This window comes from Callorhinchus milii, unplaced genomic scaffold (assembly GCF_018977255.1).
Source record: "Callorhinchus milii isolate IMCB2004 unplaced genomic scaffold, IMCB_Cmil_1.0 Scaffold2, whole genome shotgun sequence".
In the NCBI taxonomy this organism is placed as follows: domain Eukaryota; kingdom Metazoa; phylum Chordata; class Chondrichthyes; order Chimaeriformes; family Callorhinchidae; genus Callorhinchus; species Callorhinchus milii.
The window spans coordinates 75,542,905-75,608,406 of record NW_024704743.1 but is presented as its reverse complement, the minus strand read 5'-3'; the positions used below and the strand labels follow the sequence as shown (position 1 = coordinate 75,608,406).

The following is a 65,502-nucleotide window of genomic DNA, read 5'->3' as shown; positions in this document are numbered from 1 at the left end:
TCCTGATGTAAATCAAATGTAAGGATTATTATTACTAAATGCATAAAAAAAGTTAAGCTTTTATCAGAGACATACTCAGTGATGTGACTGCAGTTGCCAAGTTGCTGGTAATGCTATTCATGCTGGGTGTATATTGACAGCTGGGAAAAAGTTTTGCAAATATTTTTGATTGGTGACACGCTCCTTTACAACCAGGTTTGCTTTCCTTGTATGTTAATTTGTCTAGTCACAAAAACACCCAATAGGATTCCATGAACTACGTCAGGTTTGGAAGGAGCAGGAATATGTTTTTTTCAATGAGTTCCTTTCAAGTTGCAAATCAGCAGAGTACAGCCGGGCTCAATGAAGATGCAACAAGACCTTATAAAACTCTATAGCTGTGTCACTTCTCCTTAAAGAGCTGCACCTCCTGTTCTACTGCACTAGGTAAGCACATAGATTCTTACAGTTGCAGAGATGAATTGTATTTTTTTTAAAAACAATGTATGAACAATTAGTTATTGTTTGTGTGCTAAGATAGAGGAGATGCATTTAATTTTACAAAAGCCTGTTTGTTTTTTATTGAATCCTATAAAAACCACAACAGCTTACATTTATATAGCGCCCTTCAGTGTCTTGGAGTGCTAAATAGAGCTGGAGCTTGACGCCAAGCCAAGAGGAGGGAGAAATGACCGTAAGCACGATCAAAGAGGAAGGTCTTAACGCATGATCTAAAAAAGGTGAAAGAGGAGGCAAGGGGGAGGGATTGAGGGAGAGACTTCTAAAGTGTTGGGGCGCGGTGGCTAAAAGCACAGCCACCAATGGTGGAGCAGAGAGAACGAATGACAAGCAGGAGGGTGGAACCAGCCGAGCAGAGGCAGCAGGTGGTGGAGTGGGGAGAAAAAAGGTTGGGAGGTGCCAGGGCAAGAAAGGATTTGTAGACGAATGTGAGGATCTTGAAGTCGATACGTTCTGTCATAAGGAGCTAGTGGATCCTGTCGAGGTGAGAATCCGGGCGGCGAAGTTCTGAATTTGTTGGATTTTGTGGTTGGAGGATATTGGAATTGTCAAGACGGGAGGGCGTAAAAGGTTGAACAAGCGTTTCAGCCGCATTGGGAATGAGGTACAGTCTAAGGCAAGCAATGAGGTGAAGGAAAGCGATCTTGGTCAGGGACCAGATGTGGGGTAGGAAGGACTACTGGAGATTGAAACTAATGCCTAGGCTACGTAAAGGTTTACTATGTTTTATGGAAAGGCTGAGAGTTTGAGGAGGTCAGAGCTGCAGGAGAGAAGACATTGATGGGAGCCCAGGAGTATGGCTTCCGTCTTGTCGATATTCAGCTGCAGGAAGTTTGCGCTCATCCAGTCCTTGATGTCCAACAAAAAAACTGACAGAACATCAGAGGACCTGGAGTTGCAGCTGGATGAGGAGAAGTAGATTTGTGCGTCATCCACATACATGTGTAAATTTACTCCGTGTCTGTGGATGACATCGCCGAGAAGGAGTATGTAGATGAGGAAAAGGAGAGGCTCGAGGATGGAGTTTTGGGATATGCCAGAGGTGACTGTGCAAGGACGAGAGGCAAAAGCCTTTGCAGAGCGAAATGATGGTTGTTAGGTAAGTAGGACTTGAACCAGGTGAGTAGAGTCCCACTGAGATGGATGAGGGAGGAGAAGTGGTGGAGGAGAATGGCATGATCGACTGTGGAATGCAGTGGAGATGTCCAGGGGGACAAGGAGGCAGACGGAGCCCTGGTCACAGAGAGAGACGTCATTTGTGACTTTGACGAGCGCTGTCTCTGTGCTGTGGCAGAAACTGGACTGCGGGGGCTCGAGTAGGGAGTGGAGGGAGAGGTATGAGTGAAGTTGAGTTGCAACAATGCGTTCCCGAAGTTTAGCAAGCAAAGGCAAGCTGGAAATGGGCGGTTAGTTTGCAAGGTTCGAGGGATCGAGGGTGTTTGTTTTGTGGAGGGGAGTGATGAGAGCGGTTTGGAGAAGGAGTGAGACAAAGCCTGAGGAGAGTGACGAGTTGACTGTGTCAACCAGCAGGAGGCAGAGGAGGGGTATTTGGGTGACCTGCAGCTGGGTGTGTGGGGGGTCAAGACAGCAGTTGATGGCCTTCATATTGGTGATGATGGTTGAGAGGGAGGAAGGAGAGATGGGGCCAATGGAGTGTTGGGTGGGGGCTGTAGTAGGAGCTGTGGCGGAAGGAGTGGGTGATGGAGAAGGTATTGAGGTGGGGGGGGTGGTCGGTGATCACGCAGGATAATGTCTAGGAGAGCGAGTCCAAAAGAATAATAATAATAGTTTGGTCACTCAATCCACAAATGTGTGTGGGACACTGCTGTGCACAATTGGCTGCCGCGTTTCGCCCACAAAATATGTAGTCAATTTATTTTACAGTATATTCTGTGAAGCGCTTTGAGACGGCACGAAGACGTGATAAGGCGCCATATCAAAATGCAAGGATTACTATTATTTTATTGTAGGAAGTGAGGTGACATCAAATGCAAGTACTCTCATTATGAAGAGTTACTTGCATGTTTAGCGTCAGTTTCTTTATGTGTAGTAAGTCACAATAAAGTGACAGTCAGCCACTTTCACAATTAGTCCAATGCTGGTCTTGCTATAAATTTGGGTTAAACAGTACAAATCGTGCTAGAGACCTGGTACTGAAACCACTTTGAGGAGGTGGTTTTGACATTGCTGTGGATTTTGAACTCACATAGCTGCAGCATAAACATCCCGACTGCTGATTGTTTTCACCTCTGTCCCCAAATCATCCTGTAAAAGTTCTTTAGTGGTCAAAATAAATTGATGTGAATAACTCCACTAACATCCGATTTGGGATTCCGTGAATGTTGGTATAGAAAGGCCATTTTTTTTAACAGTTCCAGCTGAAGGCGAGAAGTGAGATATATAATTCTGACTTCCCCTTCACTTCACTACTGGAAGTGGTATTGCTTTACATCCTGCAAGCCTCGCATTAAATGAGGAACCCTTTTGCTAGCAAACAACTTTTGGCTTTAATTTAGTTTGCTAATCACGAGTCATCCTTTGGTACGTTGAAAACATTTTGGGTCCTGTTTGCTTGAAGAGTTTCACAGAATTGGGAACTCTATCAGGAAGTAAATAATGGGAAATATGACTCCTAGTAACACTGCAATAAACTTTGTAAGGAGTCTTAGAATCTGGAAGGACAAAAAGAGACCATTCAGACTATTGTTCCAAGGCTGAATCTCTGTAAGGAGTATTTTGTGGCCTTTTCCCTATACATACCCATTTGTATTCTTCCTTACCAAAATACTCAATTTTTTCACTCAGCATTTGTGGGGTGTTGCCTCCACACATTAGCTGTCCCATTGGCCTACCTGCGAACATTCTATATTGTGTACAATTTAAATTATTTATAATTGATGATAATAATAATTCGTACATTTGATACATTGCCTTTCTCTTTGAGAGCACATCCCAAAGCACTTTAGAAGATTTAATGTAAGTGTAGTGACTGTTTTGTAGGCAAACCATCTCCACCCCATTATTTGATTATGTTTTTAATTTTAGGTTATTTTTACCTTGTGATTCAGGTAGATGTATTTCAATGATACGTGGAATCTTTCTCCCAGATATCCTGCCTAATACTCATCCCCTGATGCCTCCATGCCACCATTGGTGACCAAACCTCCAGCCACTGTGTTCCTAATCTCAAAAACTCAATTCCTCCGCCTCGCCCCTTCTTGATCCACCTTTGGCCCAACCAAAAACCTACTTTTTTGACCGTATCTATGGTCACCTATTCCTTCTCCCTTGCTCAAGATTCAACTCTGCCTCTGTGAAGCGAGACATTATCCTTTAACAGAGGCAACTTATAAATCCCAGGGAGCAGTTTGACTACTGTAATAATAAGGGTGCTTTATAAATGCAGATTGTTGTTGTATATAAATGCAAGTTCTTATCTACCTACAAGATGGTCACCTACAAAAACAAAGTCCTCTACATTTTATCGAAAAATCATGTGAAGCACTTAGAGAGACACAATGTGTGCTATGTATTTGTTCATACGCCATATGAAAAGGCGCTATATCAAATTCCAGGATTATTATTGTTATTGCAATTGCAGACTAAGATGAGCAAATACGCCACGACCAGTTCCTGTTCCCTGTTCTTCAGAAACCCTCTTCCGAAGTTAACCTGTATTTTGAGAAATGATTAGTATCTATGTACAGAATAAATGGAAATATTTTATGTATAACAGGTGTCCCCAGTAAGCTAGGGTTTTGTTTGCCCGTGGCGGTACTGATAAAGCTCTCATTTAAATATTTCCATGTAGGAGCCACAATTCTAAATATATATTTCACTGACCTCATAACCCGATCAATCACTATGGAGAATTATTATTACAGTAGTCAAACTACTCCCTGGCATTTATAAGTTGCCTCTATTAAAGGAGAAGCAGAACAGTTTGAAGTACTCTGTATTTGACAACAACAACAACTTGGATTTATGTAGCGCACTCCACACCGGACGGCGTCTCAGAGTGCTTCACAGTAACGGATCCCGAGACCGAGCCAGAGGGACGGGGAGGAAGGTGACCAAAGGCGCGGTCGAAAAGAAAGGTCTTCAGCAGAGACCTGAAAATGAGAAGGGAGGGAATGAGATGAAGGGAGTGAGGAAGGCAGTTCCAGAGCCTCAGGGCATAGTGGCTGAAGGCACGGCCACCGAGGGTGGAGTGCAGGACTCGGGGGACGAAGAGGACGCCAGACCCAGAGGAACGAAAGCAACGGGTACTGTTTTGAGGAGAAAGGAGGTCAGAAAGGTAGGGGGGTGCAGAAGAGTGCAGGGACTTGAATACAAGGGTGAGGATCTTGAAATTGATCCTCTCTGGGACAGGCAGCCAGTGCAGTCTGACAAGGACTGCGGTGATCGGGGAGTGGAGTTTGGTGCGGGTGAGAATGCGGGCGGCAGAGTTTTGAATGATTTGGATTTTATGGATGGTAGTGGATGGGAGGCCGGTGAGGAGGGTTTTGGAGTAGTCCAGCCGAGGTGACAAAAGCATGGACCAGGGTTTCAGTGGCTTTTGGGGAGAGGTATTGGCGGAGACGGGCGATGCGTCGGAGGTGGTAGAATGCGGTGTTGGTGAGGGACCGGATGTGGGGGAGGAAGGATAATTGGGGGTTGAACCTGAAGCCTAGGTTGCGTATAGGTTCGAAGAGTTTTAGGGGGAGGTCGGGTAGGTGGAGGAGGTGAGAGCCGTGAGATTTTAGACGTTGACAAGAGCCAAAGAGTATGGCTTCCGTCTTGTCAACGTTCAGCTGAAGGAAGTTTGCGTTCATCCAGCCCCTGAGATCTGACAGGCAGCCTGACAGAACATCAGGGGATTGGGGGTCGCAAAGAGAGGTGGAAGAATAGAGCTGGGTGTCATCTGCATACATGTAGAAATGTACCCCATGTCTGCGGATGACATCCCCAAGAGGGAGCATGTAGATCAGAAAGAGGAAGGGGCCAAGGATGGATCCTTGGGGTACCCCGCAGGTGACCGGGTGAGAGCGGGAGGAGAAGCCGTTTGTGTAGATGTACTACTGGTGGTTTGTGAGGTAGGACTCGAACCAGGCGAGTGCAGTCCCACTGAGGTGGATGACGGAGGAAAGGCGGTGGAGGAGGATGGCATGATCGACTGTGTCGAACGCGGCGGAGAGGTCCAGGAGGACAAGGAGGCAGAGGGAACCCTGGTCACAGATAGAGAGCATGTCGTTTGTGACTTTCACAAGCGCAGTCTCTGTACTGTGGGCAGAGCAGAAACCGGACTGGAGGGGTTGGAAGAGGGAGTGGGAGGAGAGGTGTGCGCAAAGTTGGTTGGCAACGACGTGTTCTAGAACTTTTGAGAGGAAGGGCAGGTTAGAAATAGGGCGGTAATGGCTGGGGTTTGAGGGATCTAGGGAGGGTTTCTTCAGGAGGGGGGTGATGACAGCAGTTTTGAGGGAGGCAGGGACTGATCCGGAGGAGAGGGACTGGTTGATGATGTCAGCCAGTAATGGGCAGAGGAGGGGCAGTTGGGTGACCAGTAAGTTGATGGGGAGGGGGTGGAGGTAGCAGGTGGTGGGTTTCATGGAACTGATGGTGGGTGAGAGGGAGGAGGGAGAGATGGGGAGGAAGGAATGTAGAATGGGGGTGATGATAGGAGCAGATGATGAGGAAGGTGAGGGGGACAGAGAGGGCGAGGTGGTGGGTGACAAGGTGCAGGTGGATGAAGCTGCCTGGCGGATGGTAAGTATTTTAGAAGAAAAAAAGTCCATGACCTCCTCGCACTTGGCATTGGATACAAAGATTGAGGAGGCCTGAGGGGGGGACACAGAGGAGGTAGTGGGTGGTGGAAAAAAGGATTTTTGAGTTGTGTTTAGCCTCCAAGATGATATTGGAGTAGAAGGCCGTTTTTGCACGAGTCAAAGAACTCGAGCCACAGTTGGCGGTGGACTGTCAGGCCAGTTTTCCGCCATCTGCGCTCGAGCAGACGGGTTTGGGCTTTTTGGCGGCGGAGATTGTTGTTGTACCAGGGGGATCAGGTGGGTTTGGAGATGGTCCTGGATTTCAGGGGCACGAGGGAGTTGAAGGTGGAGGAGAGGTGATCATGGAGCAGCTGGACGGCTGCTTCAGGATCTCAGTGGATAGAAGGCCAGAGGGAAAGGATATTTGATGATGAGAGGGCCTTTGTGAGGGTCTCGGGGGTACCGTTTCCAAAGGCGGTAGAGGATAGTTGAGGGCTTGGTGGAGGAGAGAGGGATGTGAGAGGAGAAGGAGATGAAAAAGTGGTCCGAGATGCCTTGTCCACTGTGCTGAGGTCGGAAATGTCAAGGCCATGGATGATGACGAGGTCAAGTGCATGACCACGGTTGTGGGTGGGTGAACTTATATGGAGGGTAAGATTTAGGGAGGAGAGGAGGACAGTGAAATCGGCAGAAGTGGTGCAAGGGGAATTTAGGTGGAGGTTGAAATTGCCCATTATGAGTAGGCGCTCGGAGCAGAGGGACAGGGAAGAGAGGAGGGCAGAAGTGTCTATATGGAAGGACACACAGGAGGATTTTCAAAGGGAGAGAGGAATGGAAGAGGGTGAGGTCCGTGGAAGCCAAAAAATCTGAGGAAGAGAGAGTGAGGAAATGAGAACAAGACTGACTGGGGGGCCCTACTGGGCAAAGAGGTGTGTGTGGGCACAAGGATGAAGAGGGCAAGAATAACAGAGATAACTATTGACAAAGGGTATATTGTTAACGCCAGCAGAATATTCAACTGTAGGTTAAGTATGGTGGGGGACATCACATGTGGTGGGAGCCTAATCCGTCCCTACATGACATCCTGTGATGCACTTTAAGGTATCCTCCCGACATGAAAGGCGCTGTATCAAATGCAAAGATTATTATTATTATTATCCATCTAAATGCACCTCCAGCAAGAATCACAAGATAGGGATCAGGAGTAGGAACCATTCCTGATAACCTCCTCACTCTAAACAGAGAGCTGAGATCAATTACAATGTCCCCTAAGCGTTACCCTAGCTGAGATAAAGTATCGCAAGCCTCCAAGTGTTTCTTAAATTAATTTAACATCTTGGCTTGAACCACCCTTCCTGGTTAACCATTCCAGCTGTTAATTACCCGCTGGTGTCCTGAAATTGTCTTTTTCAATGCTAACCCTGGGCTCTATTAATGTTTTCTGCTTGGTATTCCCATTTTTTGCTAGGCTTACTAATAATGTGCACACATGACATAAACTGGATGGGTTGTTGCAAATGTGCTGTTGTTCCTGATTTGTCAGTTTAATATTCTGCCCCAGGGAGGAATTGGATCCATTAGGGTTGGATATACTGCTTAATATAACCAGGCAATGGTTGATCTTCTGCAGTTTCTTTTTGGAAAATGTCATCTCATGAAAAGTCTAATTACAAATACATAGTTTAATCCCCTTTCAAATGTTTCTATTATAGCAATATGTCAAAATATTGTAAAAAAAAGGTGTTGCATAATAAATGAAACATTATGAGATTCTATAATTAATATTTATGCAAAAACTAATTACACTTGCAAATGTCAGGTAGAGATATTCTCGTCAATGTGATGCATTCTGTAATTTTAAATGGAACATTTTAGCACGAAGAAAAATAAACAAATAAAGGAAAATATCAGCTTGCATCATAGATGCTATCCTTTTATTGTCAGCAGTAATTTAATAATACTAATTCGTAATAATCTTTGCATTTGATATAGCACCTTTTAACTGGAGAGGATATCTTGAAGCAGTGCTAGTTTTACTTGAAGCATAGTGATTAATGTATTATGTAGGGAAATGCGGCAGCCAAGTTGTGCACAGCAATGCCCTGCATACATATCAAGTGAATGACTAATTTCATCTGGGAAAGTGTTGGCCGGGACACTGGGAGAAACTTACGGCAGTGAGGCTTATTCTTGTCCCTCTATGGCTATTGCTGGAAATAGACCCATTTATGGGCACTGACTACCAAGTTAGGGTCATTTAACAGGTGAATCACTGCCATGAAACTTCTTAATTTCAAATGAGACACCTACAGTAGGTAAATCAAGAGAAGAAACTTTCATGCTTTTGGCATGGGCTGGATTTGAAACAATGTCCTAATGGTGGTGGCACAGTGTTCATTGAGCCACAAGGAGTCCTGCTTTCCACCCCTCCCCCTCCCGCCCCCCCTTCCCCAGATGAGGCTATTTATGGGACACTTCTGTGCACAGTTGGCTGCCGCATTTTGCCCACAAAATGCAGTCACTCCACTTTACAGTATATTCTGTATACAGTACACAGGAGTCCTATAGCTTAGTGGTTGGAGCACTCCCTTGCAAGCGAGAGGATCTAGGTTTGCTCCCTGGCAGGGCAAAACGTTGGGCATGTTTCATTACTCCACATCCCTGTTTACCTAGCAGTAATTAGGAACCTGTTTTTTAGTTGATTGGCAGATCGTTTCTCTGGGGGCAATAATCCCTTAAAAAAAAAGAAAAAATTTGAACACTTAATCTATGACTGTTTGTGGGACACTGCTGTGTGCAATTGGCTGCCGCATTTCGTCCAGAAAACATACAGTCAATTCACTCTACTGTATATACTGTGAAGCACTTTGAGATGTCTAGAAGACATGATCAGGTGCTATATCAAATGCAAGGATTATTATTATTATTATTATTTCTCAGATGCACTGTTTAACACTGGATCCAGTCTGATAATAGGTAGATGTGAGTATTTACCAGGAAGTGAGTCAAAGTTTACAACCTCCACGGAAAATAATGAGTAATTACAAGGCAGTAATCTAAACAAGGAAATTAGTTCAGGTCAAGAACTGTGAAAAAAGCCTGAGCCTTCAGAACTGTTGCTTGAACCCTGAGAGTGTATTGCAGCACTTCACATTTGCTGAGATATTCCAGTATTTATTGTTTTGAGGCAAGAGGTTTTTATTCTGATTCTATTCAGGCTTTGTGACACTCATCTCTTTAAATGCAACTGTGACTTCTCTCCTTGTATTTGGTGAGTGATAGTGTTCATCCATTGCTGCAGTGTGGAGCAATAATAATAATATTAATCATAAATAATAATAATTCTTGTATAGTGCCTTATCACGATTTCAAGATGTCTCAAACGCTTCGCAGAATGTATTGTAAAGTGAATTGACTGTGTATTTTGTAGTGAAACGCAGCAGCCAATTGCTGACAGCAGTGTCCCACAAACAGTCGTGGATTGAGGGACCACATTTAAAAAAATGTTTTGAACGGATTATTATCCCCAGAAAAGTGATCCACCAATCAACTAACAACCAGGTTCCTATTTATGCTAGATAAACAGAGGCATGTGGAGTAAGGAGACTTGCTCAACATTTTGTCCTGCCTGGGAATTATACCCAGGTCCTCTCGCGTGCTCTAACCACTGAGCTACAGGACTCGATATACAGCTACAATCTCCTGCCATTGATTCTCTGTGTTCTTTTGTTTACCATGTGAAGCAGCTTCTACACAATGAGTTAGAAGACATTATCCACTGTAAAACTGTACTCTGTGATGCTAGTTATATTGTCAGTCCATTGCCTCAACTCTCGGACCTTTATATCTCAACTGCGCTCAATCCTGTCTTCGCCCGACATTCGCAAAGCTAGGCTTTCCAGCAGATATCAGTGAACAGCGATCAAGAACAGGAACTCTGATTGATGTTCCCCTTTTCTACCACAACGATAACTTAGATTTTATAGCACCCTTCACAGAGGGTAATGTCTTGGAGAGCTTTACAGGGACTCGCTTGGACACCCAGCAGGGAAGTGACCATAGACACTTCCAATGAGGTAGGATTTGAGGTCATACCTAAAGAGTGGGGGTGAGATGGAGTGGTTGAGCGAGGGATTCCAGACATAGGGGAATAGAAACTGAAGGCTCAGCCACTGATGGTGGTGTGAAAGGACAAGGGATGTGCAGCAAGTCTGATAACTCAGGGACACTGAGAGGCCATGTAGTACGACTCTGGCTGAAGACAGTTAATGCAGCACAGATAGAGGGAAAGGAAGTGAAAGATGTGAGGTGCCCATCTGCCCAGAATCGAAAACTTCAAGTCTGGAGTACTGGTGGTCAGAGGTTTCTAATGGCGGAACCTTTGAGGCTTGGTCACAGTACAGTAATGTTAGAAATCATCCTGTTTTTGTTTTTATGTCATAAAGCTGCCTATGAGGTCTTCATGGCTATTGTGTAATATTACTCGTGCTAGTGTGAAATTGACAGCATTTCATATTGCATTGCTTGTGAAAGTTATTTCATCCCCTTTTCAAATATCATGTATTTTGTCTTCAAGCACCGAAAGATCCCATAAACAGCCATGAGGTGAATGACCAAATAATCAACCTTACTACATTATCATAGTAATAATAATAATAGTCCTGTATTTGATATAGTGCCTTATCATGTTGTCAAATTGTTGCAAAGAACTTCACAGGATTTACTGTAAGTAGTAGTGAATGTAAGCAAACACGGCAATAGTAGCTAAGCAGAGAGTAAATATTGTATCCATGATTTTTCTCAGCTGCTATAATCAGTGAAGACTTTAAACGATTGGGAAAATGACTTCAGCTCCAAGATTGAATAACCTTGACAAGACAAAGAGAGTGAACCTTGCATCAACCAGAGCGGCCTGGGCTGCAGTGGATGGAAACTTAGCAGACAGAGTGGAGGGTCCCCCCAGACTGTTCCATACATGGAGTGGTAAGAGATGTGCTTCTGTTGGTCAGTTAAGTGATCACATAAGGTGAAACTGGAAGGAGGTTATATGTAAGATTACAACTGTGGATAATACATGATAAACAATAATTAATATAACATTGTTAGGCCTACAATGCAAAGTAGTCCTGAATAGTACATAGTAAATTTGCAAAGATGTTGAGTGGGCAATGTTTCTCTCGCTGCTAAGTACAAAATCCCATCGGACAAAATAATAGTGCGTTTGGTATAGCGCCTTTCAGATCAGGAGGATGTCCCAAAGTGCTTCAGAGGATATATTGTGAAGTGGAGTGACTCTATATTTGTGGACGAACATAGCAGTTTCCTAAACGCATTCTCGGGTACATATTCTACCTGGGTCCAGATTTATTCTATTTTCTTAGCATTTTAGAGAGTCCAGAATTTGGTAAATTCTTAGCCTTAGTTTTTTTGAGCAACGACAGAAAACTGGTTTCAAAATCAAGGTTTTTTGCCATGTTCTAGACACTCTGAAATGCTAAGAAAATAGAGTAAATCAAAACCCTCGGGGAATCTCTCCTAATCTGTTTCTTCATTATTAAAGACCATTTTATCAACCTGAAACTCTTTAATGAATGGTGTGGGACTGAACACCCAAGGCTTCAGGAGAATGGTTTCTCCTACAGGCTTCCCACAATCAATTTGGCCGACGTGTTTTTTCCCCAAAACTTTTAGCAAGATGCAACTTTAGTTTTAATTCCCAGTTGTTAGAGCAGCCATTTCAGCTTTGAAGTTTTACTTTTAAAATTAATTTTTGACCAGTCTAGCAGAGAAGAGCAACATGTGATTTTTTTCAGCGAATCCTGCTGGGTTTAAAAGGTTCCCTCTTTGAATTTTTTGTCAAGCTAATCAACCATGGGGTCTGTTACAATTGAGCTGATCCCATTCTTGCTTGATGTCCACACACGCACACACAAATGACATCCTCTCTCTCTCTGTGACCAGGGCTCCCCCAATACAGTCAAACACAAGATTCTCCTCCACTGCCTCTCCTCCCTCACTCACTTTAGTGGGATTGCACTTGCATGGTTCGAATCCTACTTAACAAACTGTCAACAATACATTTTGGCAAATGNTTTTTCCTCCCGCCCCCACCCAGTCACTTGTGGGGTACCTCAAGGATCCATCCTTGGCCCTCTCCTTTTTCTTATCTACACGCTCCTTCTCAGCAATGTTATCTGCAGACATGGGGTCAACTTCAACATATATGCGGATGAAACACAAATCTACTTCTCCCTTTCCAGCTGTGACTCCCAGTGCGCTGATGTCCTGCCAGCTTCTTTGATGGACATCAAGGCCTGGATAAGCGCAAATTACCTGCAGTGAATGTTGGCAAGATGGAACCCATGCTCTTTGGCTCCCGTCAACATCTTCTCTCCTGGGGGTCTAAACTCAATCTCCCCGGGTTCTCCCTCAGACTCACCAAACCCATGCGCAACTTAGAAGTCAGGTTCAATCCCCAGCTTTCCTTTCTACCCCACATCTGTTTCCTGACCAAGACCGCTTTTTTCCACCTGTCACGTTGCCCTCCTCCATCCATATCTTACAACCAAAACAGCCGAAACACTTGTTCACGCCTTCATCACTTCCCGGCTGGACTATTCCAATACCCTCTTCACTGGTCTCCCCAGCTCCACCATACACAAAATTCAACTAATTCAAAACTACGCCACCCGGATACTCACCCAAACAAAACTCTGTATGCCCATCACACCAGTCCTTGCCAGGCTCCATTACTGAATGGATCGATTTCAAGATCCTCTCACTCATTTTCCAATCACTTATCCAATTCGCTTACTCCCCACTCCACCACCAGCTGCCTCTGCTTGGCTGGCTCCGGCCACCTGTTTTTCCCTCAACCCCTCCGCTCCACCATCGGTGGCCATGCCTTCAGCCACTACACCTGAAGCTCTGGAACTCTCTCCTTCAATCCCTCTGCTTTGCCCCCTCCCTCCCCACTTTCAAATCCCGCATAAATACCTTCCTTTTCAATTGTGCATACAGTCACCTCCCCATAATTGACAGTGTATTTTTATGGGTAAAATGCATCAGCCAATTTCACACAGTGGTGTCCCACAAACAATCGTGGATTGAGTGACCACATTTTTTTTGGAGGAACTATTACCCCCTGAAAGCGTTCTGCCAGTCGACAAACAACTGGGTTTCTACTTCTGCTGGGTAAACAGAGGCGTGTGAAGTAAGGAAACTTGCTTAAGGTTTCGCCCTGCCAGGAGTCAAACCTGAGTCCTCTCACTTGTGAGGCCAGTGGGCTAACCTTGTGATGCAGCTTCAACTTAAAAGACTCAACAAAAACGTTTCACACTAAAGTGATTTGACTTCTAAACTCTGCCGGTGTCTAACTGAATGAGTTGTATTTAAATACCTGAAAAACTACTAGTTGAATAAATATGCTAATTAAATATAAAGTGTTTCAGGATTTTGTTTTCACATACTACAGTTGAATGAAAAAATTGGCAAGTGGAAACTTGTTGTTGTAACTATACCTCAGTAAGATCCCTTTGATATGTTCCTTTTCAAGGCTGAAGAGGCCCATCTCTAGTTTTTCATGGATTGTCTCTTATAAAAGCATGTATGAGGGTATGATTTATATCAAAGCTTTTATAGTATACTGTATATAATCTACAAACTCTCACAAAATTCAATGCCTCTTTTCCCAAAGGAGACTTCAAAGAACAAAGTATACAGAAATGGCTGAACACTAGCTGCACGTGAGTGTTGGTAATCATTTCTCACTGCTGATCGATTTGAAAGAAATCTAAATCTTGCTGGTAGAAGCAGAGCAGAACTCCGAAACAGGGCGACTTTTGAGAAACCTAGCTATACGAAACCTGCTCAGTACCCATCTTCATTTCTTATCATTTTACTTGAAATTGGGCAAAATTGCAGTACTAAATGTTGTAATTATGATATTGAGTAACAATTGCAGTTTATGGTTTCTGTTAGGTGGTTTAGGATGTCCACTTGGTAGCAGTTGGTAGCTCACAATCTAGGTGTTAGGGACCGAGGTCTGGTCCTTTGGATGAGATTTCAAATTAAGATCCTGTCAGTTTAGGTGGATGTCAACAATTAAATCAATTCCTTAAAACTATTTAAGAAGCTAAGGGAATGTTTCCCTGTGTCTTGGCCAACAATCCTCAAAGTGAATTGCTCATGCCAAAAAATAATGGCTGTTTGTGGAGTCTTGCTATGTACAAAATAGCCACTGTGTTTGCATACAGAAACTTTAACTCACTGTAAAGCACTTCAAGACTTTTTAACATGACAAAATGCTCTTAAAATCTGAGTTAATTCTTCTCTTTCTTTCTATTGAAAGTCTACGGAAACTCTGATGCCTGTTGACCAACCACTTCTGTATGTTCTCAGATTATATGCTGTGAGATTGAAATATGTAACAGTAATAAATAACCTGTTTAAACTGAGTGCAATATCAGGATCGATTGTTACTGTATCATTTACCTTAACAGCAACTTGCATTTATATAGCACACTTCACACAGGATAGCATCTCAGAACACTATCCTTAATGCACTGAAATGGTAAACATGGGTTGTGTGTATGCGTGTTACCACCCAGCTCCTATTATTAAATAAATGCCTCCAAATAATTGTGACAAGCTCTGAGTTTTGTTCCTGACACCATGTCTGATTTAACAGCTGATAACTAAAACTAAAAAGTTATGGAAATTACCTGCATGAAATAACATGCTCTGACATGTGTCTTACTTTACAGTTTAGATGCAAATGAAGACAGGTCACAAAGCCCAGAAGAAAAAGGTAATGACAAAGATACAGGAAATATTATAAAGATAAGCTGGTTAAACTTGTTTATTGAATATACATACATGTTGAATGCACTAGCAATTCTGCTCTTTGTTACCTATCTTTGTATACTCATTGATCGTAACCTATAATACATTATTTGTAATTGGTTGTAGTTGAAATCTAGGTGGAGTTTAGCTTCAACAACAAAGCTTGACTTTGTACCCAGAGGAATACAAAATTAGGGAAGTAACATAAAAAGGTGCTATATCAAATGCAAGGATTATTCTTTGTGACAAAGCCAGACTCTTAACAACAGACTTCGTGAAAAGCTAAAAATAGAAGCTGGTACTATATTAATAAAAATAATCCTTGCTTTTGATATAATGCCTTTCACATCAGGAGGACATCTCAAAGCGCTTCACAGGGTTTACTGTAAAGTGTATTGACGGTGTATTGTACAGCTGTGTTGAAATGCTTTGCACTCCTGCTCAGTCCCGGTCCCACTACCATCATCAAAATATTTATTTCCTGGTCCCTTGTGACTGTGTTGACTTGTGCAAGAGTGTGGCTCCCTGCACATTGATTGGTTATTGCCTCCGCTGGCTCACTTTAGTTGTCATTTTTTGGGGTGAATCTGTGACAGAGAATGTGGAAGCCTGTTAATCTTGGGCCAGGGGGAAGAGATAACTACAAATGAGCCCCATCCTTTCTTCATCTAAGTGCACACTGGATAGCTATCAATGGAGCAGAACCCTTAACTAGTCTCGCCTCTCCAGCCCAGGGATACTGAAACCAATTGCAGAATCCTCATGGCAACTGTTAATAATAATAATAATCCTTGCATTTGATATAGCGCTTTTCACGTCTTCTAGATGTGTCAAAGCGCTTCACAGAATAGACTGTAAAGTGAATGACTATATTTGTGGGCAAAATGCAGCAGCCAATAGCAGAAAGCAGTGTCCCACAAGCAGTCATGGATTGAAATTGCCAATTTATTATTGTTTTTTTTGAGGGATTATTATCAGACGTGTGGAATAAGGAAACTTGCCCAATATTTCACACTGCTGGGAATCAAACCCAGGTCTCTCACTTGCAAAGGACTCGTGGAGTCCTGTAGCTCAGTGGTTAGAGCACTCGCTTTGCAAGTGAGACACCTGGGTTCAATTCCAGGCAGGGCGAAACCTTGGGCAAGTTTCCTTACTCCACACAGAGCCTAATAATAATCCTTCCAAAACCAAAAAAAATAATAAATTGGTCATTTTCAATCTACGACTGTTTGTGGGACATTGCTGTGCACAATTGGCTGCCGCATTCGCCCACAAATATACAGTCAATTCACTTTACAGTGTGTTCTGTGAAGCGCTTTGGGACGTCCTCCCGACGTGAAAAGCGCTATATCAAATGCAAGGATTATTATTATTATTATTATTATTAAAGCGAGTCCTCTAACCACTGAGCTACAGGACTCCACCTGTTGTTGAGATTGTGTGACTTATACCACTTTTCATTACGAGTTTGTCTCTGGAGGGAACTGTAATGTAGAGTGGGCAATTCTGCTGGTTCTAGATTAAGCAAGGCTTACCTTAGAATCAGATCACCAGTTGTCTCCTCAAGTCAGAGATCTCCCATTGTCTCCCCATGCCAGATATCTCCAGTTGTTTCCACATATCACAGATCTTTAGTTATCTCCTGAAGCCTCAGATTTACAGTTTTCCCTACGTACCAGAGAACGCCAGTTGTCTCCACTTATCACAGATCTGATTGCCAACTGATGTGTCAAAGAAAAGTTGAGCGCCTTGATGTCAGCATAACTATTGCGACTATTGCAGGTTTGGTTAACCATGTGCAAATGCTTGTGTAAAGAGGGTCATGGACAAATAGCTGTTGAAGGGTTTTCTGGCTGTTCCTAGGAATCCCGATAAATACAGGAGCAAATTCTTCCATTTTCAGCCAGATCTCCAGTTCTCTGGTGCCAATATATGACTTAAAAGTTTAATCCCCCCCAAAAAATTCTAATTATCATTCTAGTTGTGCTGGAAAGGTTTCTGAGGATGTTTCACCCACAAAATATACAGTCAATCCACTTTACAATATATTCTGTGAAGCGCTTTGAGAGATCTGGAAGACATGATAAGGCGTTATATCGAATGCAAGAATTATTGTTATTATTATTACGTTTGTGGAACTCTAAAGCATTTTTGCTGTGCTGCTAAGGAAAGAGAAATTAGCACAAGTCACTTACTATGGATGGGGTGGGGTGGATTTGTTGGTGTGGGAATGGTGTCACTGTAAAGGGCTAGAATACCGCATGAGTAAATCCTTATCTCTGTCCAATTCACCAGACATCCTGAGGAGGTTTGGCAGCACAGAAGATGACTTAATGCTGGGAGTGGAAGGTGAGTGTTGCAGATAATTTTGTTTAATTTAGTATTCTTATTGTATTGTAAAAATCTAATCAGCAAACTACATTTTTGTGACAAAGTATTGGAAAGTATTCAGTGGTATATCTTGAAACCTCAAGGGCTTTGAACCTAGTTGATTATCCTGCGCCCATCGGTGACATTGAAACATGTTAAACCAATGCATTTACATTATACGAAATCTAATTAGTGATTGACTATTTGGTTCATGGTGTAATTATTAATTAAAATGCATTTCCGCTTCCCCTACAGCTAATCTATATCAAACTGGAATACAAGGTTTGTCCGTGCAGGAATACTTGAGGTTAGTTTATATTTTGAACTCTGAAAGACTGAGAAATTAGAGTAAACTCTCCAATTGAGTAAACTAGTAAAATTGAGTAAACTCTCCACACTGCAAGTTCCTGATCTGGGCTGTGTTGATGAAGGTGATGCTGAATGAAGCATTTAAGATTGTGGGGTCTAATTTGCAGGTTTGGTTAATCATGTGCAAATGCTTGTGCAAAGAGGAAGGAAGGAACTAGAATCCTTTTACACTATTACTACCAGTTTCATTTCTATTCCCAAGGGTAACAACAACAACTTGCATTTATAAAGCACCCCTCATGCAAGGTAGGGTCCCAGAACGCTTGGTAAACTACTGTAGTGTACAGTGGTCAACTATCCCGGCTCCAGACCTGCTCGGACTTGACTTTAGAGTCGGCTTTCTTGTGGTCTCTGCATTCCGCAGATCCGACTTGATGACAGGAAAGGAGCGAGCAGGCCTGGGAACATTCCATACTTGTGAAGGCATCTTGGTTCCAATGTGCAAGTATCACAATAATATCACAACGTATGCTTACACCAATACTCCCATTAATGGGGGGTTATTTTGGCGCATAAAGGCACATGATTGGAATTATTGCTGGCCTTTTGAATTCTGGATCTGCTGGGAACCACACTATTAAAAAATAGTGTAAAAGATAAATTCCTTCCTCATGGAAGGAAAACAAATCTCTCAATTTCTTTTGTGTATCTACCACAAACCGTAGTTGAAACAGAGCCAATGAAATACTTGAAATCAGAGTTAGATAGATGCTTGGGGAAAAGTGAAATGTAACAAAATGAACAAGAGAGTGGAATTGGAATACATGGCTCAATATGGAGAAAAACACCACTGTAGACTTGATAGGTCACATAGCCTTTTTCAGTGTTGTAATATTCTATAATTCTAAAGAATTCAACCCTGTTTCACACTGGTAAATTAAACAGGTCATTGTTACCAGGGAAGTTGAGCTGTGTTTCACACTCCTCCTCTTGAGTTAAGGGTTAATTAATGTGTCCATATTTTTGTGTCTGGTTAGAACCTTGCGTGCTGCCTCTGAAACCCGTGTGCTGAGCAGGTGGAACAGCCTGACTTCTACCACCACCGTCAACAGTGGGCCAAGGAGGTGAGTTACTCTGAGGCTTTAAGTGTTAATAAATCTATGTAAATGTTATTTTTAAAATTAGAAAGCTATTGTTTTTATTTTGAAGTTCCGGACGCTATGTGGCATTTAACTGGAGGTGGTGCCGCAGTCCAACCCTCTGTAACCATCATTTTGAATTGTACGTGGTGCTTATAATAATAAGAAGAAGGCTTGCATTTGATGTAGCACCTTATCACATCTTCAAAACGTCTCAAAGCACTTCACAGAATATTCTATACAGTGAAACTCAAAATACTGCAGATGCAGAAATCTGAGACAAAAACAGAAGTTGCTGAGAACACTCAGCAGGACAGGCAGCATCTATGGAGTCAACGTTTCAGGTCCATGATCCGAAACGTTCTGAACTTTGCGTTCTGATGAAGGGTTGTGGACCTGAAATGTTGACTCACTTTCCTTTCTCCAGCAATGCTGCCTGACCTGCTGAGTGTCCCCAGCGACTTCTGATACTATAAAGTGAATTGACTGTATATTTTGTGGCGCTTGTGACAACGGACAGTCCTTTTATGCGTGAACTTCTTATTTTGTGTATGTGTGGCAGACCCTCACAAATGTGCACACTGCTGCTAGATTTCTACTTTTGCCATCTCCTCTTCCCAAATACAGGGGAGATCAGGAGATGTGCCTGAATATCAGGTGACTCTGCTCCCAGTCTCTTTCCAATTTGACTGACATTATTTGGGAAGCAGACATGGCTAAATACATTTCTGGTAGCAGTTCATGTATGTGTGGACATCTATTGACATTGTAATACTCATGCACAAAAATATACCCTTACATAACAGCTTTTACAGAAAATGTAGATCCCATAATTCAACTGGATATAATTGATGCCCATTGGGTCACTATTTCAAAGAAACATTATTTTGGACTCGGAAGCACCCGGACTTGTGTTACAGAATTAGAAATGAGGTGAATGTCGTTACAGAGGCTAAAGCGGCAACAGATTTTTGTCACCACCATCCTTCAAACAATGACAAGGAGCTGATTCATTTCAATTTGGATGAGGAAAAAATTATAAAGCAAGATAACTTTGAGAAAATGTTTATTTTAAATAGCATTCCAGTGGGGATCAATAACATCCAGCTGAATTATGGGATCTACATTTATGATTTAATTTCAATAAAACACAGATTTCCAGTTTTGGGATTGATGAACTTTCTTGTTATGTGTTGTACCTGTGACTGCTAATACCATGAAATCCTTAACTGTTATATTCGGATTTTTTTACAGTGTTGTTGAGATCCTGAATTTCTACGAAGATGATCCTGAGGAGTTTCTGATAGATCTTGGCTTTGGCAAAGACGAGCCTAACATGTCCCATAAAATCCCAAATCGCTTCCTCAACAACCCTTCAGCAGCAATTGGAATAAACATGGAAGTCTTTCACAAGGCACAGAAGTTGCGGATTGCACTAGAGTGCCCAGATGTGTATAGTAAGCAGCATTCTGTACAAGCAGACTGATCGGACTGGGTTGGGTTACTGAACTGAATTTCCCAGTAGAATTTATTCCCCTTTACATTGTATGCTGAGTTGACTTAACTCTCAATGTAATTTACATTTACTTATGTCATTTCACGCATGACGTCTCAAAGCACTTTTTGCACAGCAAATGTTTCATCATAGGTGTCTGAATGTCACTTTTGGAAGAGAGCAATGCATGTTCATTATTCCTCCCATTGCAATCAATTATTTTGACCATGCAGCAATACTGTGCAGAGTGCATAATATTCTCACAGATTTAACGTGCCTGAAATCTTTTCACATTATATTTCTGCCTCCTGTGAAATTTCCCTCAATCAACAACGTCAATATCACCAACAAAACATCCCATTTGTCGGGACGACGTCCCAAGGCGCTGAACAGTCAGGGATCAGGACCCAAGCGTGGGGGGCAGAGTTGGGATGAGGGAGGGCAAGAGGGGGTAGGAGAGCGGCCAAAGGCATGGTCAAAAAGGAGGGTCTTGAGTCATGCCTTGAATCACTTAAGGTCAGTTCAACTGCCAACCTTCATACTTAAATGCATAAATCTCAATAGATTTATTCCATTGGGGAATGGAAAGGGCAGGTAGCATCATAGCTGTGCTGTGCATGACCAGTTGATGGTGATGATGCTGACTATTTTATTGTTCCCTATCTCTGGAATACTGAAACCAAGTGGAGCATCCCCCAACTGCTGGCCCAGCTGAGATCAGCTAACAGCCAACACAGATCAAGATTGAAGCTAGGACCTTTCTGAGAATAAAGTAGAGATACAGGTTTCACTGCAGAGACCTGTGATGTCTGATGTTTAAGAGAGAAATGGTATTTCCTCCACGGTGATCATCTCTTGTCTTATGCACTAAGGTGATTTAACAAGAGAACACAGATATAGAGCTTCAAAGGGAAATTTCAGGACAGACACCAGGAAGCATTTCTTTATCCAGAGGTTCATTAGCGACAGGAACAGACTACCAGGAAGGGTGGTGAGGCCACTGGACTCATTTAAAAAACAGCTTAGTGCTGTGATGGGAAGACTGTAATGTAGATATTCTCGTGGGATGGGATCAAATGGGCCGAAGGGCCTTCTTAATCCAAAGCAGTCTTGTGGTCTTGTGATATGTTGCTCCACAACAAATTCATGGTTTCTGTTTCTCCCCTCTTCCACTTAGGTCGCTTCAAGCAGCTTACACTCCTAAAACATGTGACCAATGCATTCTCCTCCTTTTACACTGAGATGCCCTATACCAGCCAAAGTCAACTTAAGGAAAATGTCTCAAGAGAAAGGAAACAGCACGTGGAGGTCAGGAAAAATTACAGAAGGATTACCATGTTGCTAAAAAGAGCAGCACAAAAGAATCTACTGAAGAACAGTGAAGACTCGATTTACAGCAAGGAAAACTGTGAGGAGGGAGGAAAGTTCTTAAGCTCAGCAAAGCACAGTGCTTTTCAGTGCACTCAACTGAGCATTCCTGAAAACAGCATTGCACCAATGCTAACTGAGGAGCAAAACATGGGAAAGAGGAGACGCACCAGGCTGACAGAAGCCCAAGGCCTTTGGACACTGGAATTATCTGCCAAGCGCCAAGCCCTCCAAGAGTCCCGATTGATTGAATCCCCGGCAAATACATTGAAACTCTGCAAGGGGATCAGTTACCAGACTCCTTTGAACTGGAAGAGGTAAATCATAAAGGGTTAGAGCACAGAATTTGTCTTTCGGCCCATCCAGTCTGAGCTGCTGTTTATCTCCGCGAGTGAGTCCAGCATCCTGTGCAGAACCACCCTCTCTGGCAACCTGATCTAGTCACTAATTGCATTCAGGGTGAAAAAATAGTTCATGTCTGCCCTTTGGAACTATAAATCTATGTCCTCTTGTTCTACTCTTTTAATGCATCCTAACCTCTAATGCGGTTAAATGTAAATGATTCATTGCACATGGAAGTTTTCAAGTTTCTGCCTGAGTGACAGCAGTTCCTACTCAAGCCTGGTCTGAGAATCATTACATAATCATATTATTTTCCTGAAAGTCTGTTCTATACACAGTACAGAAGGATTGCCATGTTGCCACTACTAATTTTAAATATCACAATACAAATTGCCGTCTTCCATTTGATAATAGTTCTGGATAAGTTAAAATTTATGAGAAAGGTACAGATCAGGCAGAAGTTTGGTTTGATCTAAATTTTGGTAACTTCCAATTCACTGTCAACCTAGGATAGTGCACTATTATTTCCTATCATTTTACTCCATTTAAACCAGAATTGAGGTCGTAGGTTTTGAAAATTCAAACCAGTTTGGAGAGTTTGCTAATTCTTTTTGATTATTATACCAAGTGAACTCCGAATTAGCTTGCTTCTACAATTCATTTCATTTGTTTGTTTTTTTAAAAAATCCTACTGAATTATAATATATCCAGTGATTGACAATTGGGAGGAAAATTACATGAAAATTGAACTGAGTAGTGCTTCCTTTCTTTTTCTCTCAGATCCAGAGTGTTGATGAAGAAAGCCCTGCTAGAATGGCTCTCAAAAGTATCTATATAGGTAAGTGAATGGTTTAACTCTAGGACATCTCTATTGTCCACTTTTCTGTGCTTGTTGCTCCATTCATTCACACCCTAAGCCTTCCTAAGGTATGCAAACAATGTACTGATATATTTTACGCTGATTTTTCTTTTTAGGTTTCTTCCCAGTTGAGGGATGGGTGAGTGAGATGTCCCTGCAATTTACCAGCAGTTCTTACGTTAGCCTTTAGCAGGTCCACAGGGGGTTATGGGTTCACTGTTCTTCTCTAATTTTTTTGTCCAATTTTTCTCTCTCTGTCTGGTTTTCCCATGGGATCTTTCCCTGACAAAGTGACAGAGATCTCAGAGGGGCCTTCTATTATAAAATGCCAAATGTGTGAGCCGTGGAAATGCATAACTTTTAACATTCATAAGTAATTTTATAATATTTGAGTCAATGATTTCTGCAAAGAATGAATTGTATTCAGGGCCAGAACTGCTTGAACTTGTTATATCTGGCCACAGCTTGGCTTAGTTGGTAGCACTCTCGCCTTTTCATCAGAAAGTTGTGGTATGCAGCACATGTCAGAGCTTGAGTTCATCATCCAGGTAGACACCCGAGTGGAGTGCTGGGGTGTGCTGCATTGTCAGAAGTACCATTTTTCAGATGAGACATTAATCCGAGGTCCCTGTTCAAGTTGACATTAAAAATCCCGTGACACGACTCGAAAAGAGAAGGTAGTTTATCCCGGCCTCCTTCACCTCATGGTTGTTTAAACAGTCACATATGCCAAAATAAAACATTTACTGTGTGTGCAAACTTTGTGCCAGTAGTAGTGCAGGGTCAGGCCTGGTCCAATTTCGACAATTCACATCTGCTGACTACAGATTCTCTGAAACACCACCCTTTCTATCAGCCTTTTCTTCTGTCCCAAGCATGAGTCCTGGTGACACTGCTGTACCAGTAACAAATCAAATCTATACTCACGCATCTCTAATGGAAACAGCAGCAGAGGCATGTGGTTAGTTAATTATTCAAACACAAAAACAAATGAGCTGCAGGAAGGAGTAAGCAGAGGTTCCTTAATAGGGACACTATAATAGACCTACTATATTATTTCCACCTGATTACTTTACTATTCAGGAACAGTTGCTGGGTTAATTCTGACATCTTATTTGGCACTGAAATTGTGAGATTTGGCAAAATGAGTGCCAGCTTGGCTATCTCCTCTGGGTCAGAAGATTGTGTGTTCAAATTCCACATCAGGATGTGATCTCACATAGTCTAAGCTGACACTCCAATGCAGTGCTGGGGTGTGCTGCATTGTCGGAGATTCCGTCCGTCGGATGAGACGGTAACAGAGCACCTGTCTGCCACCAAAGGCCCCAAGTGGCGCTATTTGAAAAAAGAAGGGAGTTTCTCCAGGTGTCCTGACCAACAATCACCCAAAACAAAATTGGTCATTTGTTTCAAAGCTGTTCGTAGGACACTGCTGTGCACAATTGGGCTGCCTCATTTGCCTACAAATAAACAGTAACTCAATTTTCACAGGAATGCCTGTGAAGCGCATTGAAACATCCTTCTGACATGATAAGACACTAAACCAAGTGCAAGGATTATTACTATTATTTGTCACCAAATTCTCTTATCCCAAAGGCCAGCAAAACTGTTCAGCAGCCAGCATTTTGCTTTCTGACCTTACACCAATACTTGTTTTTGTTTTGGCAGCAAAGAAACAGCCCCACAACAAATGCACCTAGTTAAGTAAACAGGGTTTTCTCCTGAAAATCCCCTGTACAGGAACTCAGGCTCACAAGACTTCATCTCCAATGCATGTTGAGCATTTGGAGAAAACACTTTTTATGATGCATAGATTTTTGCCAGCACCCACACAGTAAGAGGGCTTTTAGACACCTCTTGTTGGTACCTGTTTCTTAAGCCCTGTATAAGATTCATTCCAGTGTGCCAAAACTCACAAGCCCATTGACATTGCAATACAGCGCGCAGGTACTGCTGCATTGTCAGAGGTGCCGTCCTTCAGATGAGCATTCGCCTGTTTAGGTGAACGTTAAGAATCTCACCGTACTATTCAGAAAGAGACCGGAGTTCCACCCGGTGACCTGGCCAACAATCCTCTAGATAAAATTGTTCATTCACTTGAAGGCTGTTTGTTATTGCTTTGCATAAATTAACTGCACATTCTCCAGGTTCACTTGTAAATAAGATGTCAGTGCACTCTGCATTAAATTCTGTGAAAAAACTTTCATCCACTTTGATAATAATAATCCTTGCATTTGATATAGCGCCTTATCAAATCATTGAGATGTCTCAAATGAAATGCTACGGCATTATATCAAATGCAAAAATATTATTAAGTAAATGGAAAAAATATTATTAATTAAATGGAAAGTGATATTAAACCTTGTCAAAGCTTACTTGTGTTAATACCTATTGAAGCCATTCAATTTGATTCAAAATTCAAAACTAAAAGTCTGAAATGTTGAAAGTCTAGTCATGAAGTAGTTCTGGGGTTACAACGATAGCAAAGAAATCCAATTTGACAACCATGCTGATTTTCCGGTTATTGATGGTATGTCGTGTAGTTAAGGTATCTCTTTCTGTACACTTTCATCTTTCAGTTTCTCGGTAATTCATTTCCATTGCAAACTTTGCCTGTGACGCATTGCTTCCTGAAACACTGCCTTTATTTGCATACCCGTAGTGAGTGTCATAACATCAGAGCAGAAATTAACCATAACAGGATGAAGCTATGTGACTTTTCGTAACAGACTTGGATGTGACAATTATCAGATCAAATCTGTAGTAAGACATTCCTTATATCAGCCATTACATAAAGATACGTATCTGGAGCTAAATACCCTCTGACTTCAGCAGATTGCTCCCATTCTCTATTTGATGCTTGACACTGTCAGGCAAGTTGGGGATTCTGGCATGACTTGGTAATCCTGGAGCCAATGTTTAATTCACTGCTTCACAGGATTGCAATAAATTGGCATCGTATCCAGGGCTGGATTAAGGGATTTGGGGGTTTTAAATTAGATCATGTTTTGGGACCCTTGGTGGAAGAAAGGGGGCACCAATTGGTGTGGAGCACTAATGCTAGATTTGTGCGAATGTTCGAGCAACTTCTTGACAGCCCAGCGAGCCACAGGTTGGCTACCACTGGTTTAGACTTAAGTTCTGAGCTACTTCGTCCTTAACAATGGCAGTCTTGAGTTTGAGTGCTATACTTCAGTAACCTTTCTGCATGGCTGTGTATTCAGCAACCTCTGATTTAGAGTAAAGAAGCAGCTGGAAACACAAAGTCCAGTCATACACCATTGCTCAGGTACATAACGTCAGGCACATAATTGTGAACAATTCTTCGCAAACAAAACAAAACAAAATTATGATGGGACCAATAATATCTTTAGGAAGGTCATTGTTTGTGAAATTCATCTACGGAAGAAATTGTTGGATGGAAATTTGACACAAACGCAATTTAAGCAAGTTAGTTACCCAATGCCTGGGATCCTAATGAACTTAGCTGAGATTCTGGGCAGATCTAATTGCAACATATGGGAGTTTAATACTTGGAATCTGTGAGTAGAATTAAAATTTACTTCCACAATTGCTTTTGACATTTGCATATTATTCTGACTTTTATTCTGCACGTGCTCCAGTAGATGTTGAAGGTTATTCAGACGCTCAAATATTCTGTTGTTGGCAGCTATCTGTCGCATGCCTTCCCGAAGTCACTGTTTATGTTTAGTGAACCCTATCAGCAGCCACAAAGCCAGCAGTAGAGAAGGATGATGCAATATAAACCCTGCTGGACTCATTGTCTTGTCCTGTGTGTCACTCTGAAATCAAGATGAGCTAATGACTATCTTCCTTGGAAGGAGGTAAGCAGGATCCCATGGAGCTGAACTAGGTACAAGGTGACATGCATGTAAAAGGATTTCAGAATTGACATTCTTAGCAATGGAACATTGTATAATTGATCCAGCCCTCCGTGGTAGTCTATTTCTCCCAGTGTTCTGGCCTACAATCCCCCAGGTAAAATTGGTCATTCACTTTGCTGCTATTTGTGCGACATTGTTGTGTACAATTTGTGTGTAACTTTTCTGCCGTTTTCGCTTACAAATATACAGTGACTACGCTTTTCTATTTTGTAAAGCACTTTGAGAACTGTTGTCGACATGATAGGGCACTATATCAAGTGTAAGGATTATCGGTATATAATGCAGTTATATACACAGGACCAGTCAATCAAAATATTTAATTCTGCACCCGTCCTGTCATCTCAAAGTCTACAAAAGCCCTCTCACATTGTAAAAATAAAGTGATGTTTAATCTGACTTGTTCAACCATACAGAATATTGTTTTTGTGGTCCCTCCAGAGAGAGAGAGTGCATATTCCATTCCAAACACAATGAAATTTCCATGTGTAGGTGGGATATATATATGTGTGAAACTCTCAGACTGGTTTGGCTATGCTTATGCATGGTGATGAGTTTCCGCATGTGTCAGACATTTACCTAATCCCGGAGAATAATAGACGCAAGTTGATGAGAACCAAAACTTGGAGACTCCAGATTGTGCGTTGGGATACCTAGGTTGCCAGTAACAATAAAGTGTCATCTACTCTGTTCAACCATACAGAATTTGAAAGGTGCCCCATTCCCTGTCAGCAGAATCACATCTTCATCCACCAAAACTATATGCAGGAGGTGTGTGAAATTATAGGATATAATCTATTAGTCAATCACAAGAATAGATGGCATTTGCTAACAGTGGCCAATTTCAGTCAAATGCTTTGTGCCTGTTTCTTACATGACAGTTTTTCCTGCTCTTATTCTGTGCACAAAAGAACATGGAAAATAAAGAAATACACCAGTAAGGGACTTCTATGTTTTACTGTAGCCTTCTGACTTTCATAGCTTTCTGCCCAATTGAATGAACACATGTGAACACACAGGTAATAAATTGCAGGTGGACTGGTTAGACTACTGATACAGTATTACAGTATTGAATAGTGTCCCTTTTTTTGCTATTGGCGACTGTCACATAATAAACATAATAAATATGGCTCCAAGTGCTTCCTCAATGGCTTACTTTGTAGTGTAGCAATTCTTATTATATAGGCAAATCTGGCAGCTGATCTGTGCCATTGTATATAAATGATAATGGGATAAACGTCAGTGAATTTGTTTCTCTCAGTGAATTTGGATGAATGTGCCTAGTGTTTAAAGCTAAAAGGAACAAGGTTTCAAAACTGAACTTTATCCTTAAATAATACCATCAGAGGTTTTCTTGCCAGGATGGTTTTCCACCCTGCCTATAGAACAGAGATGGGTCTTGTCAAGATCATGAACGACATCCTTTCTCTCTGCCTCCTCATCCTCGACCTCTCCGCCATTTCGACACAGTTGGCCATGCCATCCTCATCCACTGCCTCTCCTCCCTCATCTACCTCAGTGGGGCTGCACTAGCCTGGTTCGTGTCCTACCTAACAAACCAGCTTCACTTTATCTCCTCAAACAGTTTCTCCACCCGCCCCGACCGGTCATTTGTGGTGTACCCCAGGGCTCCATCCGTGGACCCCTCCCTTCCTCATCTATGTATTCCCTCTGGGCGATGTCATCCTCAGACATGAGGTAAACTTCCCCATGTATGTAGATGAAACACAAATCTACTTCTCCTCCAGCTGTGACTCCAAGGCTGACAATGTTCTCTCAGCTTGTCTGGACCTGGATAAGAGAAAACTTCCTACAACTAAATGTTGACAAGATGGAAGCCTTGTTCATTGGCTCCCATCAACGTTTTCTATCCTGTGGCTATGACCTCCTCCACCTCCCCGGCTTACTGACTAACTGACTGACTGAACCAGACTGACTGACTGAACCAGTGCGCGACCTAGATGCCAGGTACCACCCACACCTGTCCTTCCTTCCCCACATCCTGACCAGGACCGCCTTCCTCCACCTCCACCTCCAACTGTACCTTACCCCAGGTGCAGCCGAAACACTCGTCTGTGCGTTTGTCACCTCCCGACTCAACTTCTCAAATGCCTTCTTTGCCTGTGTCCCCAGCTCCACTATACACAGAATCCAGCTGATCCCAAACTCTGCCGCCCACATACTCATCCTTACTAAACTCCGCACCTCCATCACACCAATTCTAGCCAGGCTCCACTGGCTCCCTATCGCCAAACGGATCAATTTCAAGTTCCTCACAATAGTTTTCAACTTACTTCATGCCCTGGCACCTCCCTACCTCTCCAACCTGTTTACACCCCAACCCAACCCACTACCCGCTGCCTCCGTTTGAAGGCTCTGGCATTCTGCATGTCCCTCATGCCCTCCCTTCCACAATTGGTGGCCACCTTTCAGTCACCATGCCCCAAAACTCTGGAGCACTCTTCCTCTATCTCTCCGACTTGCCCCTTCCTTCCCCATCTTCAGGTCATGATTGAAGACCTTCCTATTCGATTGTGCCTACAGTCACCTCCCGCTTCCCCCAGCTCAACGTTGTGATCCGTCACTGTCAAGTGCTCTGGGACACTACTCTGCATGAGGGGTGATATATAAATGGAAGATGTCATTGTTGTAGTAGTCCCTGTTACATAAAATTATATAGAATTACAGTGTGGAAGCACACCATTCATCCCAACTAGTCCATGCTGTTGTATTCCACCCCTCCTAATCCCATCTCCCATTCCCATCTATTCACTTCTCTCTCCAGCCCCCTTCCCCTCCCTTCCCTTCTCCCCACCCCCCTCTCCCCCCGACCCCAGCTCGGGTCTGAAATGCCGTACACTGAACAGGACCTTGGGACGTCCTCCCAACGTGAAAGGTGCTATACAAATGTCATCTTGTTGTTGTCATTGTTATCCATCAAGTTTCCTCTTACAGATGTTGATGCTTTCTACTTGAACCACAGCTTGTGGCAATGAGATCCATATTCTCACCACTCCTTTTAGACTGGAGTCTTTGAATCCAAATCAAGCTATTCATAAGATTCCAGGAGCAGCTTTGATGAAGAAGACCCTTTGGTCCGTTTGCTCTCATAATTCCAAAATAATTAGTTTGGTTCAGCTCATTCTGACTAAAATTTAACATTAAACATATAAAATTAAATTTGAAATGCCATTCTGAGATTTTAAAGTAAAAGCAAGACAATATTTTGTTTCTGAGCATGCCTGAGGAAGAAACATTCTCTGAAAGTTAGAGTGTCCAGTGTCGAACCTGTCATTAAGGATATAGTTTAAGCACATTGCCTTTCCTTGTGAAAACCTTATGATAATTATCACCTAGTATATATTTATGCCGATGGTAGCTGTTGTACAGGTTAACAGCAGCTAATCTTTCCGAAACTTCTGATATAAACAGCAATTAGTCGAATTTCTCACAAAACAAACATTTGAATATTATTATTTGAATATTGCAACAAATAGTATTTATAGAGCATATGGTCCAAGTAGAGTAAAATCTCAGAATGTCTGATTATTATGGTATATGGTAGTTGATCTCAGCATTTTATCCTTCTCTTCACAGCAGATTTGCAGAGAGACAATAGCTGTCAGTCAGACAGTAGTGGATTTCTGGAGGAACCGTTCATCCCCCTATCTCTGCAGGTATGACAATGCTGCACCTCATTCTACTTGCAACAAAATATTGGTTTCAACAGTGTACAACAGAGATGCAGAATAAATACTGCTAGTGTTGCACACTTTGAACCTAGTCACTTCACAATAATCTTACATGGCATTTAATAAATAATTGTTTCTTTGAGCTCAACTCCTGTCTGGTACACTTATAAAACTGAGACACCTTGGATTTGTTTATGTGAGTTTCATAAACAGAGATGACCTAATCTGTCAATTCTTGTCATCATGCCACCTTGACATGCTTCCCCTTCCAAGTACCACATACTTCAGTCAACCCAGATCAATACTTTAGAATGTATCATGATAGCAGAACAAGAAGGCTTATGTTTAGAATTGGAAAGGGCAATTTCAGGACAGATACCCGGAAGTTTTTCTTCAATAGAAGGCAATCAACGACTGGAAAGATGGTAGAAGCCAAGACACTGAACTTATGTAAAGAGCAGCTTGCTGCTGTGATGGGGGGGATCGTAGGGTGGGAGTCTGGAGGGATGAGATCAGATGGGCCGAAAGGCTTTCTTCACCCAGATCAATCTTGTGATCTTGTAACATGAACTTCACCCACAGTTACACTCCAAATCTCTGTACTCAGCTGTTGTGCACCTAACACTGGCATCCTTCCCAGACTCCACTGGCAACAAGTAACCAAGAACATTGATTTGAATATCTTTGTCCTTATTTGAAACAAGTTACTCCTAGTGTTTTGGCCACAATGCCCCAGGTACAATTGTTCATTCACTTCATAGCTGTGCACCATTTGGCAGCATTTGCCTGCAAAATACAGTCACTACACTTTACAATATATCTTGTGAAGCACTTTGAAACATTCTCCCAATGTGAAAGGCTTTAAATTCAATGTAAGGATTGCTATTTTATTATCTTTAAATCCCTTCCCTTCTCCTCCCCAAATATGGAAGCTCCTCCAGCCATATTCTTCTATATTCCAGTCCATTATTTGTGATTGAATGCTCATTCCTCATTCGTTCTATCCCACCATTGGTGGCAAAGCTTTCACTATTGTGCCCCGGTCTGCTGGAACTCTCCTTCATTGTTTTACTTTCTCTCTGAACATCTTCAAAACCCTCCTAAAAAGGTCTCTCTTCAGACCTGGCTGGTAAACTTAATTTTCCTTCCTCTCCTCTGCTTGAGGCTCCCTATCATAACTGTTAAGCACTTCGAAACAGTCATTCTATGTGTGAGATTCTACATTACTGCTAGAATTTGTTGTTGTCCAACCTTTTCAGGCTCCACAACCCCAAGACATCAGTGATGACAGCATTGACAGTCAAGCCACATTGCAGGAAAGCAGAACGTGCTCAATCCTGGGCCAGGACACTGAACACAAAACAGACTGTTTTGCAAAGAGCTCTATTGACAATAATTGTACACTTTCTTTAGGAACACACTTAGTTTTGCATATTTTCCCAGAAGAAAACAAATCATATATAGAAAACGATAATGAGGACAATCCTGGTGAGGAAAGTGTGGTTGAGACAAGTGGATTCCTGGATGGAAGCAGTCGTATAGACACAAGTCAAAGTCTGGCTCCAGATAACAGTTCTCACTTAAATACTCAGGTCCAGGTTCAGAGCAATGATTCACAGAGCCAGAATGAATATCCTGCAATGATTAAGGGTAGGACACCAGCAACTGAGAACTATACCATCAGTGGATCCCCAGAGGCAACCCAACGTCTGCCAGAATGTGTTTCTTGTTCGAGCAATTTCATGACCGTCCAAATCACCCAAGATATGGATCAGCAAAAGTGTTCCACAAAAGTGGATTCTTTGGAATCATTAACCGTCTCGTACCAACATGTAAATAAAGCCACAACCCCGGAATCTGAAAGTATCTTTGTAGGAAGTAGGAAAAGGAAGACAAGAGAAGTTTCAGTACAGACTGATGAAGAATATCCTGTTGAAAGAAATCAAAGTCCAAACAAACACTCTTCATTTAAGTCTGAATTTCAATTTGGGAAATCATTTAGAAAATCACTTTCACTAGATACTGGACTACACCATCTAAATAGTGACCTTCAAGAGCACAGTCAAACTGCTGCCACCCACTGCTGCTGTCACCATTGCTGCTGTGCCCACCACCACTGCTCTTCATCTTGGCACAAAGGGACAAAAGACTCATCGAAGGTTGGTACGTCACACTTGGAAGGCTATCGTCTCAATACCCTGGAAGAATTGCAGCAGGCAGTGAAGATTATCTCAGCATATCCAGTAAGTTACATCTGTCAATTTATTTTGGTCTGACACACAGAGAAATCCATCACCAATAGTGAAAGGTTCTCATCCTCCACAAGACTGCAGTCATAAAATCACAAGAAAGGTTTGGATGAATAAGGCCCTTTGATCCATTTAATCTCATCCTTCCAGAATACCTATCCTACTGTCCTCCCTGTACAGCACTGAGCTGTTTTTATGCTGAGAGATGACCAAATCCTCTGAATGCTCAACAGATTTTGTGCTGATCCCAATGTTTAGTTCTTTTAAAGGTGATACAGAACTCCCTTTGGTGATGTACAGATCTGCCTATAATATGTGCTTTAGAGAGCTTGTATTTGGAAGTTATTTTATTGAAAAATCAAAATATTTTGAATTAAAGCTTTGATGGGTGAGATGTCTATCACAAGGAATGCATTGAGGAACAGACACTCCTGTTCTTTAATTAAAGCACTTAACTTTACTCATTGCATTACTTCAGGTTTCCCATTTCCCTGCAGGGTGGGCAGGGTGAGTGAGTTGTATTAATTTGCAAGGTGTATTAATGGGCAAGGAGTATTAATGGGCGAGGTATTGATTGTGAGGGGTATTAATGGGCGAAGGGGCATTAATGGACTAAGGGGTATTAATGGATTAAGGGTATTAATGGATGAGGGGCATTAATGGACGTGATGTATCAATGGACAAGGGTATTAATGGGCAAGGTATTAATTAGCAACAGGTATTAATGGGCGAGATGTATTAATGGATGAGGTATATTAATTGGTGGGGTGGATTATTGGGCAAGGTGTTTAATGAACATGGTATTCAAGGGTGAGGGGTACAACAACAACAACTTTCACTTATATAGCACCCTCCACCCAGGGTAGCATCTAAGAGAACTTAAATGGGTATTAATAGGCATTAATGGGTGGGAGGTATTAGTGGGCTGGATGTAAACCTATGTCCTCTTGTTCTACTCTTGCTGCATTCGAAAGTGTTGTTTACTTTTTCAGTCCCATTTTAAATATTACACACCTTATAAGGGCCCTCTGAGATATGCTCTCAGATGACTGAAGTGCCCTAGATTGTCTCTAACACTACTCTCCTCTGCTCTGCCTCTGGAGAATTTTATACTTGTTCCCCAATTAAGGAATGGAATCTGTTTACAAATACCACAGTTTTGCCAGCCAAGTATGCCATAATAGTATTCCTCACAATATTTGTATTCTAATGTATTTGATAGCTTCACTGGGCCTTTTCATCCATGTCTCACAGATGTACTTATATGCCAAGTCCAAACAGAAAGCAAATGTATCTATAGCCAGTGATTATATCACATGCCACAAATGTGGCACTATTTTTAAAGGCATTAATCTATATACCGTAGAGCAGAGGAAAACCAATGTTTTTGAAACATTTATTTTCAAGACAATCACCATTTGAATAGCAGCTTTTGTACACAACAGCTGATCACTGCAATAAAGCAAATCATGGGATCCAAGAGTGATTGCAGTCTTTACTTCTGCATGTTTAGAATCATTTACGTGGAAAAGACTTTGTTGCTCTTTGGATCATTTGAGCTAATGGTTCCACAATGCAAATGTATGGAATTTGAGCGAAACACAACATACACTAACTGTTAAACTATTTGATTTTTTTGAATTTCGAACCCTGTAAGTAGAGACATTTGCTTCCTATATTCACTTGGCCTGCAAGTATACCTATCTGATATGGATGAAAAGGTTCAGTGATGTTATCACATAATCTGAGGAACAATATCATCATGGAATATGTTGCAGTCAAAATTGCAGTATTTGTAAACACATTCCATCCCTGAATTGGAAAATAAATTTAAAATGTGTTTTGCAATATCCCCTCAATGTCTGAATAACAGTAGTGCCCAAATCCAGCTGAAAATGGAATGAAGTCCTGTAGCTCAGTGGTGAGAGCACTCGTCTCACAAGCGAGAAAACCTGGGTTTGATTCGCAGCAGGGAGAGCCTTTGGGCAAGTTTCCTTACTCCACATGTCTCTGTTTACCTAGCAATAATTAGGAATTAGGAACCTGTTAGTCGATTGGCGAACCACTTTTCCGTGGGTAATAATTCCTTAAAAACAAATGCAAAAATTGTTTTTTAAGCTAGCACAACCTCTCAGATGCTATTTTACAGGGACTGAATTTAGTTACGTGTCTGACACATTTACCAAGAATCAGGTCAAACACAGTCAGTAGTTTTTCATAGATATATGGATGGGTAGCAGTGAAAAAAGGCCCAGAGGCACATTGAGCTTACTCCCGCAAGAACACCCACCCCTGGCCCATCTCTAGGCTGTTGTTTTTTGAAGCTGGACGAACATTTGAAATGAACAGGACTTTGGTTTAACATCCCACCCAAAGAACATTCAATCACATCACATATTGACCCCTTCCCCCTATAACTCTTGTCTCTTTTGAATTCTCAGTTGGCCATTCAGGAAATTGTAACCACAAAACAATTTCTGCAGCATTTTCAGAATCAGCTGCTGGACATAGAGAAGTGTATCACTGAGCAGCAGGCTTTAGTCTACAGTGTCCTCAGTGAGGATGAGAGGTATGTGTAAGTACATGAGCATCTTTAAAGTTGTGGATACCTTGTAAATTTGTCATTTACATTGATAAGAACAACCTGTCTTCATAGAATGTTTGTTTTAGAGAGAAAAAATCCAGAAGAGCCTCACCCTATTTTCATCACAAGTCACATAATGGAGGTTATAAGTAATAGTTTATAACAATAAATTATTATAATAATCGTTGTATTTAGTATAGCACCTTATCACATTAGAAGTACGTTTCAAAGCACTTCACATGATCTATTGTGGAGTCCTGTAGCTCAGTGGTTAGAGCACTCGCTTTGCAAGCGAGAGACCTGCGTTTGATTCCCGGCAGAGCGAAATCTTCGGCAAGTTTCCTTACTCCACACACCTGATAATAATCCCTCAAAAAAATAATAAATTGGTCATTTCAATCCACGGCTGTTTGTGGGACACTGCTGTGTGCGATTGGCTGCCACATTTTGCCCACAAATATACAGTCAATTCACTTTACAGTCTATTCTGTAAAGCACTTTGAGACGTCTAGAAGACATGAAAAGCGCTATACCAAATGCAAGGATTATTATTAATATTGTGAAATGGAATGACTATATATTTGTAGGCAAAAGTGGGAGCACAGTTACCCATTGCAATGTCCCACAAACATTTTAGTGAACAGCAACCGATCTGCGGGTTATGAGCAGATGGAGCATTACAATCACAATAATAATACAACAACTTGCATTTCTGTCATGCTCTTCATGTGGGGCAGCATCTCGGAGCACTGATAATAATATTCCTTGCATTTAACATAGCACCTTTCAGGTCAGAATAATGACTCAGATAAAATTGTCTTTCACTTCATGGCTGTTTGTAGGAATTTGTGGTGTGCCCACTTTTCCCTACAAAATACACCACACTTTATAGGAAAATCCTTTGAAGCGCTTTGAGATGTTCTTCCGATATGCAAGGCACTTTATCAAATGTAGGGATCATTATTGTAATATACTGATTTAGTGAAGCCATGAGAAGTTACCTATTGGATCGGGTGGATTCAAACCCAGCTCTCAGAAATGAAAGATTAGTGTGCTAACCTGACTGACATTTGTGTCAGCTTGCCTCAGTTGGTAACACTCTTCCCTCTGAGTCAGAAGGTTGTGGGTTCAGGCTCCATGTCAGAATTGGAACTTATACAGTCTAAGATGGTACTCCAGTGCTGCGTTGGGGGGTTGCTGCAATGTTGGAGGTGCCATCCTTTGGATGAGATGTTAAATCGAGGTTCTGTCTGCCTGTGCAAAAAACTCATGGCATTATTCGAAAAGAGAAGGGAGTTTCTTCCAGTGTTGGGACAAATAATACCCCAAATAAAATTGTTCATTCACTTCACGGTTGTTTGTGGGACATTGAGGTGGTCAAATTGGCATTTGCCCCACAACACTCAGTGATGCTTTGAGGTACCCTCCTGACATGGAATACAAATGTAATTATTATTATCAATAATTATAATAATAATGCTTGCATTTGATATAGCACCTTTCAAGTCACAAGGACATTTCAAAGCTCTTCACAGGATTTACACTGTAAAGTGTAGTAACTGTTTATTTTGCTGGCGAATGTATCATCACACATTAGATAGTATTTTGTGGGGGATTATGGAAATGCCTTTGCCATCCAAGGGATGGAGGAATGACCAGGTTCATCTGCATTCATTTAATCTGTGCATATTTTTTGTGACAGGGAGGAAGTGAAACGACTGCAGAAACTACGCCAGGCAGTGTACAATGAGATCACAGAGTTAGGAGTTCAACTTGAGGATCGGGCTCGGCAAGTTGAAGAAGAAATGAGTATGGTACAGTGAGATCGATCCTGATTTTGACATGTGTGTGTTTCACTGAATAGTTTTATAAAGTTCACAACTTTATTGAGCTGTTGTGTGTATAATAATGATAATAATCCATGCATTTGATATAGTACCTTTCACGCCAGGGAGGATGTCTTTACAGTAAAGTGTAGTGACTGTGTTTTGCAGGTGAATATGGCAACCAATTTATGGACAACAATGTGTCACAAACAACCATGATGTGAGTGATCAATTCTATTTGGGGATTGTTGACCAGACTTGGCAATTGAAACCACAACCTTCTGCCTCAGAGAACTGAGCTAGGCTAACATGCATAGTTTACTGAATAAAATAATACAGAATGGAATTAAAAAAAAGTAAAATGACAGTGAGTAAGATAATGAAAACGCCTTCTAAAATAGCAATTTACAATGGATCACAATATTTGAATTAAATGTATTTTTATTAATGATGTTCCCAGCTCAGACAATTTACTTTGGAAGATTTACTTGCCTGACATTTTGCCTACAAAACACAAAACCTTTGAGAAATCTCACCAGTGTGAATTGAACTATATCAAATGTCATTGTTACTGTTGAACGTTTCCTTTCCATTACTTACCTCTTCATAGTTAATTCTAAACCTAGCTATCTGCTGTGCTGCTTCATGTCTCATCATTTACAATTGTTTCTACATTTGTCCGTAAAACCATAGAATTTACAGCACAGAAGAAGGCCATTCATCCCATCATGTCGGTGCTGGCTCTTTTAAGAGCAATCCTTCCAGTCTCATTAACTTGCTCTTTCCCCTTACCCCTGTAGTTTATGCCTTTTTAGGTATTTATCCAGTCTCCTTTTGAAAGCAAATGTAAACTGTGCCTCAACCACCCTTCCCAGTAGGTCATTCCATATCCTAACTATTGTGTGCACGAAATAATTCTCCTAATCTCCTCATTTGCTGTGGACAATATGTTCATTAATTGAATTAAAATTAACACTTCTGCCCTGAATTTCTGGTTTATTGTTTAGCAGCTGCAATCATTGCTAAAGGAACAGTCCACGTTTTACTCATCTCTTGAAAAGCCCAAGAAAGTGAGTGGGATGACATCAGTGAGTCACACAGAATCATCACCCAGCGTGTGCAATTCAACAGCTTCACTGAGACCGGACTTCACATCAGCATCTTTGATCCCTTCAGAGGAGCCTGACTCCAGTGCAGCATCAGGACACAAACGAGTGAATTCACTTTCTCCTTCAATGGCACAGAAAGCTTCCATTGAAATTAACACCACTGCCAAACCAAATGTGGAGAGCAGTTCATCCCAGCTGAAAGCCACAAAGCAAAACAACCAACCAGGAGCAGTGGATATTCGAACCATTCTCCAAAATGTAAGAGGGCTGTTATTCCTTTTTAAATACTCTCATTTTCAATGAATTGTAAATGCTTCATATTTAAATGCCCAGCGTTAGTTAAAATGAAGATAAATGGCCCTATGCAGAGTCTGGTACAGACCTCTGTATTTTGCTACTTAGAAGTACTTTACTTAACAAAGAATTGACACAGAATTTGTGATCTTCCTTATGGGCCCAAGGCTTCGAATGTGCTTGAGTCTGACCCCCCACACACTGTTCCCAGCAATGACCACCTCTGTGAACCTGACTGGTGTGTTTGACACGCAGATTACAGCTTTTGTCTGTTAGTTAGTGGGATAGCAACTTTACTCTGAGCAGAGAGCCGCATTCTCAGAGGTTCTGTGCGTGACTCAGCTTCAGAGATATCAGCATTGAGAGCGATGCTCCACCATCTGGATAATTTCTGCTTAATACCTAGGAGTTCATGTTACATTCGCTCCATAAATATTTTTGCCTCTCACTTAGGGTTTATCTTGAGAGATCTGCCATTGAGTCACCCATCCTTTTTCTTGTGTCACCAATGCTGTTTTTTTAATAGAAGCTTTCAGCGTTTTACAGTAAGAGTAGCAGAAAAAGTGCAGCCTTGGTGTTCTTCACTCAGAGAAGGAAGGACACCTTCCATAAATTATAATAATAATAATGCTTGCATTTGATGCAGCACCTTATCACGACTTCGAGACGTCTCAAAGCACTTCACAGAATATATTGTAAAGTGGATTGACTGTATATTTTGTGGGCATTCATGATTTAAAAATAATAGTTTGGAAATAATAAATCTGCCTGCACTCCAACTGCAATTCTGCATCATAATAATGATAGTGTGTGCATGTGTGTAACTACAGTGTGAAGCCAACTTCAAACTCATTTTTAATAATAATAATCCTTGATATTATGCCTTATTATGTCGGTGTGTGTGTGTTTGCAATAATACCATACACCCAAATGTAAGGAGGATATTGTGTTATTGCAAACACACATGCAAGGAGAATGTGGATGTCACTTCATTGCCAGTTAAGTGCTTCTCTTTTGGAGGAGAACCTTTTAGTGTTCTCTGATCTATGTTAAGATGCTGTGTAAATGATTGAAAAGCAGGTGTAAATGTGGGGAAGTGAGGCAGGAGTGGGAGTTATTCCACAAAATAATGGAATTGGTACTTGTAACCCAGGGAAAGGCAAATGCCATTTAGTCCAGGCAGACACTCTAGTGCAGTGCTGGGGGAGTGCAGCATTGTCAGACATGCAGTCTTTCAATTAACCATTAAAACAAGGTCCCATCTACTTGTTCAGATGGATGTTAAAGATTCTATGGCACTGTGTGAAAAGAGAAGGGGCTTTCTTCCGGTATCCTGGCCAATAATCCTCCAGACAAAATTGGTCATTCACTTCAGGGCTGTTTGGGAAATTGCTGTGTGCAAATTGCCTGCTGTGTTTGCCTACACAATACACACAGTCACTGCACTTCACAGTATATCTTGTGAAGTGTTTTGAGACACGCTTCTAACATTGATGCAGTTATATCACATGCAAAGATTATTCTTTTTGCCTATTTTTATGTTATTCCGAAAAGTATTAGAATACATTAGAATTCATTAAAATGTACAGCACAGAAACAGGCCATTCGGCTCAACTGGTCTATGCCTGTGTTTAAGCTCCACCTGAGCCTTCTCCTGCCCTTCCTCAACTAAGCCTTCCAGGATAACCTTCTATTCCTTTCTTCCTCATGTACCTATCTAGCTTCCCCTTAAATACATCTGTGCTATATGTTATATATATATTGATATATGCTATGCTATATATATATCTATGCTATATTAGGCGCAGGTTGGCAAGAGCCAAGGCACGGGGGCCCCATAAAGGGGGTTGTGGTACTGCTGGTACTAACCAGCTAAAACCGCATAGCTTGCCATTGATATCGCCGTCTTGCAAGATTTTCTGCTCCTTGTCCAGTTAAGACCACTCTACCTGTTAAAGCTTTGGCTTGCACAGTTAACAGGAGCTGAGTGGGATGACTCCCTGCTCCCAGTCTGCCTTTCCAGGTCCTGCCGATGAGCCTGTACTGTCATTAGCAGTGGCTTGGAATACTGCGAACCCGCCTGGCTCAGGAACTGGACTACCGAGACTGCCACAGATAGTAGGCTCGAATCCGATACTTTTGTCTGTTGACGAGTGAATCTGGCTATTAAATGGGAATTTTGTGATTTACACTGAGACATTATTGATAGACACCACCACCTTGTGTCATAATGCATGTAGTGCAGCAACAAGAGTAGGCACTCAGTCCACCAAGCCTGCTCTACCAGATTATTAAATCAGCTTCTCTTTTAAGGCATTTCCCTGCCTTTTCCACATAACCCTTGATATCTTTACATTCCAATAATCTATATTTCTTTCAAACATTCGCCATTCTGTCCCAAATACTGACTGGGAGGCTTCTCGCTGCTTGTCCAGCAAGGACCACCCCACTCTCAAGTTCACATCATAAGAGTTCACATGGAGGTCTATCACATGCCGATAGCCAACACTAACAATCTTTTAACAGCAAGTTTATAATGGCAATTCCATGGTAAATCTCACTGGTACGTGAAAGAGTCCATTTTTTACTGTATTTTATTGAGCCGAAGCACTGTTATTGGAAATTCCATGATGGAACAGTGGATTGTTTTGACTGTCCAACTGTTCCATAGAGATTTGTAATCCTGAGTCTCGCAAGCGAGAGGACCTGGGTTGGATTCCCTGGAAGGGAGAAAAGTTTGGCAAGGTTCCTTACTCCGTACGCTTGTTTACCTAGCAGTAAGTAGGAACCCAGTTGTTGGTCAATTGGTGGATCACTTTTCCAGGGGTAATAATCCCTTCAAAACAATAAATACGTTTTAAAAATAATAATGATTCGGTCACTTATTCCAGGACTGTTTGTGGGACACTGCTGTGCACAATTGGCTGCTGGTTTTGCACACAAAATAAAGTGATAATAGTGGGTGATTTCAATCTCCACATAGATTGGGAAAACCAAGTCGGCAAAAGTAGGTTAGAAAAAGAGTTCATTGAGTGTATGAGAGATAACTTTCTAGAGCAGCATACCGAGGAACCAACTAGGGGACAGGCCATCCTAGACCTTGTTTTATGTAACGAAACGGCTAGTTGGCAGTGTAGGTAATAAGACTCCTCTAGGGCAGAGTGATCACAATATGATTGAATTCTGCATTAAAGTAGAGAGGAATATAGTTAAATCCGAGGCAAGTATTCTGAATTTAAATAGGGCTAATTTTGTAAGTATGAGGAAAGATTTAGGTAAAATAGACTGGAGAATAAGATTAAGAGGTAAAAATGTAGACCAACAGTGGCAAATATTTAAGGATGTAGTGCATAATTCTCAGCGGTCGCATATTCCCTTGCGGAATAAGAGTACTACAGGAAAAGCAAGTCATCCGTGGCTAACTAGAGCAGTTAGGGAAAACATCAAATTAAAAGAAAAAGCTTATGAAACTGCCAAGAAAAGCAGCAAACCTGAAGATTGGGAGAGTTTTCGAAACCAGCAAAAAAAAACTAAAAAACTCATTAAGAGCGAGAAAAAGGAGTTTGAGGGTAAGCTAGCTAGGAACATTAAGTCTGATTGTAAAAGTTTTTTACAAATACATTAAGAGGAATAGGCTAGTGAGGGTAAATGTAGGTCCACTTCAGTCAGAGTCGGGAGAAGTTGTAATTGCATCTGTCTTCACCCTAGAAGACACAGCAAGTCTGCCAACAATAGAGATGCACCAAGGGGATAAGGACAGGGAGCAACTTAGGGAAATTTTCATTAGTAGAGAATTGGTGCTAGGAAAACTGTTAGAACTAAAAAGTGACAAATCCCCTGGTCCGGATGGCTTGCATCCTAGGGTTTTAAAAGAGGTAGCTTATGAGATAGTGGAGGCCTTGTGTCTGTAATTCCAAAATTCCTTGGATTCTGGATCAGTCCCCATGGATTGGAAGATCGCAAATGTCACACCACTATTTAAAAAAGGTGGAAAGGAAAAGATGGGGAACTATAAGCCAGTTAGTCTCACATCAGTGATAGGAAAAATTTTAGAATCATTGATTAAGGATGTGGTAGTGCGGTATTTAGAGGAGCACAACATAATTAGGCCAAGTCAGCATGGCTTTACAAAAGGGAAGTCATGTTTGACAAATCTCATAGAGTTTTTGAGGACATTTCCAGTAAACTAGATAAGGGTGAATCAGTGGATGTGGTCTATTTGGACTTCCAGAAGGCATTCGATAAGGTGCCGCATAAAAGATTAGTCCAAAAGATAGGGGCCCATGGAATTGGGTGGAGCACATTAACGTGGATTGGGGAATGGTTAACGGGTAGGAAACAAAGAGTAGGGATAAACGGGTCCTTTTCAAATTGGCAGGATGTGACTAGTGGAGTGCCACAAGGATCAGTCCTTGGACCTCAGCTATTTATCATCTACATCAATGATCTAGACGAGGACATCAAAGTTAATATATCTAAATTCGCGGATGACACAAAACTAGGAGGAAGTGTCAACACAAAGAATGACATTAAAAAAATGCAGCGCGATATAGATAGGTTAGGTGATTGGGCAGGTAGGTGGCAGATGAAGTATAATGTAGGGAAGTGCAAAGTCATCCACCTAGGTAGCAAAAACAGTAAAGCGGGTTATTTTTTAGAAGGGGAGAGATTGGAATGTGTTAGAGTCCAGAGGGACTTGGGTGCCTTGTACTCCAATCACAGAAAGTTAGTCTGCAGGCGCAGCAGCAATTAGGAAGGCGAACGGTATGTTAGCATTCATTATGAAAGAATTAGTATAAGAGTAGGGAAGTCTTGCTGCAACTGTATAGGGCCCTGGTGAGACCACACCTGGAATACTGTGTGCAGTTTTAGTCTCCTTATTTAAGGAAGGACGTACTTGCCTTGTAGGGGGTGCAGCGTAGATTTACGAGGGGATGAGTTACAAGGATAGGCTGACCAATATGGGCCTATATTCTCTAGAATATAGAAGAATAAGAGGGGATCTTATAGAAACCTATAAGATCATCAAAGGGCATGATAGAGTAAATAGTGGAAAATTGTTTCCCCTGGTTGGAGAAACTAAAACCAGGGGTCACAACCTTAAAATCAGAGGCCAGCCCTTTCGCACTGAGTTGAGGAAGAGCTTCTTCACTCAAAGGGTGGTGAATGTATGGAACTCACTACCGCAAAGGGCTGGTGACGTTTAGTGCTTGAACATATTCAAGACTGAGTTAGATATGTTTCTTATTGTAAAAGCGATTAAGGGATATGGGGACAAGGCAGGGTTATGGTATTAACTGGAGTTAGATTAGAAGATCAGCCATGATTGAATGGCGGGGCAGGCTTGAAGGGCCAAATGGCCTACTCCTGCTCCTACATGTTATGTTATACACAGTCAATTCACTTTAGAGTATATCCTGTTAAGCACTTTGAGATGTCTCAAAGACGTGATAAGACGCTATATCAAATACAATAATCATTATTATTATTTGTTACCAACTTATATAGAAATGCTTTGAACTTTCTTCAGCAGCTTTCCTTCCTGAGTGTTCCTATCCACCTATTGATATTCAACTACTATTTTTCCCTCTCAGATAAAACATTCCTTTAAACAGCTCTGGCAATCAGGCACTGATATAAATGGCGGTGTTAGCCATTAAAGTTTGCCCTGAAAACAATCTTGTAAGGTGAGCTTCTGTTTTAATATTCTCTCTGCAGCCAAGTGTTGAATATTTGGGAAAAAAATGTTTTATTGATCCAGCAGGCTAGGCCCAAAACCTACAGGCAAGTTTGCCAACCCTCCAGCATTGACCTGGATTCTCCTAGAATTAAAAATGAATCTCCCCGATACTGTTGACGCTATATCAAATACAATCTTATGATTTCTATGTGCTTTAGTAGCCTGTGTCCTCTGCTCTGTTTTGAGCACTGAACTGTGTCCGATGCTTTTATGTTCAGTCTTTCACAAAATTCCTCGAGGTGTGGTGTGCCCCCGATTTGGTATCACCCATAAAATACACAATCACTCCACTTTACAATATAGGCTGTGAAGCGCTTTGGGATGTACTCCTGACGTGAAAGGCTGTATACCAAATGTAAGGATTATTATTATTGCTTATTATTATCAATAGCACTTCTGATCTATTTCCCTCAATTCCCAGATCCAGATCATTTATGTATTAAGTCAATAAAACAGTTGGGAGCTGGCACTCCCAGTTTCAGGCCCGACTACAGTGAATGGTGGGGAAGTCATACCTGCAGCCAGTCTAGATATAGGCTAGCTTCATTGCTGGCATCCTTTTAGGATGCAACAGTTAGCACCAGTGACAATCAAACAGCATATGTCTGAATTTCCATCCCTATGTATTTGAATATTAAAATTAATGTCATTTTTTTTTCCCTGCAGATTTTTGCATTGATCTTGACGCCCATTATTGAACGTCCATCCAAGCAGTGGGAATGGAATCTGCGGGGGTTCTTGGGTGTGGTGAAGAAGCCAGACTGACCTGAACATCACAATAGCTGATCCACATCTCATTAACCATAGTGAACTCACAGCCAGATTGTTTTGTCATTCCCTGAACTCTCAGTCAACGGTGCAGTCTTATTGCTGAATACATTATGCAGCAAAAAATAATTCATTCTAAAGTTTAAACTAATGCTGTAACACTAAAATCATACAGGACATTTACCTAATTTAAAACTATCGATGATCACCGGTAACACCAGCACTTTAAAGTTGTTAACCTATTCCCCCTGGTCAGTTTATTGTAATATTCTAAATCCGATATTATTTTCAGTTGAATGTAATACACTGTAATATACCTTGATAAATCTAAATGCTATGTCAAGAAATAATTTTATTTAGACAGCAATAAAAGTTTTCCTTTTGTCTGATCTATAGCTGAATTCTGACCGCAGTTATTTCCTTTAGGAAAAATATTACACACCATAATGCAACAGCTTGGAAAAATTCAAGATTTAAATTGGTTTGATTGTTTGGTGTGACGCCTCCTCTTGGATGCAGAAAACCTCTCCTAGATGTGAAGCCCCTATCAATCACTGGATTCAACACACCCGGAATTGAACCTGCAACACTTTTTTTGGTCAGTGGATGTCTGACACATGGGGAACTCATCACCATGCTTAATAGTATCCAAATCAGACCCACCAAATCGGTAGGGGAAGCACCATGGAAATGTCCTTGTGTGTGGAATGGGCTCAGTTTCAGATCGGATAGTGTCTTGTGCAGCATCTGAGCCATCAGCCATATGTAATTATTTAGTAATGGCAACACATTCTAGATTCATTCTGTAATCTATTAATAATAATAATCGTTGCATGTGACATAGTGCCGATAATGTTAACATTGTCTGTAAAGTGTAGTGGCTGTATTTTTAGTTAAGTGCAGCAGCCAATTTCTGAATAGCAATGTTCTAAACGCAGCCTGAGCAGTAGTGGAGCTAAGTTTTGCATTTGTGTGAATGTGTGTGTGTGTGTGTATGTGACGGTGCGATGGACCATTCGTGGCATCACTTTCCAATGATACTGCCTCATACCACCCACTCCTGCGCTGCCTCATACCTCCTGCTCTGGCTCCCACGCTGCTTTTCCTAAAAACTTTATTGTCCACCTGAATGGTAGATGGAAGCTTACGATTTAACATTCCATCCAAAGGATGGCACCGCTGTTATAAATTCCTGAGACTCACTGTCAAGCTTACTCGTTACAAATGGGCACTCATTCCAAGGTATTGGAAAGCAGCCAGTGCCGCAGAACTGTCTCATCAACAACAACAACTTGCATTTGTATTGTGCTGGACGTAGGATAAAATCTCAGAGTGCATCACAAAGACAGGGTCGGCTGCCAAGTAAGGACGAGTGGACGGAGGAATGGGTAAAGGGAGTGTAAGCATGGTCAAAGAGGTGGGTTTTAAGTTTGGACTTAAAGAGAGAGAGAGTACAAGATGAAGGAATTCCAGAGGTTAAGGGTGAAGCATCTGAAGGCTTGGCCATTGGTTGTGGGGTGGAAGGGAGAGGGAGGCTTGCATCAAGCCTGAGATGGAGAAGGAAGGAAAATAATAGTCAATACGTTTGGGGAAGGGAGGATGGAGCACAATTGGCGAGCAACAAAAAGGACATGATTGTTCCTGTGAGTGTCCACTGTTAACCAGGTTACTGTATTGTGGGTGTGAGGAATCCACTCATTGATGCTGGTGCTCCTACTGCATATTCTGTGTTGATTTCAGATTTGCAGCATTCACTGAGTTTCCTCTTACCCAGTGTAATATACATTGGCCACTCCGGTATTTATAGCTTACATTCCTTTACAAACCCAGTGTATGAGACAACAGTGCATCAATCTCATTGACTGTGAGTGGCCAGATGATGTATAATGGGTTTTAATTACATTCATTTTAATTATGCTCCATTAGGAGTTCAATCACTTTGCTTAAAGGCAAGTGTTGGTATCATTATTCAGTGCTGGGGACGGATGTACATAGTAATTACTGAGCTCTCCCAACTCACACATAAACCCAGGGGTGGAGCTGCAGAGCTGCCTCACTGACTGAACAGAGACTGTCTGAGGAAACTGTGAGGGCAGAATTACAGGTGAACAGTGTGAAATAGGCAGTTGAGTAATTACAAGGAAAGAGCAGGTGAGGATTATGGAAAAAATCAAGTGAGTATTTCAGAGAAAGAGCAGATATGGATTATAGGAATAATCAAATGAGCGTTACAGAGAAAGAGAGGTGTGGATTATGGGGAAAGAGCAGGTGTGGATTATGGGGGGAGAGTAGATGGGGATTATGGTGAAAAATTTAAGGGCATGAACCTATATCGTCTTGGTCTTGGCCTATCGGAAAACATTGTTCTGGGTTTACTTTTCAATCCCATTTGAAAGCTTACATATCTCTATAAGGTCCACTCTGCAGCATCTCTTTCAAAGGTCAAAGAGCCCTAGCTTCTCCAATCGTTCCTCATGGTGAATAGTTGAGTTGCTGCCTCCGAAGAAAGACCCCAAATCTCCAAATGATTCCTATTGCAGATCACAAAATGTGTCTAGTTTTTAACATCCATATGTCAGACCATTTAACCATGAATGTAGCTTCACTGTTATACATTATGTGTTACGAATCAATGTGATAAGTAAACCAGACCATGTTGGACTGGTATCCAGCAGTGATTTGAGGAAAAAAAAAGCCTTGTTGACTATTAGGGATGCTTTATTTTGCAATCCTCTTAAAATGTAACATTGGTGGTTTCTCAAAGAATCTGTGAAATTGCCGAGTACAATAAACATACACAATTTTTTTTTTAATCTGCCGTGAATTCTGGTGTAACCTGCACTTCCCTTTCCAGAGCTGTCAAAAATCTTCAGGTCATAATTAGTGTTTTGAAAGAGATTCATTGCAAGTGATGAAAAACCATGGAAACTCAAGATTGCCATGACGACCACCGATACCGGGTAGATAAGCCTGAGATAAGTCTCACAGCAGCAGAGCAGACAGATCCTCATTCACTAAAGACAGCTGTCGGCTTTCTGTCGGTGAATACTTTACACAGTCCTCTCTCTGTGTGTGAGATTCCAGGTGAAACTTTACGAGAAAAAGTACAGATGCTTACAGAGTACTTTTGTAATCATAAAATAGCTTTGGAAAAGTGTTTTTTTCAGGCAGGTGTCTGACACACACAGCACCATTCTTAAGACTATCCAAACCAAACCGATAGTTGCACATATTTGTGTAAATGTTCCTTGTTCCTGGAATGGAGTGCATGTTCTCTGATTGGAAGGACGCATATTGTTTACCTAATTCCAGAAAGTATTAGGTGTAAGTTGCAAGACCCAAGGCTAGGAGATCCCCAGAGTGTGTTGGGTATTGTTGGAGTTTAACCAGCTAAATCTGTTATCAGCCCATGGTAATTGCCCAAAATTGATAATAAGAATCCTTGTAATTTGATAATGGGCCTTATCACATTGTCAAATCACCTCAAAGTAGTTGACAAGACTTACTGTTAGTGTGTAAATTAATGACTTTATCCATGAAATGCATGAATAATTTTATTTATTTGGGGGGATGTTAAGTGCTCTGAGACACTACCCTGTGTGAAGTAAATATAAGTTGTTGTTGTTGGAATGTTAGCATTAACCACCGGGTCCTACTCAATCCCGACACTTTCCCTTCAGGACTCTTTTCAGAAGTAAGTTTCTTTCCAGTCTACTGCTCATTCATGGTAAAGTCCCCCACAAAAGCTATTATTTTTTGGGGGTGGGGGTTCAGCCAGGACACATGCCGAAATCCATCACCATGCTTAAGAGTATCCAAAAACAAATATAAATGACAGTCGTTGCTGTTGTACTCAGTCATTCCCTCCAGCATGGTCTCCTTCACTGATCCACAATCACAGACTCTTGATCCAGCCCAGACAGCCTGGTAGCACCCAATATCACATTATGTTAAACCTAAGGATCCTGTACTTGGCACATCCTATTGCTGGACAAGGATGAGAACTGATGACCAAATTGTGGGTGACTTCAGTTCACAACATCTGGCACCACAAAACCACCATGAAATACAGGGACTGGAACCACATCTGTAACAGGTTGGGAAGGACAGAAACAAAAGAGGAACTGGACCATTCAGACTGAAGAGGATCTCACTGTGAATTATTTAGTTTTATTTCTGATACAGATTTCGACACAAGTGTTTGTGTAATATTGTTCACAGCTGCCTATCCTGTAGTGTTTTACACTGGCAATAATGCTTAGTTAGTTTGTGTGGTTAGAAAACAACGACTTGCATTTATATAGCACCCTTCACGCAGGGTAGCATCCCGGAGCGTTTACACTAGCCACACTACATGAAAGAGTTGACCGTCTACCTATTACTTTATCCACAAGAATAAAAGCAAATTGACATGTCGTCAGAGTGCGTACCTTCATCTGACGCACAAGATGACAGGCTGGACAACAGCGAGCAGCTATGCAAGCACTTAGGTAACTAATCTGGTGTGATGTCCGCAGAGACAGTTCATTACACCAATGGAAAGAGATTTCATCAGCCAGACTGAAAAAGTGCAATATGTTCCCCTGAAACATGATAAGAGTTTGCTTCCGGGCAGAGCACTGGCCAATGGTGCCAGATGGAGGCACAGATGGAAGGTGCACTCCTGAATCTCCACAGTTCACAGATGGGAAGCTGTTTCCTTAAAGATGTCATGTCTTACAAGAATCATTCGATCTGGCACTTTTTGGCTTGTTTGTGGAACATTCCTGTGTGCAAATTGGTTGCCTACAAAATACACACTCACTGTATTCTACGGTAAAGCTTGTGACACACTTTGAGATGCGTTGATGACTGATAAGGTGCTATATCAAATGCAAGGATTAATACTAATAGTAGTATTATTATTAGTAGTGTATCAATCATTCAAATGTTGCATCTATAGATTCCAAATGTTTAAAAGAGCTTTGACAAGGTAGAGTGCTGTAAAGTGTAGTGACTGTGCATCTTATAGGTAAATGCAACAGCCAATTCTATTCATTCTATGAGGAACATTTGAGGTGAAAAATAAAAGATTTAAAGTCATCACATTTTTCCATTCATTCTGAAAGCCTGGCCATTGTATTGATACTATCTTTCCACCCCCTACTCACACAATAGTTGAAGAATTCTACTCGCTTCCCAACCCCCAATCCCATCTTGACATAATTTATTCACCCTGTACTGCCCAGTTATGGCTCCTGCCTTTAATAAGGGTGGGAACTAAGAAAAAAATTCTTGTCCAATGTCTGAACACCTGTTGAGTATCCCCATATGCCATGATTCTGTCACAATGGCCAGTAGAAACCCAAGGCTCGAGATCCCTGCTCCAAATGGTTCAACTTCATGTCCTCATCTATTAATCCCTTCACACCATAGCACTTAGTACCCAAGCACCTATCTGTGTGATCTTCTTCTACCTATTCTCCTGCTCGCCCCTTCTGCTCAGCAAACTCGGCACTGCTATGCACAACACTTTGGAACTTTCCCTCTACCACTCTATCTTGCTCTATCTGTCTTTAAAGTGCATCTAAACTTACCTCTTTGACCTATTCTATGGTCACCTTATCTTCTCCCTCTTCCCTTGCCCAACATCTGACAACATTCCTGTGAAGCACCCCAACATGGCATCCAACATGAAGGGCGTGATATAAATAGAAATTGTTGTTCAAACACAGCAGGGATATCAAATAACCAACTAGTGACTATACTCCTGGGGGTGGAGGGTAGCTAAGTGGGGTCTCTTCGGAGCTGAACTGGCTCCAAGGTGACATGTTTGGCAATGAAATGTTGAAATCAATCCCACCCTTTGTGGCAGTCTTGGTTCTCTCCAGTTCTTGAGCCAGCCGGTTCTGGAGTATTCCAGAGCACTGCTGATGACAGCACAGCCAGTCTGGCTCATTGCCAGGATTTGGAGGGGCAGACCAGTCACTGGGGCAGGGAATTCTCCCATTCAGCTCCTGTTAACTCTGCAAGCAAAAGCCCTAACTGAACAGGGTGGTCCTGGCTGGACAAGCAGTGGGAAAGCTGGCCAGACAATTATATCAATGGCAAGCTATGCGGTTTTAGCTGGTTCGACTACAGCAGTACCCCATATCACACTCTGGGGTCCCCTAGTCTAGGCTCTTGCCAACCTGTCCCTTATATTCTCCAGAAATAGGTGAGCAAGGTGTGTTGCTCCAAGGAGAGAGTGACATTCTATTCCAATAAAAACACAGAGCAGGAAAGCTTAGTTCCCTCACCTCTTATGACGAGAGAGAGACTGCTGACTGGATCAAAGAGATCTGTGTTTGAGTGCAGACTTAACTCGATTAGTTCCTATATAGCAGCCTTAAAATATTGCCACCAGGCTTTAAAACACACACTTGGGCTTTGCTTAGACAGTGACAAGTTGGCAACAAAATTGTTTTCGAACTGTCCTTTAGGGAGGCAGGGCGGGTTCAGCTTCAAGGGTTGTGTTTATGTAGCAGATATTCTTTGACTCAGTTGTGTCACCATTCCAAATGAATATCTGATGCAGAAAGTGGACAGTCTAATGAGAAAATCATAATGTCAACAGCACCACCTACAAAGGAATGTAATAATTATTTGATTCAATGGCCCAGAAGCGTATTCTGTCACTGAAATCTAGATTAGTATTGGTGCTCGCTGTCAATAGACAGTTGTGATCAAGGTCTGTACAGCACTTGGTTCATTTTGACAGAAAAGAGACAAAACCCAGACAAAAGACATGAACATGTGGTTCAGGGGTTGAGACTTTCTAACCTGTCCATTTATCATTTGGGTTTAGCAATACTGCTGCCAAGTCACCCGCACTGTGTGGAGGGTGAGTTCTCTTATTATACGCCATAAAGTATTGGCCACAGCAGATGTTCCTAATCTGATCTATAAGGTTCCATCTGCTCTGCCCCAGGAAACTGTGGAGGGGAGTCAATAGGTTGTTTAAAAGAGAAACAGACAGGTACTTGGAAATTGAGATGTTAAGGGGTATGGTGAGAGGGTGGAGCATCGGGATTAAAGTATCTGCCAAGATCTAATAAATTGGTGGAACAGCTCGATAAGCTGAATGGCCTCCTCTTATTTTTGTTTCCTATGTGCTTATCATGTCATGGGTCAGGAAGAATATAGTCTGTGGTTTCTTTGCAGAATTAACCCCATTTCCCAGCCTGCAGATAGCCCGTTTTTTAAAATATATATTTATTTATAAATATATATGTACCGTACATACATTTTCGGGACGCTCTTTGGTTACATCTCGAGCATTCTTCTGTACCCTTATATTTACTTCAGTCAGTTTTGGGTGCACTCGTGGGCTACCCAGGTGGGTGCACCCTGAGCAGTTTGTGCCGGAGTGGCTCCTGCCGGCATCAGGCCCCATCTGGCCTTTGCTGTGGTTGAGCCAAACTTCAGCTTGTCCCTCAGTATATAGTCTCTGTTCCTAGCATGCGCAAGCCTGAGGCAGGCCCTCACCGTCCCCTCCTTCTGCCAGAAGAACAGCTTTGGACCCTCTTCAATTTGGTCTTAATTTGGAAGCCGGTTTGAAAATTTGTCAAGAGTCAGGATTTTGATTTCCAGCTCCTAGAGCAGCTTTTAAACCATACATTTTTACTTTAAAAACACATATTTTAAACATAAAAGCACGATCAAAGAGGAGGGCCTTGAGACGGACCTTGAAGGAGTCAAAGGAGTGGGCAAGGCAGAGGGATTCCGGCATGGAGTTCCAGAGGGTGGGGGCAGAAAAGCTGAAGGCCTAACCACCAAAGGTGCACTTCATTTAAATGTGTTTATTCTAATCAAAACACTCCCCCTTGCTCCTTTTTATAGAAACCTGCACGTCACATCATAACAAGCCACATTTGAATAGAGATCATTTTCACCTTTGCAAATGACAATTCATTATTTGTTCACCTAAACAGTGCAATGTTTGTTGTGATTGCCAAATCTAAACAAGCACAGAACTACAGTTGTCTCTGAGTAAATATTGCTTTTGCGATAGGGATACAGGTCAAATCGGGAGGCTGGGACCTGCTCATCAAAGTGTCCCTTTCACAAATGCTTATGTCACGTTCCGTGGTCCCAATGGGGTGGGGTCAATGGAAGGGTTGTTACTCCTCCCAGTTGAAACTTATTACTTATTTACACTAACAACATGAATGACAGGAGATGCATTTTAATTAAGTTGTGAGATGTTTGCGAGGGCGGGTGGTCATCAAATCTTCAGAGACTCAGCCAGGGCAATGACTCAGATGCTGCAATTGGTCCCAGCTTCTAAATCAAGAAGCATAAATTGAGGGAAAAAGGGTGGAGGTTAGAAAAATATTTCAAATAACAGAAGGTTGTTAGAATGTGGATATCTTACCACTATTTGATATTATAACAATATTCCTTGCATTTGAATAGAGCATCTTATCACATTGTTGAAATATCCAAAGAACTTCACAGCATTTGCTTTACAGTGTAATGATAGTATATCATCACATCGTTCAGTGTAATGATGGTATATTTGCAGGTGATTTCATTCAGGAAAATAATATTAAAGGGTATGGTGAAAGAGTAGGGAAGAATGGGAATAGAACTGATAGCACTGGTGCATGTGTGTGTATGGTGTAGGGTGGGGGGGGGGGGGGGGGAGCTGGTGTGTGGGGGAGAGATAACACTTGCACAGATGGCCCAGTACTGTGCTGTAAACTTTCTATGATTCTGTGATCACAATCCCATGTTCCTTTTTGGGAAATATATCAGTGGAGGTCAAGCAAGGACAGGGGATTGGCTCATCTGTGACACTACCAAAGGTCAACACGTACTGTCAAGAATCACAGGTGAATATTAATATACACAGGCCTAAAGCAGTTTTCATTATTTTCCATACAAGTAATTTATAGCCAGATAGTTGAGAGTAATAATAATAATAATCCTTGCATTTGACATAATGTCTTATCACATCTTCTAAACTTCTGAAAGTGTTTCACAGAATAAACTGTAAAGTGAATTGACTGTATATATTGTCGGTGAAACATATAGGTGGAATGCAATGGAGCTCTATTTGACTTGTCTGAGAGGCCAACCCTCGTTTCCAAAGTGGAATGTTTCGGTCTAATTCGGTTAATGCGGGTGAGCAGATCTAACCTCGCTCACAAATAAAAAAAAAAGCCTGGAAAAAAAATACTAAGCAAAGAAGGTGAGTCACAACCCCTCTGGCAGCTACAATTTACATTATAAAAATACTTGTCGATTGTGGATCTGAATGAAGGGAGAGATTACTTACCTACAACAAGCTGCAACTCATCCAAAAACTCTAGCCTGTGGAAGATGAGAATAAACTTGGCACTGTCTATCCTTTCCTCCCATCCTTTCTCGGCTCCATTTGCTCTGAATACATCATCAGCACCTAAAGCATTCCATCAGCTTGCTCCTTATCTACCTGCCTTTAAATCCAGTTAAAATGTATCCCTTTGACCATGCATTTGATCAACAACCTTTGGTTAAAAATCCTATTTGAAAAGAGAAGGGAGTTTCTTTTGGTGTCCTGGTCAACAATCACTCAAATATACTTGGTCACTCACTCCATGGCTGTTTGTGGCATGTTGCTGTGTCCAAATTGGCTTTTGTGTTTGCCCACAAAATACGCACAGTCCCATTGCTTTACAGTATGTTCTGTGAAGTGCTTTGAGACATCCTAGTGATGTGATAAGGTGCTATATCAAATACAAGGATTATTATAATAAATAATAATAATCCTTGCATTTGATTTAGCACTTTTCACATCTTCTAGATGTCTCAAAGCGCTTCGCAGAATATACTGTAAAGTGAATTGACTGTATATTTTGTGGGCGAAACATGGCAGCCAATTGCACACACCACAAACAGTCATGGATTGAGTGACCAAATTATTATTATTTTTTCTTGATGGATTATTATCAGATGTGTGGAGTAAGGAAACTTGCCCAAGGTTTTGCCCTGCCGGGAATCAAACCCAGGTCTCTCACTTGTGAGGCGAGTGCTCTAACCACTGAGCAACAGGACTTCAGGACTTATTATTATACTATTATTAAATATCAAATGTAAGGATTAGGATTATTAAATCATCATCCTTTCCTCTCTGCTCAGAGCTTCCACTCATCTCTGAAGTAATTTGACAAATTTATACTAAGTGAAAATATCTTTAACAGGGCAAATTCTTGTTATCTTGTTTGACGCCCCCATTTAATAATGCTCAACCAACCTTTGCCTTGTGTCTCCCGCCTGCACAGGGTCCCAATAATAATTGATGAACCACTCGTGTGTGAAGCGATGGATGGTAAGCCAGTAGTAGAACACGCATATATTTGTTCAGCATCTCGCAACCAATACTAAACGCACCATAGGGAAACACTGTACAGATGTGAGCCTCGCCATTTCATCGCTTTGTGCATAAAGTATCAGCAATTCATGTATAATTAATTTTCCACCAGGACTAGTTAGGTAGCCTCAGCAGTGATTTTGAAGAAAATCTGCATAATCTCTGAAAATACTTTTTGTTTGAATATACAATCTTTTGGTACCTGCTTGTAGTCTGTAACAAGAAAATGACAAGGCAGAAAATCAGCTGAAGCCTATTTGCTCTCACAGTGTTACTCTTGCGGTGGTCTGATACAAGCTGTTCAATTTAAGATAAAATTTTGAGTGTGTAGGTACAAGGGGCATTTGTCTTAATTGTTGAGTCAGATCAGTATCTGGAGGTTGTGGTGGATGTCCACCTTTTCCTGGACGCTCTCCTTGAGAACCGCACTGAAAAGATGTGAAGGGCACTCTGGTTGTTCTCGTCTCAAGAGCAACAGGTTAAACTTGCATCTTATAAGATGTGTTCTCCTTCATGGTTCTAAGATCCTGGACTTGCAATGGAGGGATTTCTTACAGCCAATTTGTGAAGACCAGGACCAAGCAGTTAGATGTATCTGCAGTAAAGGGGGAAGCAATACCATGACCTATTGCTGAGCTTTTAATTTACAGTTTTTGATTTTTATGATCGAGTTTACAAAGCATATTTCTTTCCTTCCTTTGTGTAGAGAACCACATAAGCAATGCGATTCTCAATCTTAAATATTCCTCTTCCCTCAACTTATTATTGTCAGTTGAAATCTATGGGATGCTTGACTTTGCCAATAGTGTTGGCCTGACTCAGTTGATAGAACTCTTGCCTCTGAGTCAAATGGTTCAAGTCCCACATTAGGATTTTGAGGCCTTTGTCTATGATGACACCCCAATCCAGTGCTAGGGTGTGCTGCATTGTTAGAGTTGCTGTCTCTCAGACCAAGTGTTAAATGTTAAGCCTGATCAGGAGGATGTTAAGATCCCATGGCATTATTTGAAAATAGAAGGGAGTTTCTCCTAGTGTCCTTGCTTGAGTGGTTGTTATCCAGTTGTAAATCAGCAATTCAAAAAGGTGCCTCAGGTGAAGGATACTATAAAAATGAGAGGTCTTGTATCCAATCCTTGGTAGCACACCTCTAACATTTTACTTTCTAAATCAATTTTTCAATTTATTTTCAGCATCATAAATTAAAACATTATCCCACTCGGGCTTGGCTCAATCCAACTTGGGTCCAATTTTGACCGCGGTAAAAAGTAACTCTCATCATCAGCCGAGGTTTATTCTCTCAGATTTATTAATATACAATATATACAATATGCAGAGACACTTAATGAGCCTAAACTTCCACCTCATTTTAACCTTTAAGACCATTTCATCTTAAAATTTAAAATGAAGCAGAATTGTGGCAAATTCTTCAACGTAATATGGTGAAATATGAAAGTTGTAAAGCTGGAGATCAATGGTTAATTTGCACAAAATCCTAAAGTCTCATTAATGAAGGCTCATGAAATTGTAAGTGTGGGAATGCGGAATCACGCAATCTTTGGAATAATAATAGCACATCAATTAGGAAAGTGTCCCTCGATGCAAAAGATGTGTGAAACCCTTCTTAATAACACTTACTCAAAGGAGCTTTTTCAGAGCTATGTTATGGCAGGCTACACCATGATCCATCACCTCTAATTAAAAGCAGTAATGTTGCTGGATGGCTGAAATACAGGAAGACTCACGCCAAACAGCCACTTATAGTGTTGCTCTGCAGTGCCCTCCAGCATCAGTTCACCATTACAGAAACATATTGCATCAATGCTTGTAATTCCAGGGATTGTAATGACTGCTCCTATAACATAGCATGACATGACCCGAAAAAAGGCCATTCAGTCCAACTAGTCCATGCCTGTTTTAAAGAGCCAAACGTGTTATTAAGTATAAACCTAATGTTGTGGACAGTTTTAAGGATTATTTCCATTGCATTTTCTGTACCATTCTTTCGTTATCCGCGGAAGTTAGTCGTGAACAGATGCTTTCATTAATACCACAATTTTTTACCCCAGCGTAAACAACTGATTGTTTTCAGAAGAACTATTTCTCTCCCTCTCTCTTACTCTTACCCTTGGTGGGAAGGTAAGTGGGGTCTATTTGGAGCTGAGCTGGCTCCAAGGGAGCATGCCTGGCAATGGAGTGTCAGAATTAGTCAATCCATTGTGGTGGTCTTGGTAATTCGGTTCCTGAGTCAACTATTTCATCCTTCTGCTGATGATAATCCAATCACCCCAGTTCATCTGCAGTGTTTGGAGGGGGCAGACTAGTCACTGGTGCAGGGATACCTCCCACTCAGCTACTGTAAACCAAATCCCTAACAAGTAGAGTTGCCCAAGTTGGACAACCAGAGGGAAGCTTATGAGAAAATGTTCTCTGTCGAGAGCAATGCAGTTTTAGCTGGTTACATTTCAGTTGAATTTCATGACTGTAACCAACCTGATTCTAACATCCTGTGGAATTTGATAAGCAGGGAGAGAGTGCAGATTCCATTTCACAGACATAGAGAAATGTCAATGTGTTGGTGGCATACGTATATATATGGAACTCACAGTCTGGAAACTCCTAAACATGGTGATGAGTTTCTGCATGAGTCAGACATCCAGCTGAACAAAATAAAAAGTCCCTCTTTAACTCTTCCACTCTTCCTCTCTTTCCAGTATCATGAGCTAATTTATGTCACGCCAAATTTGACAATTGAATATTTACCTTATCAACATGGCAGAAGTGCACATTTGTTACATTGCTTGCTTAGCGCGCCACCTACTGTCAGCCAATTTGTAGACGTCTGCACTGATCACTGAAAGTTAAACTGGTACATGTCAGTAAGGGACAGTCTCCATGAAGAATTAGCTGGCAGTTGGAGCAAAATCATGACTTCCTACACATAATACCCCAGGAAAATTTCTCCCCAATGTATAAATATGTCAGTAACACTCTAAGGGCTACTGGAAAGATCAAGAGGCAAATAATAACTCTAATTATGCAAGAATAAAATGTAATCACAAGTTTCAGACAGAAGAAGTTCTCATATTTATCACAACTGTGGATGTTGGATCCATTCAAATATTCAAGGCTGAGGAGGATATAAATTGTTAGGTGAGTATATCAAGGGATATGGAGCAAGAGCAGGTATTTGGAGTTGAGGTACAGATTTGCCATGATTTAATAGAATGGCGTAACAGGCATGAGGGGCTAAACACCCTACTTCTGTTCCTCTGTTCTTATAACTTTGGTGCCCGATTCATCATTGACTCTTCGCTGACTCTTCACTGCTGTACCATTTAGTGATGTTATGAGGGAATTCAGGCACATCCCAGAATTCCTCAATTTACTTTGATGGAGACATTGCTTTGGATTTACCTGGTCGTTCACCTCACTCACTCTCTGTGGCCAAATTTACCTTCTACCCCAAGTGAGCATTAAAGAAGTTTCCATTACAAGGACAGTGGTACTCCATCTAGTGGTAATCGTTGAGCATTTCTTAATTAACACAAGGAATGTTAAAAAAGAGCTCAAATTCTAAACACTTATTTCCAATGTGGACTGTAATAAATGGTACTGGCAAAGGGGGGAAACTCATACAAAAGTATGAAATCATTCTACACTCAAAGATACTGAAACTCCAGTTGTTTCATCATTAAACAGTTGATTTGCTTAAGTGATAATCAGATAAATGCCTTTGAACTATACTTTGCTAAACCTACACTGGACACTTTGGTTTATATCACAAATGACGTCTGTCCATCTGCGACTAGGGCTCTCTCTTCTCCTCCAATTGAGTGTCAACAAAACAGAGGCCCTGCTGTTTGGTTCCCATCAGCACCTCCTCCCCTCAGGGGCTGACATCATCACTATGCATGCATATGCATCAGGTGGATGCACTCTTCACTTCACCGAGCCAGTACAGAACATTGGTGTCTTGTTCGACCCCTAATGCCCTTTATACCCCACATCCTTACCATGACCCATTCTGCCTTCCTCGATCTGCACAACAATGCCCGACTATGCCACTACTTCTCCCTTCAGGCTGCTGAGACCCTTATCCATGCTTTCTACGTCCAGGTTTGACAATGCCAACTCCCTGCTCGCTGGACTTCCTAAATCTTTACTCCCCAAAATGTAGATTATTCAGAATTCTGCAGCTTGCGTTCTCTCCTGCACCAAACTCTGATCATCCCCATCCTTGTCCAGCTTCCATTAACTCCCCAAATTTAAAATCCTTGTCCTCACTTTTAAAGCCTACACGCTCTTGCTCCTGCCCACCTTTGCGACCTACTAAAATCTTAGCAACCTGTCTGCTCCCTCCGCTCAGCGGGCAATTGCCTACACCATGTTTCCTGTCCTGCCTGCCACCATCAGCAGTTGGGCCTTTAGCCTTTCTGCCCCCACTCTCTGGAACTCCATCCCTCCATCTCTCTGCTTCCGCCTTCATTTTCAGCTCAATGAACACTGACTCAGTATATCAACCCTTCGACTCCATGTACAGTGACATTCGACTCTGTGTATAGTGACTTTCAATTCATTGTACAAAAACCTTTGACTCAATTTGTATTGACATTTGACTCAACAGTCATGTTGGCTCAGTTCTGATCACCGCTACATAAGGGCTAGGCCCAGAAGAGTTGCAGAGAAAAGCGATGAAGATGATCCCCAGTGTTAGAGGAATAACAAGCTCGGGCTCTTCAGTCCCAGGAAGACATTTTAGAGGGACCCTTATACAGGTAGACAAGATTTTAAATGAGATTGAGAAAGGAAACCCAGAATGATACTTTCAGATGTACAGAGACAATAGAACAAGAGGACACAGGTTTAAAGTTGTAAAGAGCAATTTCAGGACAGACAATAGCAACTATTTATTTATCCTGAGGGTAATTACCAATTGCAATAGTTTGTCAGGAAGGGGAGGTGAGACCAGGACACTGCAGTCATTTAATAAACAGCTCGATGCTGTGTGGAAGGATGGTAGTTTATGTATTTTGAAAGGATGAGATCAAAAGGGCTGATGGACTTTCTTCATATAAACCCCTCTTGTGATCTTGTGGGAATACCAGAAAAGTTTACAGATCAGGATTATAGAATTATCTAGGGAATAATAATAATCTTTGGATGTAATATGGCGCTTTATCATGTTGTTGAGGCGTCTCAAAATGCTTCACAGAATTTATTGTAAAGTGGATTGATTGGGCAAAATCAGGCAACCAATTACGCACAGCAGTGTCCCACAAACAATTGTGGATTGATTGAGGGATTATTACCCCCAGAAAGCAATCTACAAACAACTGGGTTCCTACTTACTGCTAGGTAAACAGAGGCATGTGCAGTAAGGAAACTTGCCTCAGATTTTGCCCTCTATGGGAATCAAACCTGGGTCCACTCGCTGGCGAAGCGAGCAAGCTAACCACTAAATTACGGAACTCCATATGTGCCAATCTATTACATTGAAGTTATAAAGTATAGTGTAATGCAAAAAATCACTACATTTTAAATATTAAGCATTCTGCACCATCTGGATTTAAATAAAAGTCTAATAAAAAATACATAAGTCACACTGCTTTTGTTTCAAAATCCGATTCTTGATGTAATCACACAATGGCCAGCAGAGGGGGATGTAGCCCTGTCAATGGAGCTTTCTGGTAAGGTCTCATTGATACAGTGGCCTCCTCAAAAGTCAATAATAATTCTGGTACTTGCTACCCACCTAGTGAGGGTTCACAAGGGTCAAACTGACACGGAACTTGAGACGTGCTACAAGGATGGACTGTTGAAACAAGGTGGCAGAAAGCGCAGTCGAAGATATAAAATGATAATAATAATACTTATATTTGGTACATCACAGCTTTTCACTGTAAAGTGCAGTGACGGTTTGTGTTTAATGGACAAATGGGTAGCCAATTTGCCACAGCTAGTAAATTACCAATTTTATTTGGGGGATTGTTGGCCAGAACACTGTGAGAAACTCCTCTCTCTTTTCAATTAGTTCCATGGGATCTTGGTTTAATATCTCATCTGAAGGACGGCACCTACAAAAATGCAGCACACCCCCAGCAATGCATTAGAGCGTCAGTTTAGATGCTATGAGTTCCAAGATCTGATGTGGGGCTTGAACCTGCCACCTTCTGACTCAGAGAAGAGAGTGCTGCTAACCAAGCCAGACTGATGTAAGTCTTAAGGCAGATTTTGAAAGTGGGAAGGGAGGATGCAAGGCGAATGGTTACTGGATGGAGTTCCTAAGAGCAGGGACAGGATGGCTGGAAACAGACTACAATGATTTGTTCTGATCTTGCGCACTCCAATGGATATAGATAGCTATGATCAAGTTATTAAAGTAGACTATAATATCACATTTCCACAATAACTGAAGCCGATTAAGAATTACATTTTCAGCACCTGTGATGAGACTGAATGTGAACACTGGGGGTGATATCCTTTTTTTAAAAAAAATCAGTAGGAATAGGTTTTTAAAAAGAATAATGCATTCCGTCTGCTTTTGTTAAAATTCACTGGAGTGCGTCCCTTTCATACAGATTTGTATTGAAGAAAGACTCACAGGTTCTGTGACACAGCCTTCATTAGGGAATGCCTATAAAAGGGCAGATTCTGATCATCACTATAAACTATGCTTGTCCTCAACACAGACTGACACGGATATTAAACTAATGTACACCCACAACCAGAGTGTACATTTAACAAGAACACTCTTCAGGGGAATGCACTACAATTGCAGTAAGTGATAAGTATCATAACCAGCTTGCTTAATGTCCCCCACCTAATCTGCCCCATTGATGGGCGAGCTTTCAACCACTCTGCCTATCTTCTCTGCCTTGCCCCCTCCCTCCGCACCATCAACACCTGCCTTAAGACCTCTCTTTTGACCAAGCATTTGGTAATCACCCCCCCACCCCCTCCTCCACATTGGGATACAAGGCTTAGCCTATCATTCAGCTTGGAGACATCCTCCCAATGTGAAGGGCCCTAAATAAATGTAATTTGTCATCGTAATTTTTACATTAAGTTTTGGCCAAAAATATTTCAAAATCTTTTCTGGGGTCTTTATGTTTAATTGCGACAATAAACTTTCATTTAGTTTCTTTCCCTCCAGAATTGCGACATCAAGACCGGTAAAGATTTGCTTTTAGTCAAAAGCCCAGAAAAAAATTGTAAACTGGCTTCTGCCTCATATCCTGGCCCCTGGATGAGCTAAGGGGAATCTGAGAACATCAACTTGTCTCAGTTAAGCACAGCAAGAATCGGCTTCCAATAAACATGTAAAGCAGCGAATCTGTTCTTTAAAACGTCATAAGGATGGGATGGTAGAAATCACAATGACCAGCTCCTTTAAGGTCACAGATAGGCAAGTGTTACTTACTTTTGGTGAAGATATAATGCCTCCTCTCACTACAGAGCAGCATTTATTTACATTACACGATTCATCCCACAAACCTTCCCCCCTTTCCAGTTTTCTCCTTCTTCTCCTGAAGAAGCTGACTCATGCTAGGATGCTGTTCCATGAGTGCTAGGCACCTTCTGGTACTTTGCTCAAGTGTCTATTCTGTACGTGTGAGCCGAGACAGAGAGTGTTGGCAGGCTACGAGACTGTGGAGAGCAGCACAGCTGAGCCAGATCCTATCTTCAGCTAATGTGTACACACACGCACTTTCCAGCTGGTGGTCACTGCATCAGGAGCGGGACACTTCACTGACTTTACACTTCAAGCCCAGTGGAGCTGAAGCCAATGGCAGTTCCCCTACCACCGGCCTAGCTCAGATCATCTAACTCAGCATTAACTAGGGAGCGAAGCTGGCACTTTTCCTGGTCTGGGTGACTCAGTTCCTCAGCTTAGAAAGCAAGTATAGCAGGGCAAGGCAGATAGAGCTGGATCCCAGCTTTTCCACTGATGTTACAGTGGGTCATGGATCTGATGCTTAACAAATGTTTACTGATACATTTTAACATATATCGGTGAAATCTCTGCTGCAAGGATTAATGGCTTGCTCTTGAGGGTTGAGCACATAAATGTTATGACCTTTCAAACCAAACATACTGCACGCCGGCAATCCTCTGAGTGTGTCTGGGGTAACCCTCCTACCCCTACCCTCCCTGCCCTCCACCCCTCTTTATCTCAACCTCTTGATCAGGTCCAAATCCCTAACTGTCCAACACCAGTTGGGATATCATGACAGGCACTATACAAATGTAATTTGTTGTTATTGTAACGTTTCCTGGTGAAAGAATGCCATTCCTGTCATTCCTCCATTCCTCTGTGTACCGTCCAGAATATATACAGAAGAATAGAGGATTGATAAACCACTCATTTTCTCCAGAAGTTCTATTTTAAGTTATTTTCACATCAGCTATAATAATAATCCTTGTATTTGGAATAACACCTTTTATGATCCTAAGCGCTTCATAGGATATACTGCAAAGTGCAATGACTGTCTGTATTTTATGGGTGAATGCAACAGCTAATTTGAGCACGGCAATGTCCTACTATCACCTCTACCTTTGATAGTGAGGGTGGACAGAGATCTACACTTCTGCCAATAAAACATTGTACCATTACCATAATTAATATTACTGTTCATTTCCAGTTAAGGATGATTTTGCATTCACTGGCAACGGAGCTGAGACTGCCCAAATTCACTTTGTGTGGGGCCCTTGCAACCAACAGACAGCAAACTTTTATCCCATTCAACTGACCTTGATTTGAATCCAAGTGCCAGAGGTGAAAAATCAATGTCTAACCCACTGTGTTCTACATCTACTTTTTAGCTGATTTTGACCAGAAGTGGTTGGGATTTACTTTGCAGAAACTGGCAATTGTTGGCAGTGGCTAAAAATGCCTGGCACAGGTTGGTAGTATCTGGCAGTAGATGGCAGAGGAACTGGCAGTGATAGCTGGCATGGGCTGGCTGTGACTCTCACGGGTTGGCAATAGCAGTGACTGACATGGCCTGGCAATGATTGACATAGGCTGGCAGTGACTGGCACGGCTGGCAATGGTTGATATGGGCTGGCAGTGGAAACCTATCCACATACTCTTTTGCTTTATCTGTGACATGTTCACACAGGAAGAATTAATGGTTGTAATGGCATAACTTACAAGATCATTCAGAAAAATTCTGCAGCTTAATAGTAAGTAAAGCCATGACCAGCCTCTGTCACAAAAGATTTAATCCTTTTAATATTAAAATAGCCCATGAAACAAAGGACTGCCCTTGAAAATAATAATCCTTTGCATTTACAAAATCCACATATTATCAAGAAGTAATAATTTAATAATAATAAATAATTTCTTAATGACCAATAGGTCATTATTTGGAGAGACCGTTGAACAATCAGAAAAAAATTGCATTCTTTTCTACAATTAAAATACACTTTTCAGATTTGTAATTGGCTACAGTGTTTCTCACATCATGGTTAGGAAGATCCTTAAAATGTATGATTTTTTCCCTGCTACTTTTCTCTTCCAATCTTCTACCCAGTAGCACTACCAACAACAACAGTTTGCATTTACATTGCGACTTCACATGGGATAACGACGCGGAGGGCCAGACTGGATTTTGACTCCTCCCATCCTGAACATCCCTGGTCACCCTCTGGTACCTCATTCAAGGGTGGTGTTTCCATGTGTGATCCTTGACAGTCAGTTAATGGGCTATTTGACTGCCAATTTCTGTCTAGAAGTGCTTGGCACAGGTTGGTCGAGAGGGCATTCCTATCCTTGCCCAACATACACGCGCACACACCATCCAGTAGGAGGTCTCTGGATAGTAAACCAGAGATGGGATCTTGGCTGATGTTTTTCCTCCTTAAAACCAGGACACTATGATCAATTGTGACATCCCAACCTCAGTCCCGGGTGAGATTAGCTAACTCAGCACAGAACGGAATTTGAACGTGTGACTTTCTGGTATAAGATGTTGGACAATGCCTTTTACCCT

At 41.6% G+C, this 65,502-nt stretch overlaps 1 protein-coding gene across 1 annotated transcript; it reads left to right on the top strand.

Annotated features, from left to right (window-relative positions):
* The first annotated feature begins 22,028 nt into the window (after positions 1–22,028).
* On the top strand, positions 22,029–45,377 carry LOC103183397 (protein ITPRID1-like). The gene is made up of 8 exons (XM_042332156.1): positions 22,029–22,084; positions 22,890–22,947; positions 30,468–30,547; positions 31,822–32,805; positions 35,253–35,380; positions 37,098–37,209; positions 38,229–38,588; positions 45,031–45,377. The coding sequence occupies exons 2-8, from the start codon at positions 22,923–22,925 to the stop codon at positions 45,127–45,129; spliced, it is 1,788 nt and encodes a 595-aa protein (XP_042188090.1). The 5' UTR covers positions 22,029–22,084; positions 22,890–22,922; the 3' UTR covers positions 45,130–45,377.
* The last annotated feature ends 20,125 nt before the right edge of the window (positions 45,378–65,502 follow it).

Bases quoted from the DNA above. Each gene is read 5' to 3' on its own strand.
- LOC103183397 (XM_042332156.1), top strand. From the start codon at position 22,923: ATGGCTCTCAAAAGTATCTATATAG. The intron at 30,548-31,821 runs GTATGACAATGC...CAACCTTTTCAG, and splicing joins TCATCCCCCTATCTCTGCAG to GCTCCACAACCCCAAGACAT. The intron at 32,806-35,252 runs GTAAGTTACATC...TTGAATTCTCAG, and splicing joins AGATTATCTCAGCATATCCA to TTGGCCATTCAGGAAATTGT.